This window comes from Eleutherodactylus coqui, chromosome 2, assembly GCF_035609145.1.
Source record: "Eleutherodactylus coqui strain aEleCoq1 chromosome 2, aEleCoq1.hap1, whole genome shotgun sequence".
Classification (NCBI taxonomy): Eukaryota; Metazoa; Chordata; class Amphibia; order Anura; family Eleutherodactylidae; genus Eleutherodactylus; species Eleutherodactylus coqui.
Genome location: NC_089838.1, coordinates 5,826,635 through 5,898,723, shown reverse-complemented (window position 1 = coordinate 5,898,723; position 72,089 = coordinate 5,826,635). Strand labels below are relative to the sequence as shown.

The window sequence follows — 72,089 nt, the reverse complement described above, 5'->3', positions numbered from 1 at the left end:
TGTCTCTATTGCTTTCTGCCTCTATCGCTCTCGCTATGTCTTTCTATCATTCTCTCTGTCTATAGCTCTCGTTCTGTCTATCGCTCTCTCTCTCTATCTTTCTATCACTCTTTCTCTGTCTCTCTATTGCTATCTCTCTCTATCACTCTGTCTCTCTATACTCTCTCTCTATCTGTTTCTCTATCGCTGTCTCTGTCTCCCTATTGTTCTCTCTTTGTCTGTTTCTCTATTGCTCCCCCTCTCTGTTTCTCTATCACAGCTTTTGATAGAGGCTCTGATGCCACCCCAATACGGTCTCCTGATTGGCTGGGAGAGCTGTTTTCAAAGCATTATGGGTTACACTGAGATCGTGTGATCGCTACCCACTGTCGCTTTAATGGATTTGGCCGAAATGAAAGGGAAAGGGACTTATTATTTGTACAGCGCCAACTTATTCCGCAGCGCTTTCAGGTCATTTATTTATTACCCCCCAGCAAGCTGGATCCTCGGAAGGATGAAAGGCCGAGTCAACTTGAGCCGGCTACCTGAACCACGCAGGGACTGAACCTCGTGAGCGAGAGCTTAGGACTGCATACCGCTGCCTTAACGCTCTGCGCCACACGAGATGAACCAACGTTTGATCTGAAAAAGGGCTTGACTATTTTTGTTCGCTCAACACTAATCTTGAGGATACGTTATCGATTGTTTAGTACTAAAGAAACACTTTAAGACGGAATTGCAATTACAACACTTTATTTTAATGCTCTAATGTAACCAGCCAATACGCTTGAATGCGAGAACCGCAATACCAGACCAAGTCCGCTGACAAGGGTGGTGCGGTTTCTAGAGTAAAGGCTGCTACTTCATTCTTATCACATGCGATGCCTTCAATAGTTCTATTCATAACATCAGACCCAGAAAATACTGAAGGGAAATATTTTAGGCAGTGCAGGTGGTTCGACCCTCATACCGTATAAAGATCTTCATCATTAGATTACATTTCCCACTTTCTTTAAACGCTTCATATGATTTCTCAGAAATATCTAACATCATGTGTATAGAGAATGGGTGGATGACACATATTATGGGTAGGCCCAACATTCATGAGACCTCTGGATTTTGGGAAGTATTGATATTTCTCTGGGGAGTCGGGTCAAATCAACACTTGATGTGGGAGTATATAGAAGTGAAAGAGGTTTGGCCGAAGTCAATGATTTGTGATGTTTTTGTGGGATACGTTGTATTTTTCCCTGGTCCTATTTAATGTACCTTATAATGGACTGACATTTGTTTTTTATTTCTAAGTGGAGAGAAATGGGAAAAAAATGGCATCCCGCTATCTTTCGATGCGTCTTGTTTCTGCGGTGCGTAAACTGCAACACGAAGGACATGAAAACGTATTCTGTGGGTCGGTACGATTACAGCCAAACCAGTTATTTTCAAAGATATATATATTTTTTAATGAATGTCTGCCGCCATCTTCTGTGCACAATGGCCTTTTTATTTTACTGTCAGCCTAGTTGTGTGAGGGCCGCGTCGTCTCCAGTGGCGCCATTTTAGAATATATACGACTTTTTAATCTCTTTATTGCTTTTTTTTTTTGAGACATGGTGACCAAAAAAACGCATTTCTGTTGTTTTTTTTTCTTTATGCTGACGTTTATTGTGCCGGGTAAGTAATGCGTTATCTTGATATATCGGACTTTTACAGAAGCAGCGGGGCATTTTGCCATGACACCCGCACGGCACCCTGTGAGCTCATCTCAGGGGGGCTGTATGGGCCTCGCAAACATGGTTCAGGGCATTTACATGCATATCAAGTCATGGCTGTGGGGGGGCTTGATAGGCTGCCTGTCAGATCGCGGTCCAACGTAACACCATGGCATTACACCATACTGCAGTTGCGATCAAGGCACCACAAGTTGTTGCCCCCTCTGGGGACTAAGAAAAAAAAAGTAAAGATAAAAGTAATAAAGATTTAATAATTACTTTTAAAAGCCTAATAAATCTGTAACGACAACAAAGATAATATGTTAGAAATTCCAAGAGAAAAGAAATTCTATGCAAAAAAGTATAAAAGGACAAACACAGAAACTAATATTTCAAGGACAAAGGATGGCGAGTAGAGACGAGCGAGTAGTGCCTTGTGCGAGTATCTGCCCACTCGTCTCAAAAGATTCGGGTGCCAGCAGGGGGGAACGAGGGGGGGGTCTTTCTCTCCCCCCCCCCCCCCCCCCCCCACCCACTCCCGCAACTCACTGCTCACCCCCGCCGGCACCCGAATCTTTAGAGACGAGCAGGCAGGTACTCACATAAGGCACTACTCGCTCGAGTAGTTTGCCTTAGCGAGTACGCTCGCTTATCTCTAATGGCGAGTAAAATACAGATCACACAGAACACAGGAAGCAACAGAGCTCCGACAGCTGCGCCCCTGTAGCTATGCATGCAGAACAGATACTACTAAGCTATGCATGCAAAGCAGAGCCCACACTATATCCTGTAATATCATAGCGCTCTAGAATGACATCTAGTCCCTCTTAAACTCCTCTATGGATCCTGCCATCACCATGTCCTCAGATGAGAGTTCCACAGTCTCACTGCTCTTAAAGGAAAGAACCCTCTTCTGTGTTAGTGATGAAAGCTGCTTTCTTCTAGACGTAACGGATGCCCTCTTGTTACCGTCGCAGTCCTGGGTATAAACAGACCATGGCAGAGATCCTTCTATTGTCCCCTCATGTATTTATACAGAGTTATTTGGTCGCCCCTTAGCCGCCTTTTTTCCGGGGTGAATAATCCCAGTTTTGGTGCCTCTCTGGGTATTCCAGTCCTCCCATTCCATGTATTAGTTTAGTTTCCCTTCCTTGAACCCCCTCCAGCACTGTGACATCTTTCCTGAGGACCGGTGACCAGAACTGTGCGCAGTATTCCATGTGAGGCCTGGCAAGTGCCTTATATAGTGGGGGGGTAATGTTCTCGTCCCTCGCCCCTATACCTCTTTTACTGCACCCCAAGACTTTATTAGCTTTTGCAGCAGCTGACTGGCATTGGTTACTCCAGTTTAGTCTACAGCCCACTAGTATCCCCAGGTCTTTTTCCTATCAGTACCCCATTTAGTGTATATTGGTGACATCCGTTTCTGCTGCCCATGTGCAGAGCCTTACATTTATCAACATTGAACTTCATTTGCCATTTTTCTCCCCAAGCCCCCGGCTTATGTAAGTCCTTTTGCAGCCGCGCGTTGTCCTCCGTTGTATTAACTACACTGGCCAACACGTATTTTGGTGCGGAGCGTTTGCTAGCTGATATAAGGTATATTTCAGATATGCCGTCCATTTCCCCTATCAGCTCTAGTTTCTGTGATATAGGCACCGCCTGAATGTTATCACCCTCTTCCATATTACACATATGATCGATATAATTAAATACCGTACAAATTAGTGTTACTTTCTACAATATTGTGATGCAAGGAACAAAACAAAGTGGACGAGGTAACAAGTTATTATTCCAAATAATGAACATTAAATGAAGCGGACATTAGTTTAGGAAACGTCTTTTATGGGACATTCGTGAACTTTGGTAGGAGAGGCTCTTTGCGAATTCCGGCAGTAATCAGCCCTCATATGTTTATCCCATCGTCCCTGATAACGACCTTCCATAGGCCTAATGTTTTGGTGAACTCTTTCACCTTGTTCTTCGCTGAAGTCACCCAAATTATCTGGAAACGGTCCAAGTGGCTGTGAAGGTCGTGAACCTTAATGCATGTACCGGCGGCAAACCGGTGTTCTATGTGTCGCATCCAGGGGTTTCACCTTGCGCTCAATGGGGCACAGCTGTGACAGAGCAGAGTGATGTTCTCACATTGAATTCAATGGAGCCGGCGACACAGACAGCTCCATTGAAAGCAATGGGCTACCGGCAAGCGCTGCAGTGATTTTCGCTGAAGGGCTTAAAATATAAGCCCTTTTCTGAAAATCAATCCCAAAATATGTAAAAAAAAAATGTATACTCACCTCTCTGTTTCAATCACTCAATCAATCAGTGTTGGACCGGGACCTCCTCCTCCTCCGGACGTGTGAGACAGGTGCCTTGTTGTACCTATAGTATGGATGAGTGCCCCAGCCTGATCAACGGTCTGCTGACCGCATAGAGATCTATATTGCTCTGTGTTTGGGTCAGTCGATCCGCGGAAGGCCGGATGAGACACTTGTCCTTAACCCCTTAGTGGCCAAGCTTTTATTTATTTTTTTCCGTTTTTTCCATTTTGTTTTTTTCCTTCCCATTTTTAAAAAATCGTAACTCCTTTATTTATCCATCGCCGTCGCTGTATGGGGGCTTGTTGTTTTTTGCAAGACGGGTTGTATTTTCAATGGTGCTATTTAATGTACCATATGATCTACTGAAAAATTCTAAGTGGAGAGAAATGGGAAAAAAATGAAATTCCGCCATCTTTCGGTGCGTTTTGGTTCTACGGCGCACAAACTGCAACAAAAATGACCTGATAGCTTTATTCTACGGGTCAGTACGATTGCTACAATACCAAATTCATATAGTTTTCTTTTGCGGCACTACTTGTATTTTTTTTTTCAAAGACTTTGTAATTTTTTTTGTAATTATTTTCTGCCGCCATCTTCTGCGCACAAGAGCTTTTTTATTTTTCCGTCTCCATAGTTGTGCGCGGCTCATTTTTTGCGGGACGTCCTGTAGTTTGCGTTGGGACCATTTTCGAATACATACAACTTTGTGATTGCTTTTTATTACACTTTTTCTTGGAGGCGGGGTTATTTTTTTCGTGATGATGTTCACCATGCGCGGTAAATAATGCGTTACTTTGATAGATCGCACGTTTTACGGACGCAGTTATACCAAATATGTATTTTTGTTTTATTATTTGGATTGTTTTATTATAAATATGGCAAAAGGTTTTTTTTTAAATTTGTATTACTTGCAGTTTGATGCAATGCCATAGTATTACATGATACTGCTATCAGGCAGACAGTCTATCAAGCCACCATCTTTCAGAAGGCCCCCCGGATGCCATGACAGCCACATGGCTCCCTGCGATCTCATCGCGGGGGCCGTACGGGACGGGGGATTTAAATGCTGCTGGGTTTCGGTTGTAAGAAACATCCGGCACCCGTGTTGTATGAGGAGAGGTGGGGGACGGCGGAGAGGTGGGGGACGGCGGGGAGGTGGGGGACGGCGGAGAGGTGGGGGACGGCGGGGAGGTGGGGGACGTCAGGGCTTCTTTGGATAAACAAGTTGCAGCAGCCATTTTGCCATGATGTTTGATATGGGAAGTTTTGTTGCGCAGATGCAGGACTTCCCAGTCATCTGGGACACGAACTGCAGCCACTACAGTGCCAAGAACCACAAGGAGAGGGCCCTGACCTAGGGGAAGGAGTGGACCGCTGCGCCCATTAAAGGGGTTGTCCCGCGCCGAAACGGGTTTTTTTTTTTTCAATAGCCCCCCCCCCCCCCCGTTCGGTGCGAGACAAACCCGATGCAGGGCTAAAAAAAAAAAAACGGATAGTACTTACCCGAATCCCCGCGCTCCGGTGACTTCATACTTACCTTGCGAAGATGGCCGCCGGGATCTTCACCCTCGGTGGACCGCAGGGCTTCTGTGCGTTCCATTGCCGATTCCAGCCTCCTGATTGGCTGGAATCGGCACGTGACGGGGCGGAGCTACGAGGAGCCGCTCTCCGGCACGAGCGGCCCCATTCAGAAAAGAAGAAGACCGGACTGCGCAAGCGCGTCTAATCGGGCGATTAGACGCTGAAAATTAGACGGCACCATGGAGACGAGGACGCTAGCAACGGAGCAGGTAAGTGAATAACTTCTGTATGGCTCATAATTAATGCACAATGTACATTACAAAGTGCATTAATATGGCCATACAGAAGTGTATACCCCCACTTGCTTTCGCGGGACAACCCCTTTAACGATAATCGTGGTCTTTGTATGATATTTGTGCATGTTGGGTGAGTTTGTAGAGCAATGAAATACTTAGATCTATTTATTCTTGCTTCTTCCCCCTGTTGCAGTGGATGACATCAAGCGGAAGTGGTGAAGCGCCCGGAACCAATTCTGGAAGGAATATACGGCTGTGCCCCGCAGTGGAGCTGGCAGGAAGCAGAAGAGGCGGTACATCTACTTCCAGCAAATGATGTACCTGGCACCAAAGATGGGAATGCGTCCGTAAGTACAATGTGACATAGTAGCATCAGTCAGTGCAAAATATGAATGTACTTGCTTTGACTTTCACTGATTTGGGCGTATGTCCACGGGCGTATGCACACAGATGACTTATCTCTGTAGGCGAAGACCGGTATCGGTCAGCAATGCACTGCGCAGTTTTTCCTTTTGGAATGTGTTGTCCTTCATCCTTTTTCCCTTTGCACTTTACATATTTCTGTCCGTGTTGTCGTAGGTCTTTTGTCCCTAGAATCTTTTTTCCGTGGAGTCAGGAGGCTCGGAACACCTAAATATTTGTACCTGTTTTGTCCTTCAGCCTTTTTCCCTATTTGTAACTGTGTTGTCATTACAGATTTCTCGCCACCGGGGACTCATTTGCCTCCCTGTATTTTGAGTTCCTGTCGGGGCATACCACCATCAGTGGAGTGGGATCGTCAGGAGGACCTTCAATCTCATTAGGGGGCGTCTGAAGCCATCCATGATGTCGTCGCCCTCTCAGCAACGCTGGCTGGAGATCACTGCTGGATTGGATGTTCCAACATCATCGGGCCCTGGATGGTAAGACATCCATATGAAGAAGCCGCTACACTCCGAGTCCTGAGTTTTCAACTACAAGCAGTACTGCTCCATAGTCCTGTTGGCGGTAGCTGACAGTGACTACCAGTTCGTACTGGTTCATATCGCGGCCTATGGAAGCACTGCTGATGATTGCATCTTCAGGGCTTCCAGAATGGGTCAGCAGCTTCTTTCCAATCAGCTGACCCTGCCAGAGCCACAGCTGCTTCCTGGTTCTTCATGTCCAATGGCCCCATTCATAATTCTCACAGATGAGGTCTTTGGCCTGTCAGCCCATGTTCTGCGGCCATTTCACCATAGAGGGTTGGACAACAGACGACTATTTAACTACCGCCTCACGCAGGCTAGGCGTTTGGTCGAATGTAACTTTAGAATTCTTACCAGTAAATGGCGAGTTTTCCTAGGCACTACTTTGATGGAAACCGAAAACGTGTGCTCGGTAATGAAAGCCGCGGAGGTTCTGCATAATTTTTGCCAAATCAGTGATGCTGGTTGGATGGTTGCAAATGATCCGCTGCCAGCAACCGCAACAGTTGGCCTGCATCTTCTGGCCTTCAGGTTAGAGACAGCTTTGCATACTACTTCCTGAATCCTCAGAGAGCAGTTCCGTGGCAGCTGGCCTCTATCTACAAAGCCTGAAAGGACCTGTCACAGTCTTATGTGTATGCGCACCAAAGGATATATGGAGAAAACGGAAAAAACCTCAATCACCCCGTTATTACCGCCTTTCATACCCTAATCACCCTGCTTCACCCACAAAGTGAGGAATACCCACGTCCATTTTTTTTCAGTTAATTTTTTTTCATTTGGTCTACGTCCATAAAAATTTGTTCTAAAATGGCGCATAGACGTTACAGCGTAGAACAGACTACGCGCTGTTGTGCTTGATCACTCCGGACAGTGATACCGAAACTGCACCGGAGGAAGACATACATTCCAACAGCGATGACTCTGCTTCTACTGCTAGCCCTATGGAGGTTAAAGCAGTTGTTGAGCCGTCAGGGCCGAGTAGTGCGGTGCCTCCAACAGTGTGGGATTCTGCAGATTCATTTTCACCCCAAACCCCCCAATTTAGAGCGACTTCGGGTGTTAATGTGGATGTCACTAATTTTGCCCCCTTTAATTTTTTACATTTATTAGTGAAAACATTCTAGAATTAATTGTCCAGCAAACCAACATCTCTGCTGGACAATGTATTACAGAGCGCCCCACCTCTGTATTCCAGACCGTGAACCCCCACAAGTGTCCCAGAGAAAAAAAAATCTTGGAAATCGTGTCATTAATGGGATTAGTAAGGGAAAAAAACCTCCATCCGGTCATACTGGTTCACCCGTACTGTTCACGCACCCCCTTGTATTTGAGTCCGTTATGCCCCGACACGGATTTGAAAATATCATGCGTTTCTTCCATTTTGCTGATAATTCCCAAGTCCCCCCAGAGATGACCCTGCCTACAAAAGGTTATGTAAATTGAGGCCCCTAATCTCCCCACGAAAAGGAAAGTGACAAATTTGTGAGAAAATGAAATTTTATTTATTTTTCACTTGATTTATAAAAATTTTTGCAAAACAATGTGGAGTCAGAACGATCAGTGCACCCCTAGATAAATGGCCAATGGGTCTAAATTTCAAAATGGGGTCACTTGTGGGGGGCATTCTTTTATTTTGGCAGTTTAATGGCTCTGCAAGTGAGCAACAGGTCCTGGAATATATTCAGTTGTGCCCTAAAATCCAGCGGGTGTTCCATCCATTACAGGCCTATCCATGTGTCCAGTAAGCAGATTATAGGGTATGTTTCTGAACACAGGACAAACAAGGGGATCCACTTTGGGGTGAAAGTCTTCATTCATATGAATGAATGAAGACTTTCACTTTCTGTCTGCCTAGGATTGCATTTGCTAACGCAATCCTATGGCAGCTTCCACAAGCGGAAATCCCGCTGCGGAATTTCCGCTTGTCTGCAGGCGGCCTTACAGTACCAGCATACAACGTGGCAATATCCAATCCTCCCACCTTAGCTCCGGCAGCCAAGTACCCCTGAGAGCAGTACGGAGCAGCTGGCAGCATTACAGGGGCAGTCTACTGTTCCTTGCTTGCCAGCCACCGGCGCAGGGTCCCGATACCACCAACTGTAAGAAGTTTATTGTTTTTCTGCAAAAGTTTAACATTGACCTGCTTGTAGTGTTTACATTTTTTGCCATTAATAAAACATGTTTTATGTAAATGACTTGCGTTTTTGTTTTCATTTTAAGGCTGGGTTCACACAGGGCGTATTCCCACCGGAAATCCCGCGGTTTGGCCACAGCAAAAACCGCAAGTTTTCCGCCGGGAGAACCGCCGCGGCAAAACCCGCGGCAGCTTTGAAGCGGCCCGGTCGCTCGCTTTTCCGTTGCGAGCGGCACTCCCGTAGAGGAGAGCGTGGCCACGACAAAAGTAAACAATAGACATGCTGCATCTTTTGAAGCCGCGGTTTCAGCCGGACTTACCGCAGCGGATTGGCCGTCCCGTGTGGACGAGATTTCTGAGAAATCTCGTCCACATAGCTGGCTAATCCCGAGATTAGCGGCCGCGGGCGGATTTGTCGCGGCGAAATTCTGCGCGGCAAATCCGCCCTGTATGAACGCAGCCTTAAAAGGTTTTCTGGAGAAATAGTATCGATGTTCTATCAGGTCATTATCTCAGCACTGCCAGCATGTTACATGTAGTGCTGCGATACTTTGCCCTATACACACCCACTTAGCATGTATGAACAGTAAAAAATATATATATATATAACTCAGTGGGTTTTACATTTTTATTTTTTTTTTCAATACTTTTTTTTTTTTTAGAAAACAAAAAATTAAAATCAACTGAGGTATAATACGGTCAAATGTAGCAAATACACAACACCATATTGACCGTATTATGTAAGCTCGCAGCCCACATCAAGGGTCCCCATTTTCTTCCCTAACTGAAAAAAATCAAAAAATATTACCTAACAAAATAATTTCGAACCTGGAAAAAGAAACAATGATCCGGTTCATAAAGTCCTGATCCTCAGGCTTCGCAGATAGAGGACTCCATAGCAGAGCCCAGACATTCTAGGGAAAGAAATATAGAACACAGAATAAAAATAAAACGACATTCAAAAAGAACAAAGGAAAAAAACAGGAAAAAGGATTTTAGGCCAAAAAAACATAGAAGCTTGACCTTACCGCAGCGTGACAAAAACATCTGCATCCGCGATCTCCCACTTAATTAAAAATCATTTCCGTAGGTCTCCTGCTGTGGAAATCCGAATGCAGGATCCGATCCGCCTGTGGACATGAGGCCGTAACGATCCCTCCTAGCTTTGTGCTGTCGGGTAACGATCAGTTTCCCATCAATTCCCTCCTCCAGATCATTTATAACAATGTTGACCCACACTGGGCCCAGGACAGAGCCTTGTGGTACCCCACTTGATACATTCTTCCACTTGGATGTGCAGCCATTTATGACCACCCTTTGAGTACGATCACTCAGCCCGTTGTGAATCCACCTAACAGTTGCCTTGTCAATCCCATAGTCAGTCATTTTCTCAATAAGTATGGTGTGAGATACTTTGTGAAAAGCTTTACTAAAGTCAGGATATACTATATCCACCGCATCTCCCTGATCAACCCAGTCGGTGTTCATACATACTAGGAACACTCTGCTCACACATTTGATAGCACTAGTTATGCAGTAATACAAGTTATAAGACGGCTGTTTACACAGAATTCAATATATGAAAAATTGGTCATTCTTTATATGGAGTCATTTCTCCTGTTACAAAACTGTATACAATGCCATACCCTAATATGATAAAATAAGCTCTCGTGATATGTCTGTGTAAGTAAATGCCTATATCTATATACTGTGTATAAAGCCCTCATTAGCTGACTAACTGACTCATCACTAATTCTCTAACTTCTCGATGTCGTACAAATTTGAATTTGGCAGGAACATTCTTTAGGTCGTAAATAGAAAAAGTAAAGGGGTCACAACTTGATTATTTAATTGTAAGCGCAAAAGTAGGTGACCCTCTATGTAATGTAACTAACAACACACGTCTGTACCACACAAACGTGAAATTTGGCACAACCATTCTTTATAAAGTAAAGGGGTCACAACTTTAATATTTAATTGTAAGCGTGAAAAACTAAAAAAATACATGACGAGATATATGAGAGTTCTTTTCTCAGAAACCATAAAGCCAAGGGAAATGATTTGTATACTGAGGAGAATCTACCTCACCTCTCTGTGTATATACTGAGGAGAATCTACCTCACCTCTCTGTGTATATACTGAGGAGAATCTACCTCACCTCTATGTGTATATACTGAGGAGAATCTGCCTCACCTCTATGTGTATATACTGAGGAGAATCTACCTCAGCTCTATGTGTATATAGTGAGGAGAATCTACCTCACCTCTATGTGTATATAGTGAGGAGAATCTACCTCAGCTCTATGTGTATATAGTGAGGAGAATCTACCTCAGCTCTATGTGTATATAGTGAGGAGAATCTACCTCATCTCTGTGTGTATATACTGAGGAGAATCTACCTCTATGTGTATATACTGAGGAGAATCTACCTCCCCTCTAGGTGTATATACTGAGGAGAATCTACCTCACCTCTATGTGTATATACTGAGGAAAATCTACCTCACCTCTATGTCTATATACTGAGGAGAATCTACCTCAGCTCTATGTGTATATAGTGAGGAGAATCTACCTCATCTCTGTGTGTATATACTGAGGAGAATCTACCTCACCTCTATGTGTATATACTGAGGAGAATCTACCTCACCTCTATGTGTATATACTGAGGAGAATCTACCTCATCTCTGTGTGTATATACTGAGGAGAATCTACCTCTATGTGTATATACTGAGGAGAATCTACCTCCCCTCCATGTGTATATACTAAGGAGAATCTACCTCACCTCTATGTGTATATACTGAGGAAAATCTACCTCACCTCTATGTGTATATACTGAGGAGAATCTACCTCAGCTCTATGTGTATATAGTGAGGAGAATCTACCTCATCTCTGTGTGTATATACTGAGGAGAATCTACCTCACCTCTATGTGCATATACTGAGGAGAATCTACCTCTACGTGTATATACTGAGGAGAATCTACCTCACCTCTATGTGTATATACTGAGGAGAATCTACCTCACCTCTATGTGTATATACTGAGGAGAATCTACCTCAGCTCTATGTGTATATAGTGAGGAGAATCTACCTCATCTCTGTGTGTATATACTGAGGAGAATCTACCTCACCTCTATGTGCATATACTGAGGAGAATCTACCTCTACGTGTATATACTGAGGAGAATCTACCTCACCTCTATGTGTATATACTGAGGAGAATCTACCTCACCTCTGGGTGTATATACTGAGGAGAATCTACCTCTACGTGTATATACTGAGGAGAATCTACCTCACCTCTATGTGTATATACTGAGGAGAATCTACCTCACCTCTGGGTGTATATACTGAGGAGAATCTACCTCACCACTATGTGTATGTACTGAGGAGAATCTACCTCACCACTATGTGTATATACTGAGGAGAATCTACCTTTCCTCTATGTGTATATACTGAGGAGAATCTACCTCACCTCTATGTGTATATACTGAGGAGAATCTACCTCAGCTCTATGTGTATATAGTGAGGAGAATCTACCTCATCTCTGTGTGTATATACTGAGGAGAATCTACCTCACCTCTATGTGCATATACTGAGGAGAATCTACCTCTACGTGTATATACTGAGGAGAATCTACCTCACCTCTATGTGTATATACTGAGGAGAATCTACCTCACCTCTATGTGTATATACTGAGGAGAATCTACCTCAGCTCTATGTGTATATAGTGAGGAGAATCTACCTCATCTCTGTGTGTATATACTGAGGAGAATCTACCTCACCTCTATGTGCATATACTGAGGAGAATCTACCTCTACGTGTATATACTGAGGAGAATCTACCTCACCTCTATGTGTATATACTGAGGAGAATCTACCTCACCTCTGGGTGTATATACTGAGGAGAATCTACCTCTACGTGTATATACTGAGGAGAATCTACCTCACCTCTATGTGTATATACTGAGGAGAATCTACCTCACCTCTGGGTGTATATACTGAGGAGAATCTACCTCACCACTATGTGTATGTACTGAGGAGAATCTACCTCACCACTATGTGTATATACTGAGGAGAATCTACCTTTCCTCTATGTGTATATACTGAGGAGAATCTACCTCACCTCTATGTGTATATACTGAGGAGAATCTATCTCACCTCTATGTGTATATACTGGGGAGAATCTACCTCAGCTCTATGTGTATATAGTGAGGAGAATCTACCTCATCTCTGTGTGTATATACTGAGAATCTACCTCACCTCTATGTGCATATACTGAGGAGAATCTACCTCTACGTGTATATACTGAGGAGAATCTACCTCCCCTCTATGTGTATATACTGAGGAGAATCTACCTCACCTCTATGTGTATATACTGAGGAGAATCTACCTCACCTCTGGGTGTATATACTGAGGAGAATCTACCTCACCACTATGTGTATGTACTGAGGAGAATCTACCTCACCACTATGTGTATATACTGAGGAGAATCTACCTTTCCTCTATGTGTATATACTGAGGAGAATCTACCTCACCTCTATGTGTATATACTGAGGAGAATCTATCTCACCTCTATGTGTATATACTGGGGAGAATCTACCTCAGCTCTATGTGTATATAGTGAGGAGAATCTACCTCACCTCTGTGTGTATATACTGAGGAGAATCTACCTCAGCTCTATGTGTATATAGTGAGGAGAATCTACCTCATCTCTGTGTGTATATACTGAGGAGAATCTACCTCACCTCTATGTGCATATACTGAGGAGAATCTACCTCTACGTGTATATACTGAGGAGAATCTACCTCACCTCTATGTGTATATACTGAGGAGAATCTACCTCACCTCTGGGTGTATATACTGAGGAGAATCTACCTCACCACTATGTGTATGTACTGAGGAGAATCTACCTCACCACTATGTGTATATACTGAGGAGAATCTACCTTTCCTCTATGTGTATATACTGAGGAGAATCTACCTCACCTCTATGTGTATATACTGAGGAGAATCTATCTCACCTCTATGTGTATATACTGGGGAGAATCTACCTCACCCCTATGTGTATATACTGAGAAGAATCTACCTCACACCTATGTGTATACACTGAGGAGAATCTACCTCCCCTCTACGTGTATATACTGAGGAGAATCTACCTCACCTCTATGTGTATATACTGAGGAGAATCTACCTCACCTCTATGTGTATATACTGAGGAGAATCTGACTGACCTCTATATGTATATACTGGGGAGAATCTACCTCACCTCTATATGTATATACTGGGGAGAATCTACCTCCCCTCTATGTGTATATACTGAGGAGAATCTACCTCATCTCTGTGTGTATATACTGAGGAGAATCTGCCTGACCTCTATGTGAATATACTGAAAAGCTGTAACATACATAAGGAAACGGCCATGGACTGCAGTGATGGAGCAGGCCTTTAAGGCTAAGAAGGGGCTGCAGCCTCCAGTCTGGGGGTAAATTTGAATAAAAAGGGGCATTACCTTTATGGGTGAAAAGTGAGTAGAGTGAGAGGGGTGGGACATTCTGCAGAGGGACATCGGTACATGCAGTCCGAGGAGAATCTAACACTCCTCTTCTTCCTTCTGGGCTTTTCCACTGGCATCGGTTGCGATTCATTAAAAAAATTGATGTAAACCAGCCACGCCAACGGAGCTTGATTCCGTTCAGTAAGCATGTTGAAAGGCAGCAACTCACACCCTAACACGAAAGCACTTGGAAACGATGCCTGAGCATTTGCCTTCACTTAAAAAGGGTTTTTCCAGAGGATTGGGCAACTTTTCCATTGTGATTTTTTTTCCCACACGGACAATCCGCTGTGCATACGCTTACAATCACTCGGAAAAACCATTGAATCCATGATTGTGCATAACCATTTAAAATTCATTTCCGCTATGAATCGCATTTCTTTCGCAGCGGAAATCCGCCTTTCCTGTGTGCAGGCGTCTTTCACACGACCATATGCATGTTTAAGCTCATCTGATCGCGGCTAAAAATCGCACGTAGGAAGAATAGCTGCGGTCAAGTCCTGAGCTTTAGCCACGTCCATTCACACAGGCAGCTGCGGCGTCTTAGTGAAAAAATACGCTGTAACGTGGAAATCCCTTAATCGGCAGAAATCTTGGGAATGACTACTAATGCTTAAATAGAGCCAGCTGTCTTCTTTTCCCAGCGTTGGATGCAACTAAACTTCCTGCCCCTTCCTTTTTTTCCAGCTCCCATAGAAGTCTATGGGAGCTTCCAGCGTATTTCATCAAAAGTGTTTTGACACTATAAATTTGTTTGCTGTTTTCGGTCACCAATGTGCTATGCTTGGCAGCGCGATTTTTGGATGCAGCTACAATAACTACATATATATTATATATATATATATGGTCATGTGAATAAGGCCTAGCACACAGTTGGCAGTTTATTTTCCAGAAGAATATCACAAGTAACAGTTCTAAGAAAACATTCCAAAATTGGTATAGACGCCGCTATGTAGCTGTGTCCCAATCGGCAACCATCGCGAGCGTCTGAAGCATTGTATTCCAATGTATTCATTCAGACGAGAGATTCTTAGCAGCATAAAAAAATTGCGCATCAGCGACCAACTTTATACGCTGTGTCAATAGGTAGGTCTTGTCTTATCTTTGACTAAAATACGCAGGTCTTGCCCTATCTTTGGCTGAAAGGGTGGTGGGGGAGTTCAGCTGCGTCGAATACTGGGAATACAGCATGCTCTATTTAAATATTAGTAGTAGTCATTCTGAGGATTTCTGCTGATCGAGGGATTTCCGCTCTGCAGCAAGTTAACGGCAGAAAGTACGCGGCTAAAGATCAGGACTTGATGGCGGCTATTCTCACTTATGTGATTTTACAGCACAAACGGGCCACCGTGAAAACACATATGGTCGTATGAGAGAGCCCTAAGGACGTGTTGGAGATTTCAAATGGGCAACACTCATCTCTGTCCCTCTGGAACAGAGTCTATTGAGGAGGGTGAACGTTTTTGTATCCCAGTACAACAATATTTTTCCTTGCTGCCCATTATGGACCCCACAGGTCCATACATACTGACATACTGACAGTAAAGATGAAAAAAACCTGAGTAAACGGTGCGGGAGGGAACCACAACCAAGAAACATATTCTTCCTTGTGTCAGTCACTGTTTAAAGAAATGAGAGAGACGCGCTCCCCCTAGCGGCCGATGCGAGCACTCACATAGTGGAAATTTCCTTAGCGGCTCCCTGTGCACAGTGCTGGAATGATGTACAAGGATGGCTATATTGTATGTATAGAAATAAAAGGAATGGTGAACAATACATCAATCATTCTTCTTCACTGAAGTGAAAGCGGAAATTGGCTTGTATCCCTTTAAGATGACCCCATGACAGATATGCAGGGCTTGTGAGCTGCCTCGGTGGCCACGTCGCATTATATACTATTAGATGTAATCCCCGCAGCCGCACTGCACGCTCTATAAAGCTTCTTTTATGACTCTGGTTACATAAACACTAAGGAGTCACTTTAATGTTCTCAGTTTATCGCTGAAATATTTCACAGCTATAAAAAGACCCTACAAAAGGGGGATAATAACCGAGACGGGATGTGGGAGCCTGCAGGAGACCTATAGATCATACGGACTATATACAGGGAGAGCAGGGGCTGATGGGTCATATACTGGGAAATAATCTATATATACAATAGTGTGTGACAGTAAATAATATGGTCTGTATATATATATAGTATATACACACATACACTGAACATCTGAGTATATGCTAACCAATATATACTATAGAGTGGGATACTACAAATGGATAATATGTGTGTAAATATATATATATACACACACACACATTACTTCTGATAGTATGATAAGCTATATATACTATAGGTGGAAAACTAAATATGGATAATATGTGTGTATATACATATTTATGCTCACTCATTGTGCATTCCTTCTGCACATATAAACTGCACACTATATGCGACAGAGTATATCTACTATGTACACACTCTAATACACACGTATAAATACACACACACACATTATATATATATACATATAGACACACACACTGTATACACACATCTGACTGTTTGTCAATCTATATACATATAATTCACCATAGTGTGGGATACTACATATGGGCAATGTAATGTGGAAATATAGATATATGCACACTGTACATATGATTGTATGCTCCCCCATACATACTATAAGTAAGATAATACATATGGATAATGTCTGTGGGTATATATATATATATATATGCTCATACACTGCACATTCTTTCTGCACATATAAACTGCACACTATACACTATATATGTATACACTCTACTATACATGCATAAATGTATGTATTTATGTGTGTATATATATATATACACACACACATACACACATATATATATTATTTACATACATACGTCACATTATCCTTATGCATACATGGAATATACAGATATGTACTCATAACATGCCACCTGTACACATTACCATAAGTACATATATAGTTAACATTACCAGTAAAATACGTACCGGCATATACTATCATATATTACATTTAGTATACTATATGGCAGACACACACTGTAACATATATATCATACCGACTGTACAGCAAATATATGAAGTACTATATGCACACATTATATATACATAATTTAATATATTTGCTGTATAATCTAGGATATATAAGGTAAAGTGTGTATATATAAACAAATGCATAAACATAACGGACATATAGAAAAGAAAAGCCAGAGAAGTCTCCACATCCTTTCACCAAATGTTTTTGCAGTATGTGCTCCGTAAGCACAAGATACGTATTACACATATTGCATGTCGATGCATTTATACATGTATATACACCTTACACACATAACATATATATTGCACAAAGGATATATATAGCTGATACAATATCATCCATATATATCGTATGTATTCGTATAGCAGATCTACATCAGATAAAGGCTATAAAGAGATAGTATACAGCCTGGAGGAATATGGGGTTATTCTACAAGCATCATCAGGACTCAGATATTACGCATCAATATATCACCACAGTGGAAGGATTATTATCTAATGTGAACATATATGAAGGAAGCACAGATAACCTCTGAAGCTGGTAACAGGGGGAACAATCTGATCGCTTCCTAGTATTTTTATCGTCTTTCTCCTCAGGATATAATTTCTCTCCCCCTAATAATCTTGGTAAAGGTGCCGATCAGAGTCGCATCATGTAAGAGATAGTGGGGGGCGGCAGAGTTCTTATGGAACAGGAAACAATCCACAATTGGGTTTTTCCCCCAAAATTCTCTAGAATAAAAATGCTAATAAATAATATATATATATATATATATATATATATATATATATATAAAATGTGCATTGAGAAGGTCCTGTAATATGTGAGCCTTAATACACTCTATATATCTAATACATCATATATCTCTCTATTTAGATGATGTCCCTCTTACTATGTATCCGTATTATATAGGTATGTCTAACTATCTCTGCTCACAATATTCAATTATTAAGCTAATTCTATGTAAATCTAGATGTCACTTAAACCCCCTAATCATCCGCCGTGAGGGTCGGGGATTGTTAAACAAGCAGTCATCAATTCAAGTAATTATTAGAGAAGCTGTCCAAAGCTACAATTATCCAAATAAACCTGCTGCCCTGACCGGGATAATATATATATCACCATGTAAATGATGGATACTCTCACTAAGTCCAAATTGAACCTATAGATGTCCAATGGCTGCTGTCAGATTAGATTATGCATAGATAGAGATATGAGATACATAAACATGAGATATATATAGATATAAAACATACATGAGATAATGGATAGAGAAAGAGAGAAAAATGGAAGTCCTATTCCTACACCTGTGAGACATATATAAAACATACAAATATATAGACATGTGATATAGCATACATACCGATATATGATATAGATGGGAGCCATAAAATACATAAATATACATGTATGAAATATGACACATAGAGCTATAAGTAAGCCAGCTAGATATGTTGTGTATACTTGTGGATGATGTAACTTAGCAGTGCTTGGGTTAGTCATTAGTAGACGTGTAGTTGTAAGTTCTGCTTTCTTCTCTGACCACACTGTATTATTAATGAGACCCCGGCCCGAGCTTGTAATGTATAGGAATTAGTTTAATGCGGCCACAATATATCATTGTCGCTGCATTATGATCAAAGGGACCTGAACTTTGACAAAGCCAATTAGAGGTATAATAAAAAGAGGCCACAAGTAAATAGACTCATTAATTACAGCTAAACCCTGAGACAATGAGCGCTGTGTACACAGTACGGGGAGTCCTCACCATACACTACACTATACATTCCTAGTACACATATCCCAGGGATACTACTTATATTGGAGGTGTGTGAGGTCAGAGGAGACAGTCAGTAACACTGAGGGCCCCATACTGACTGTCATACTACTACAACCCTAATCCACATCTGAGAGAACACAAGGTTTGTTGTCAGATTCATTATGGATGGATACAGAGTATATTACACACAGTATATAGTGTATAGGTGCATTAATATGTATATTATAAAAATCAATAATACATAAATGAGGGAGTTATCTATCCATCAACATATGTATTCACTTATCTACGTATGTATCTACATGCTATCTATTTATGAACTATATATCTTTCTCTCCATATCTGCTATCCATCTACATAATATGTATTTATATATATATACCTATCTAGCTGCGTTATATCTGGCGAGGTACTGTATAAACCTTCTATTTATCTAATATCTATATATCTCATATCTATCTGTATCATATCTAACTACAGAAGTATTTGTATATATACCTATCTAGCTGCGTTATATCTGGCGAGGTACTGTATAAACCTTCTGTTTATCTAATATCTATATATCTCATATCTATATATCTCATATCTATCTGTATCATATTTAACTACATAAGTATTTGTATATATACCTATCTAGCTGCGTTATATCTGGCGAGGTACTGTATAAACCTTCTATCTATTTAGCTATCTAATATCTTTATATCTTATATCTATCCGTATCATATGTCTTTTCTAAGTACATACATATTTATATTTCTACCTAGCGTATATCTAGCGATGTATAAACCTATTTAGCTATCTAATATCTTTATATCTCATATCTGTATCATATATGTCTTTTCTAAGTACATACGTATTTATATATCCACCTAGCGTATATCTAGCGATGTATAAACCTATCCATTTAGCTAATATCTTTATATCTCATATCTGTATTATATATGTCTTTTCTAAGTACATACGTATTTATATATCCACCTAGCGTATATCTAGCAATGTATAAACCTATCCATTTAGCTAATATCTTTATATCTTATATCTATCCGTATCATATGTCTTTTCTAAGTACATACGTATTTATATATCCACCTAGCGTATATCTAGCAATGTATAAACCTATCCATTTAGCTAATATCTTTATATCTTATATCTATCCGTATCATATGTCTTTTCTAAGTACATACGTATTTATATATCCACCTAGCGTATATCTAGCAATGTATAAACCTATCCATTTAGCTAATATCTTTATATCTTATATCTATCCGTATCATATGTCTTTTCTAAGTACATACGTATTTATATATCCACCTAGCGTATATCTAGCAATGTATAAACCTATTTAGCTATCTAATATCTTTATATCTCATATCTGTATCATATATGTCTTTTCTAAGTACATACGTATTTATATATCTACCTAGCGTATATCGATGTATAAGCCTTCTTTCTGTCCATCTATTTGGCTTACAATCAAACTAATTTCCACCTTAATAAACTGCTAATATTGGCACTAACCAAAAGCACAGTAAACTGTCTAAATAGTATAAAGCGCATTCATATACTGTTATTCATCTATAACAGTAATAAAGAATACTGGCCATATACTCTACAGATAGGTCATCCATTATAACACCAACATGAACCTACAAGCGGGGAATATATACTTTGAGTCCTACAGTTTCAGGTTAGGACAGATACTGTTGGAAACCTGCTGGTCCATATAGTGAAATCTCAGACTGCATTGTATTATTATACTATAATAACCCCCTGAGAAGAGTGTAATAACTGGACGGGGCAGCTGAGCCTGCTTTGTGGCTCCTCTGCTCTGGACTTGGGGGCAGCAGAGTCTTCATTACTTTCATTTTGCAGACTCACAAGTTTCCAAACTGCTGCAAGTTCTCATCTGTTTTACTTCCTCGCAGGGAAAAGAATATGATATATTAGATGTGTGGATCTATATGAGCTGAGGGTCCATGTGCAGAGGAGACACCAGTGAGCAAGGTAAGGCAACTGCAAGATCATATATACGGTATACACAATGCCAGTACAGTATGCAGCCTGGTGCTCAGCCCACAGGGAAGAGAGGAGGTAAGGGCAGGAGACTTGGAAAGCATTCAGTAACCAGAGCTCTGGGGCCAGGAGAGACGGTATAGATGGGAGCTGGTCACTGTGTGTGATATCATTTGCAGTGCACTAACAGTATATGATAGTGCTCACTGTGTAGATGATCATTTGCACTGAGCTATACGGCAATGTCCTAACAGTGCCTGCCATTCCTAGTGTATTCTGTATGCACTGCATGCTCAAACGCAGCAAATACTGCACTTCCCAGTACATACTGTATATCCCCAGTGTACTATACTGCACTGCATGCTGATTCCCAGTATATAGCATAGCATCCTGCACTGGATGGACATTCTTAGTATATACCATCTTCCCAGTATATATCATCCTGCACTGAATGGGCATTATAAGTCTATACCATCCTGCACTGCAGTCATTCCCAGTATATATCATCCTGCACTACATGGACATTACCAATATATACCATCCTGCAGTGTATGGATATTCTTAATATATACCATCCTGCACTACATGGACATTCTTAGTATATACCATCCTGCAATGCATGCTCAATCCCAGTATATACCATCCTGCAGTGTATGGACATTCTTAATATATGCCATCCTGCACTGCGTGGTCATTTCCAGTATGATCCATTTTCACAGTATATACCATTCTGCACTGCAAGGGCATTCTATGTCTATAGCATACTGCAAATGGACAATCTTAGCATATACCATCATATACTGTATGCTCATTTTCAGTATACACCATCCTGCACTGCATGAGCATTCTTAGTATATAGCATCCTGCACTGTATGCTTATTCCTAGCAAAGATCATTGTGCACTGCGTGTTCATTGCCTTTGTATACCATCATGCACTGCATTTCTAGTATATACTATCTTCCTAGTAATAATAATAATAATCTTTATTTGTATAGCGCCAACGTATTCCGCAGCGCTTTACTAGTATAAACCATCCTGCACTGCATGGTCATTTCAGGTATATACCATCCTGCACTGCATTTCTAGTATATACTATCTTCCCAGTATGAACCATCCTGCACTGCATTGTCAGTAGACAGGACTACTCTGCTCAGTCCTGCACTGCATGCTCACTCCTGGTATATAAGATATAGTCCTGCACTGCACAGTCATTGTTCCTACAATGTAACATCTATTCCTAGTATAAACGCACTGCAGGATCGGCAGTCGATGACAAGTCCGGCACTTCCAGTATAAATGATGACACTGCATAACGTGACGATATAATGTACAGTAGGTCAGCCTTTCTTTAATTTGCCTATTAAGCAAGCAGTGCAGCCGTAGTCTAATATACGTCACAATGTACAAGAGGGACACAACATAAGCAGCTCGTACTGTAGGGGCCCCAGGAACCTGTATGCTGGCAGATGAAGGTGACAGCGGCGCACTGGTCTGTTGTACCGGCACATATGAGAATATGAGTGCAGCTCAGCCTTTACTCACTTGCTGCCAGCTTCATTATTAATTATATGGGCAGTAAGGAGCCCCGAGGCAGGAGGCATATACGGGCTACAGTCTGCGCATTAAATATAAATTATTATATGTATTGTCTATTTACAGTGTGAGGTAGAATAATGTACATGTGATATACAGTGTGCAGCATATATGGTACAACACACTGCAGAATAATTCACATATGATATACAGATCCCACACCATACAGTGTAATAATGGGCATATGACATACAGGTGACAAAGGGCAGTATAATAATGCTGTATATAATATGCAGTTTATAGCATGTAGTATAATATTGTATGTGTTATGGAGGTGGTATAATAATTCACATATATACAGTACACAGCATGCAGTATATGGTGCATATTATATGGTTTATATTATGCAGTATAATGATGCATATTACAGACTTTGCAGCATGTTGTATAGCATGTAGTTTATAACATGTAGTATAATATTCCACATGATTTGTAGTTCGCAGTACGCATGTTAATAAGGCACTGTATTTGCACACTGTATAGTTTGTCATTCAGTATATGTTATATATATATATATATATATATACTGAGAACTGTATGAGAGCTATTTTACTACTGTAAAAAATTATATATACATATGACATATAATTTATAGTATGTAGTCTAATATTCCATGAATTATATGGTTTTACAACAATGTGGTAAAATAGCTTACATATCATATACAGTTCTTAGCATGCAGGGTAATAACGCAAATATTAGGAGCACATCAAATAGTTTAGAATTTTCTGTACAATTTTATATAATACAGTATAATAATGTTTCACACTTCACAGCATATTCCATAATAATTCATATACATATTGTTCACAGCATGTTGTATAACTTTGTACATATTATATATCATTTACAACATTTATAATAATGTACATAATATATACAATTTATATTGTGAGGGATTATTCATGTTATACACACATTTACACCAAGCAGTGTAATTATTCACATATTATATAAAGGTTACAGGACTGTAGTATAATAATTCACACAATATATAGAGTGCAGAGAATGCTCATAATATAGGCTGTTTATAGCACTGTCACATAATTTACATACAGTAGTTTAGAGCGCATCATAGAGTATACCGTTTTGACCACAGTGCAGAATAATTCACATAATATTTGTATATATCGCATTCTGTTTATACTGTAATATGTTCCTTTTTACATATAGTTTACAGCATTTCATATAATTCTGCACATATCCAATCCCGTTTACATCACACAGTACGTTTTACATTTTATATACGGTTTACAGCATATAGTATAATATACTGTACATATGATATACACTTTATAGCATAGAATTTTGGACATAATATCCAGCTTACAACCTACAGTATGTGGTTATGATATAGTTTATAGCATATACTTTGTACATACATGGTGTTTCAGCACATTATATAATAATGTATACTATATATGATAATATATACATTACTTATATGTAGTGTCATAATGCACATCGTATATATAATGTATAACATGTAGTATAATGTAGACATACACATTTCATACAGTTTGCAGCAAACGACCGTATATTATAGTATTATATTACTGCGTTTTACATGTATTCGGCTTATAATAGACATGAGCTGATAACAAAATGCAGTGTGATAAAACTAAGGTTATATTACACACTTGTAGCATAAAATAGAATATTTATAGTAAGCGGAATATGTTGTATTTATAATATATGATGCTGCTATCCTGTTGTGTATTACATGCACAGGCCATTTACAGGGCTGGAATATATTCTGTATTACGACCGGTTGCTACAAGAAACTGTTCCAGTTTTCCATTGTGCTACTTGTGACTCAGACAACAGTTTTATGTCGCTGCTGTACTTTAGGCATCTAGTGAGGCTCACCATCTGTACGGCGCTGTAAGACCGTGTTTACACCGGCCAGAAAAACGTACAAGTTCTGCGCAGTTGTGAGGAGCACCGAACCCGCATGTTGTGATAACCATTATTTACACGGCTGATATCGCTCTTGCTGCAGCGTGTTTGATATTTTTTTTTGCGATATCGCCTATTATTTTATGGGAACAATAACCCATCACATGACGCTCGCCGCAGAAGTCATTTTCCCGTCAGTGCAATTTTTTTTATTTTTTTCTATTGAAACGTGATTTTTACACGTGTGAAAAGCGCAACTAAAAAACCCACGCGCTTTATTTTATGCATACCACATCGCAGGTGCAGGGAAAAATCGGATCCTGCTTGCAGGCATGATATCGGTCCGAGCCTCTTGGACTGATATTGCGCTCCTCCACGTAGATATAGCTTAACTGCAACACTAAGTCTTGCCAAAGTTGCATTAAAGGGTTGTCCGGGCTCATGCCCATGGCCAGGTTGGATTCCGCCTGCAGAAATCGTGGCGGGTGTCCTATCGCGATTTACGAAGCGATAATCCATCCGGGGGCATCCGGCCTCAAAGGGTCGTCTGAGTTATGAAAGGGCCACCTAAGGGGTCCCTCAAAGTGTTAGATAACAGATACTCACCGCTCCCCACTCATCCCTCAGCCCGAGCCATCTACAGGCAAGCTGCTGCAGCCAATGGCAGTGCTGAGCAATCATGGCTGAGTGCTGTCATTGGCTGCTGCGGCAGGTTAACGGGACGTCACTGGCTGTAAACAACAACACAATGGAGAACGGAGATGGTGGCGGGAACGCAGGGAGGATCAGCTGTTTTGTTATATTACCCTACGGCGGCCCCCTTGGGCTGCTCTTTCATCAGTTGGACAACCCCTTGATACAGGATAGGTAGAGGTGCGCGGCTCAGGGTCCCCACCGGTCCGCTGAGTGCTGGGCTCACCGACAGGTCAGGAAGCAGGTAGCATAGAGCGGGGTCAGTATGACTGGCACAGAGGCCGGCTCGTCAACAGAAAACACATGTGAAGTCCGGTATAATAATACAATGGCCGCCGTGTGATTTGCCGCCATTAAACCGACCAGACACATTTATCCGCGCCTCTCGTGATGCTGACGGACCTGCTCACAGTCTCTGCTCTCACCAAGTCTTTTGTTTGAATTTGGCGCACATACCAGAAAGATTCCCTGATGTGTGCGGTGAGCGTAAACCTACGGCATATCCAGCTGTACAAGTCGGCCGATGGCCCCCATGGTCAGGCCACGTATCTCTGTGATGGGCTTGTGCATCAGGGCTGCGGCCTCAGCCAACGTTCTGACCCCTCCATTGTTCTACACGGCGACTCTCTAGCTCCGCCCCCTCCTTAATGGCTCCCGTGTAATAATTAGCGATAGCCTATTACTGTAATGGTCATATAAGGCTCCATATATATGACTGACTTTGGGATTTGGCGTTGGTCCATCTCTGCGGATCCCACAGTATAGAGCGGTGATCTACCCGCTCTACAGCAGATCTGCGCCGCACGCTCGCTGAGCCGGACGGACGCACTCTTGGCGGGCGTCAGGTCAATGGTTGCCTGTGACATTGGCGGTGTTCACTGCTGCGCTGGGATTGTGCGCTGCGTGGAATACGTAACCCAAGACTGTATTCACACCGCCGTTATAAGCGCATGCAGTTTGGTCGCAGTTTGTTTCGTTTTTTGATGCGGTTGTGTCTTTTATGCAGCAAATAATGCATCAAAACCGTGCGTGGCTTCTACCTGCACCGCACCCTCCCTGCCTGAGGACAGCCGGAGGGCGCTCTCACACGTGTGCTTGTAGGAACGCTGTTTTTTAACGCTGCGTTGACCTGTGTTTTTACAGTATTTGACTGCGTTCGCAGCGATAATAGCTGATAACGCCAGAACTGAAAAAAACGCAGTCGAAAACACATTACCGCGTAACACCGCGTTTTCTCAGTGCCAAAAACGCACCCCAGTCATTTCGATGGGCAAAGCACCGCGTTTTAAAATGCAGAAACGCATGAAAATCGAACAGACGGCGCTTGGAAAACGCAGCCTTCAAACACTGTATGTTACCGCTTGTCGGATAAGTCCGACGTCTGCTTCTCATCAACAAGACATGATGGAGCCGTGTGATACGCGGACGGCACACGGCCGCAGATACCCCGGCGCGCCGCAGGCGTTCTGTTGTACTGCGTAAATACGGACGTGTATCCGCCAGTTAGAAATAAATACAAGGAATGCAAAAAAGGGGGCAAAAAACGACAAAATCATCGCATGTTGCCTATTTACAGCCGGGAAAAGTACGGCCGTACGAATACGCAGATACATTGATGTCCGCGATGTATTACGGTACGCAAAAGTCGGGGAAAAATGGAGTAAAAATACGCTCGACTGAAAGGGACTTCAGGCGAATGCAGACAGCTGGGTGATGTTGTGCGGCGGACCACGGGGGTCCTCATCTCGCCCGGCAGACGCATGAACACTGGGTGATGTGGTTCTCCTGTGAAGTCTTCTAGGCTATATACCGCAATGGCGTGCTGCATGTGACAGACATTATGGCGCATGGCGAGAAACAGGAGCCTACGAATGAGGCCTAATGTGTAGGGCAGACCGCCCGCCCGCTGCATCTCCCGTCGGAGGAAGCCATGTTGGTGTTGAACCTCTGGGATCTTTGCTTTGCTTGGAGATGGCTGGTACCGCGGCTCACCCACTATATAATGTATGTGGCGGGCGGCGGGCGCAGACACACGGGGACACGACTCATTTGTAGGCACTGCCCCATTTCCACGGCGTCCATGCATGTTACATGCGGCTTTGCAGCGTATGAGCAGTTTGGCGCCCGTCCTGCGTCTGTACGTCATCCGTTTCTGAAGAAAGCTAAAAAACCGCAGGAAGGCCGGCGTGACGTACGCCGCCACCGAACACTGGGTGCGCAAGAAAATACCGCGGACACAGACGTTAATACCGTATGCTTTTAATGCATCCATACAATTTAACAGAATTTAAGAATATCGGCCGTGAACGCCGTCTAAGTAGGGGAAGCCGCCATTGTTTTTGATGCAACGCACCGGTCCGTATAACATAACGCAGGCTGAATACGTGAATGGGTTCGCACTCCGCGCTCGGCCTTCTTCACAAGACCGTCTCTGCGCACGTAAAATAAACTGGCGCTGAACAGAGGACAGAGCGCGTGGCTTCACCGGCGCACTTCGCAGAATAGAGTAGGACTGGACGCTCTACTCTCCTGCGTCCCCACAGAAGTCTATGGGCGCCGGAGAACGCGGTAAACACGGTGCAAAACCTGGGGAGGAGAACGTATCGGGGCCTCACTGGGCTAATTAGCGGTTTTATCCACAGGAAGGGTGTCAGGCGGACGTGTGAAGCGGCCCTCAGTGCGCAAAAACACGCTGCGGGCGGCCATCTTAGCGTATACGGGCGTGTGATGAAGTCCTAAGAAATAGACTGAATTCTGACAGAAAATATGGCCGTGTGAATCACATATCTGATCTCCATCCCATCTACTAGTATATACCATCTGTAGATATATATCAGCCATGTATATAATGGCATATCCTCCCCCGTATCCTCGGCATACTTCACATATTACATGCCCTAAAATGGAGGGCGCCTGATATAAGGCAGCTCTGTAGAGTCTGAGGTAATTCTGTCCTATCTCTGCCCCCCGAGCCGCAGGAGCAGAGCGGTGAGGCAGGGCTGTATCTGAACTTCACCTCCGTCTCTTCCCGCCCGCCATCTTTCCCGCCCTTCCTCCCCTCACGGACAAGATGGCGGCGGCCGCCTGCTTTGCGCAGTCATTAGTAATCATCTCTGCAGCTCATTACGGCGGGTTTCTCTCAGAGGTTCAGTTTATTATTTTTTTCATCCCGCCGCTCTTGGAGGCTCCCCGTAGCGGGACTATATAATGGCGGAGATGAGAGGACAGGACGGACGTGACTGAGTGCAGACTAGTGGGAGCCCTAAGGAAGCGGCTCTGTGTGGCGACTGAGAGGAATGTCGAGAGCAAATGGCCGGCGGAGATTCTTTGCTGCTGGGGCAGTACAATACAGCAGCCAATCAGATCGCGCTCCGTAAATAAGCTGCAGCCTGATTGGTTGCCGTGCGTCACCTATCTGCTGCTATGTGGAAGAGGCAGCTGCGCGCGTGACACGCTAGTGAGGCGGTTGCCCATAGCAACCGAGCAGGCTGCCTTGTAAACAAGAGCTGTGATGGCTGCTGCCCTCGTTGTGCTTCCTCAGCTGTTTTGTGGGTGAAGCCTGCAGGCTCTTAAAGGGGAAGTGACACAGATTAACCACTTCAGTCCCAGAGATTTACCACTTTTTTTTATCTTCATTATCTCTGTTTTTTGGTCGCTGGCTTCCAGGATACGTTTTTCATTTTCCTTCTGACCCCGCCGTGTGGCGCGTGGTTTTCGTTTTTTGCAGGAAAAGTTCTGTTTTCTAAGGGTACCATTTAATGGACTTTAAAAACTTAAAAAAACTTTAAGTGGAGAAAAATAAAAAATGCCTTGTTATCATTTTGGTGGGTTTAGTTATTACAGTGCAGTAATCTTTGTCGCACGGGTCATATAACAACACCACGTTAAGGCGGGGGTCACACGGGGCGCATTTCCTTTGGAATTTCCGTGCCGAGATTCACTGCAGCAAATCCACCTGCGGCCGCTGACCCCGGAATTGGCCGGCCACGTGAATGAGATTTGTCAAAAATCCCATCCACACGGGGCGGCGAGTCTGTCGCGGCAAAGCAAGCGCTGCGGCGCAGATTCCCAGGACGCAGCATGTCTTCTTTTTTTTTTGCTGCGGCCGCGCTCCTCTATGTAAGCGCCGGCCGCAATGGAAAAGCATGCAGCCAAGCCCCTCCACAACACCCGCAGACAAGTACCGCAGGTTTTCAAGCTGCGCTTTCCTTGCGGGAATCTCGCGGTTTTTCGCTGTGGCAAAACCGTGAGATTTCCACCGGGATTCTGCGCCGCGGGCCGCGGCCTCACAGCGTTCTTTAAAATGTACCCACTGATCACACTGCAGGGGTGCTGACGGGGTACGGGATGCGGTGCCCCGCTCATGCCCACTGAGTATGTATAGAGCACTCCGGATCTCTCCACAGCGTTTTACCCATTTTGCAGCCATAGGCACTGCCGGCAGGGACCTCGTATGGCGCTGCGCACGTATCACACGGACATGCGCGGTGTGCCTTCTTTTTTTTTTTCAATCCCCCGCTGTGTTTCAGAGAGGGGATCTGTATGGACAAAGTATCATCCGCAGCCCATAGAAGTGTATGGGGCTCTCGCTGCGTGGTGCGCAGAAAAATAGAGCCTGCTGCGATTTATTTCTCTTGCGGATCACTACGCAGCGTCTGCACGCCGCTGCGCACGGATCAATGAAAGTCCGCTGACCCCATTCACTGCGTACCACGCGTCTGTGCAACGTGAGCTGACAACACTCGTGGACATGAGCCCTAACTCTGATCGCCGCGGTTCCCAGCAGCTGTCAATCGGAATCTGTGGAGCCCTGACAGCAGGAAGCCTTCAGAGGAGCTGAGGGGGTGCGTCACATAGTATGACATCAACTGCTGATATGCGGCTGATTCCCAGTCAAAATCTGCAACAACGGTACAGATTTTGACTGTTTTATTAGATGCAGAATTTGCTGCGGAAATTTCTGCTGCGGACATTCCAAAGCATTTCTGCCACATGTAAACATACCCTAAGCTTAAGATACGCTGCCACGTACAGATTGGCGCCAGTAGTAATAGTGACACCCCCCCCCCCCCCCCAGAGTAGCCCCAGCAATAATAGTGACCCCCCACAGCGGCCCTAGCATTAATGGTGTCACCTCACAGTAGCCCCAGCAATGATAGTGCCCCCACACAGTGGCTCCAGCAATGACAGAACCCTCCACACAGTAGTCCCAGCAATAATAGTGCCCCCCACAGTAGCTCCAGCAATAATAGTGTCCCCTTACAGTAGTCCTAGCAATAATAGTGACCCCCCACAGTAGCCCCAGCAATGATAGTGCCCCACACACAGTAGCCTCAGCAAGGACAGTGACCCCACTTGTTCCCTTTGAAAATAATGGGCAATATCGCTCAAAAAATAGGGCATGTTGTGATTTTTCTCCTGGACTGAGTCTGAGATAAGAGCTGTTGGCTCATAGACTTGAGATAAACATTGTCAGGTTTCCCTCAGTTGTCAGATGTTTTGCTATTGATAGCCTAATCTTAGAATATACCATCAGTATCAGATTGGTGGAGGTCTGACTCTTGGCATTCCTGAACAGTGATGTGTTCTCTTCATTGTTAATTTGGTACAGCTTTGAGTGTTCACTAGAATGAGACTGAGCTGCAGTACCAAGCCCAGCCACTAAAATATATATGGAGCTGTGTCTAGTAAACAATGAAGGAGGCGCAGCTCTCCATGGAGTGTTACACCCTCTTCAATCAAGTGATTGCCTGCTGTGCTAGGAATTAGACACCCACCGATCTGATAATGGATGGCTCCATAAAGATAGGCCATGAATATCAAAGTCCCGAAAGCCAAGTAATTGTACATGCCGGTGACCCATCAACCAATCCAGATTTCAAAGTATGGTGATCATCCTCCTCAGAATCGTGGTGGAACCCAGACCTTAAAAATATGAGCATCTGGCCTTAATTTACCCTAAACCACTTTAAAGTGATGCACATACGTGAGCAATAGGCGAAGATTCATAACAAAAAATTGCTCAAATTAGGAAAACACATGGCCTGTGGACTAACCAACTGAAGGCGACCGCTTTGTGGTTTACACATCCCCCCCATTGTTAACTCTAATTACCAAATGGTAATTTCTTACAACCCTACTGTGTGATGTCAATCAGGCGAGGTCAGTGACAAATTGGTATTGTGGTGGGAATTTTTGGAGGTTTTAGCGGGTTTTTATAGGCCACTTTTTTGGCTAAAAATAAGTTACCAGCATAATATAACCAACATTTCCCTGATCCATGAGCTAACTATAAAAGCAATTACTATTCTGAGCATTTACTATTGAGGACCTCTTCTCAGGATGTTATTATTGGTTGATCAGTGGGGATCTGCTAGGGATCACCGCCGATCAGCTGATCCTGGGGCATCGGTGGTTAGAACCAGAAGTGTAACAGATGCCTTCACTCCCATTGAACTCAATGTTTACAATGCCTCCTGTTACACATCCAGCTCTGACTACTGTGAGGAGCCAGAAGAGTAATAGGAGACATTACTTCTAGCCCTGACTACCGATGCAGACTTTCAGCCTCGCTGTACTTACAGCAGGCCAGAGGATCAGCTGATTGCTGAAGATCCTGGGCAGCAGATCCTGACTGATCAGCTATTGATCATCTATCCTGAGGGTAGATCATCAATAGTATATGACCAGAATATCCCTTTAGTGATTGCCCATATGCCTTCTTACGGCGGTCACTAGTGGGCTTTATTCTGATGTAGCGCCGCATCATAAAAAAAATGTTATGGCTATTTTTCTGATCTGATGCTGCATCAGAGTACTGGCATGGATCTCCAGTGCCGGTAGGAGTGGTGACCCGGGTGTCTGGTGACAGCCTGGAACCTGTTCTAACAGCGGGGATCAGAGAAACCACGATCCCCATTGTTTAACCCTGTACATGCTGCGGTAAATACAGCTGTAGCATGTGGAAGGCTGACGGAGGGAAGGGTCTCTGTCTGTCACCCGTCAGAACCCCATGATGTGATCATGAGGTCCCGATGGGTTGCTACGGCATGAAGATGGCTTCCGGGTCTGCCATCTGTGGTGGCCTATGTGGTTCAGCCTCAGTAATACACTGCTATGTTGAATCCAATATAATATAGACCAGTACAATACACTGAAATATAGCAGCGTATTGTACAAATCATCAAACTAAGTGACATTCACGGCCCATGAGGGGATAAATATAAAAAGGGTAAAAAATTAAAAAATAACCACACTTTCCCCCTATACTATGTAAAAAAAACAAATGTCACAAACTTGGTAAGGTCGTGTTTGCAATGACCCACGGAAAAAAGGCAATAGCTTAATGTAAATTTAAATGACATGAAAAAAATTAATTAAATTATCGCAAAAATAGCTATTTTTGTAAATCACATCTCACAAAAAATGGAATCAAAAAGTCGTATGGATCAGCCAATGGTACCAACGAAAAGTTCAATTCTTCCCACAAAAAAGAAAACTTAAAACGCATCGTGGAGGCAAAAAACCCAGAATGTTCGGGGTCATGGAATGCGACAAAACGGAAAGATGCAGCTTTTTTAGAAAAATGTGAAAAAGTAGCAAGATAGTAAATAAAACGACATAAAGTTGGTATTGATGTAATCGTACTGAACCCCCGAACCAAAATAACGTCTTATTAATACCGCAGAGTGAAGATGTGGAAATAAGAAATCCGATTACTGATCTTGTTCATTTTGCTTCTGGAAAAAAAACTTAATAAAAAGTGTTCAAAATGTTATTTTCCCAAAAATGGAATCAATAAAAACTGGAGCTGCAAAAACGAAAGGCGCTCAGAGCTCCACTGATGGAAGGATAACAATGCGGGGGCGTCACAGAGGCAAATCTTAAGAACAAGTGTACAAAAATAGGAAAACATTAAAAAACACTGTATAAACTTGGTGTCTCGGGAATCGGGCCGACCAGAGAATGACGTCATCACGCCGTATAAACTTGGTATCTCGGGAATCGGGCCGACCAGAGAATGACGTCATCACGCCGTATAAACTTGGTATCTCGGGAATCGGGCCGACCAGAGAATGACGTCATCACGCCGTATAAACTTGGTATCTCGGGAATCGGGCCGACCAGAGAATGACGTCATCACGCCGTATAAACTTGGTATCTCGGGAATCGGGCCGACCAGAGAATGACGTCATCACGCCGTATAAACTTGGTATCTCGGGAATCGGGCCGACCAGAGAATGACGTCATCACGCCGTATAAACTTGGTATCTCGGGAATCGGGCCGACCAGAGAATGACGTCATCACGCTGTATAAACTTGGTATCTCGGGAATCGGGCCGACCAGAGAATGACGTCATCACGCCGTATAAACTTGGTATCTCGGGAATCGGGCCGACCAGAGAATGACGTCATCACGCCGTTTATTCGGCACGCTCAGCGCTGGAAAAATGAAATTTAAAAAGCAATGGTGGGATCTCTTTTTTTTCACAATCCTCCCCCCCAAAAAATTAACAAAAATTATACAATACATGATATGTACCCCAAAATGTTGTCCTTAGGTAATACAAGCCTTCATGTGGCTGCACCGACAGAAAAAATAAAAAGTTGTGCCTCTAGATATGTGATGACAAAAAAAATAAAAAATGACTTGCTTATTAGGACAATAAATGGGCCGGCCACTAAAGGGTTAAGATTATGCAGCTTTTTTCTCTCCCGGGTCCGGCCGTGTTACACGGGGACAGTATTTCTGCGTTGTGGTATTTGGCATATACGCAGGTATGATGCTCACTGGTTATTAGTCGGCGCTTTAATGCAATATATGACAGCATGAAAAAAAGAAAAAGTCAAAAAATACAAAAAATTGGTGACAAAAAATTATAGAAAAACAAAACTTAATTACAGAAAAAATGGGGATAAAACCAACATTGTTTCTTTGGGTCCTATTAATTCAACCAGATCCAGACAATCCATAGCGGCTGCGATCTGTAGAGCGTGCGGCTGCGATCTGTAGAGCCTACAGCTGCGTTCGTTTGAGTGGTTTCACACATAAAGTACCAGTTTTTGGACAAACCGTGTTTTTTTGTCTTCTGTTCTTTTTTATTTTTTTTTTTACCCATTACAGCCAGATATTAGCTGTAGCTAGAATCAAATAGGCGAGAATCGGGCGCGAGTTTCATGTGTTGCGAGATGCACAACAGTCGCGCAAATATGAACTCCATTATTTTAACCCCTTAATGACACGGCCTATTTTGGGCTTAAGGACGCAACGATTTTTGGCGGATTTCCATCTCCATTTTTTAAAAGCCATGACTTTTTTATTTTTCCGTTGACGCGGCCGTATGAGGGCTTGTTTTTCGCGTGGCGAGCTGTAGTTTTTGATGGTGCCATTTTTGGGTACATTGACCATATTGTAAAACTTTTATTATTTTTTTATTGATAACAGGGAGAGAAAACGCATCAATTCTGCCATATTTTTTTTGTACAGCGTTAATCACGCAGCATAAATGACACAATACATTTTTTCTGTGGTACGGTTACAATGATACCAAAATTCTTATATTTTTTTTAGGTTTTTGTACTTTTCTGCAATAAAAACCCTTTTTTTGGAAATTTTTTTTTTCTCTAAAATCACTGCATTCAAAGTCCTGTAACTTTTTTATTTTCCCATGGACGGCGCTCTGCGAGGCCTTGTTTTTTGTGTGGTGAACTGTAGTTTTTATTGATACCATTTTGGGGTACATTGACCATATTGTAAAACTTTTATTATTTTTTTTATAATTGCAGGAAGAGAAAACGCATTAATTCTGCCATAGATGTTTTGGTTTTTTTACAGCATTATTCACGCAGCATAAATGACACAATGCACTTTTTCTGCGGGTCGGTACGGTTACAACGATACCAAAATTCTCATATTTTTTCTAGGTTTTTCCACTTTTCTGCAATAAAAACCCTTTTTTTGGAAATCTTTTTTTTTTCTAAATCACTGCATTCAAAGTCCTATAACTTTTTTATTTTTCCACGGACGGAGCTCTGTGAGGGCTGATTTTCTGCGAAACGAGTGCTGTCGTTTTTATTGGTACCATTTTGGGGTACATACAGCTTTTTTGATCACTTTATGGTGTTTTTTTGGGAGGTAAAATGCTAAAATTTAGCATTTTGCCTCCGTTTTTTAGCATTTTTTAAAGCTTTTTACGTTTATTGTACTCGTCGTTACGGACACAACGATACCAAATATGTGGGATTTTTTATGTTAATATGAGAAAAAGCACAAAAAGGGGTTTTATTACATTTTTTTTTACATTTTCATTTTTTGTACATTATTTTTATCTTTTTTTACACCATTTGTGTCCCTCTGGGGGACTTACACTGCAGCACTGATGATCGCTATGATAAGGCATTGCAGGACTTCTCTCCTGCAATGCCTTATCACTTGTTATAGCGATCATAAGCACTGGTAATACAGGACGCCTGTAGGTGGCTTACTGTTACCGTGGCAAGCAGCTGGGCTCTCTACGATTACATCGCACAAGCCCGATGACGTCATAGAGGGAGCGCGTTCCCTCTGTGAACCCTTCCGATGCCGCGATCTACATAGATTGTTTCAGGAAAGTGGTTAACAGTGGGAGCGCATTTCCAATGCACCCTCGCTGTTGCAGCGGGCAGCCGGCTCCTGCTGCCGGATAGCACAAAATCTCTTATGATCTCGCACTATCCACATGACGTAGGGGTACGTCCAGTTGCGGGAAGTACCCTGCTGCCATGATGTATCCCTAAGTCATGTGGGGGGAAGGGGTTAAATAAAGTTATTCACATGACCGATTTTTTTTCCCTTCACAGTGATACTGCGATGTTAAAAATCGCAGCATGTCCCATCTTTTGACGTTTCCTGGGAACGCCTCGCACATTGTTTTCAACAGGACCTTTATAGACATCCCGAGCCGCGCTCATGCTGTGTGAGGGGCGATGTGACACGTGAGAAGTGAAGCAAACCCCCCTTACATCGGCGTGTAAAGCACACCTTGGCGAGCGCGATATCGGCCCGAGAAAAACCGCTCACGTGAATCCGGCCTCAGTCATTTGGAAGCTTTGAGATGAATGTCTTTTTCTTGGTGTTTCTCCTCACTTTTGGTGCATTTTTGGGGCCATGATTTTTTGTTTTCTCTTTTCAAAAGGCTGCAATCTCCAGGTGTGACTTTTTTTCAGGCGTTTTTCGATAGACTTCTCAAAAGGAAATAAAAAAGCAAGAAAAATATCCACCCAAAAAAAAAACACATGAAAATCAGGGCAAAAAGAAGCTCAAAAATAGGCCACCAAAAGTGTTTGCAGGAAGCTTAAACACGAAGGGGTCGATTGATTCTTCACCAGAAGTCACAGTTTTGGCACATGCGACAAAACTGCAACTTTTTGATCCATGCCATGACACTTTTTCAAAAAGTGGGTGGGGTCCAGCTCTAGGAGGCGTGGCCACACGCAGCAGTCACATATGCTAAACTATTTCTTTTTTTATACTTTTTTTAGTCTTGAGCATGCGATCTTTTGATTACTTCTATGATATTCTCTTGCTTGCCTATTACTGACAAGCAGCCTATTAGGCCCTGCTCTGAGGCAGATCGCTCTGAGCACTGTGTAGTGGCCGGCACTTGTAACTGCAGGTGTAGTTGTCATTAAAATCAATGGTAGCTGCACCTACACTTACACGCATCATGACACAGGGGTTGGAACAGCGGCGTCCACTCTGCACCCCTATGTATTGTGGTACTGACAGCGGGTCAGCTGATTGGCCGGGGTCCTGAGCGGCCGACTCTGACCCATCAACTATTGATGACCTATCCTGAGGATAGCTCATCCGTAGTATTTGCATGGAAACCCCCTTTAAGGAATCTCAGCTCGAGGATATATCTGCTTTACAGGTTGACAGTCACATGGTCTCATCAGTTCCCCGTGAATCCCAGGTACTTTCCATGGCATGTTAGTCCATTTCATTGCACATCATAAATAAGTTAATATACAGGCATATGAAGAAGTAAGGACCCCCCCCCCCTCCCTGTAAAGGATATTATATTTACCATATCGTGATTTGATGTTTGTTCTAACGGCATTTATGAACCAAAACAATTGACTTTGACGTAATTTATTAACCAAAAAATTCTCGGATGTGAGAAATAAGTAGACCCTATGCTATAGTGCTTGATATTACACCCCTCGGGGGATACAACCCCAGCATGTGTTACTTATAACTATCTACCAGTCGGCAACATCAAATGGGAAGATTTTTTTCCCACTTCTCCATAGAGAATATTTGGCAGCAGTTTGAGTCACATAAAGCTACATTCACACCACTGGGCTTCCATTAGGGTTTCCATTTTCCTGCTTCGTTAACCCCTTAATGGTGCAGTCCTTTTTTTTTTGTTTCTTTTTCCTTCCTCTTTGGAAAAAAAACACAATTATTTTCTGCCGCCGTCTTCTGACAGCCGTAATGTTTTTTAGTTTTCCGTTGATTTAGTAGTTTCTATTGGTACCGTTGTGCAGTTCACATGACTTTTTGATAGATTTCTATAAAATATTTTCTGGCTTGGTGACCAAAAATGTGCAATTCTGGCATTGTGTATTTATTTTTTTGACGACATTCACCTTAATGCGTTACTTTGATTGATCAGACTTTTATGGATGCAGCGTTACCAAGTATGTTTCTGGGGGGTTATTTTGATTTTAGAAACTTTTATTACCGGTTATCTTTTCTAATAGTTAATAAAACTTTTCTTTTGCTCATATTTAATATTTTTGGCTCCCATAAGCTACTTGAACCTACAATCATAGGATGGCTCATACAGTATACCGCAATACCATAGAATTGCATTATATCATGTTCTGACTGGCAGTCAATCAAAACGTGTTAGGCAGGGGCATTGCTCAGGACATTTAATTTACAGCAGCATTTAAAGGCCACGACCAGCATGGCTGTTGTCAGCTGTCAAAGACAGCCAGCACCTGCCACGTATGGAGCAGGATTGGCTCCGTACAAACTCCGCACGCCCTGGACGTATCTGAACACTTTGGGTCATGAAGGGGTAAAGGGAACAAGAAAACAGAACACTGCCCAAACAGATCCGTCTTATGATGGAATCGAATGGCACTGAATGTTCTCCATTGACTATAATGAGGTCCGTCTGCTGCTTTTATGCCTGCCGGCATTTCCCCGGGTGAAGTAGCCAGATTTCTGCGCTATTTTGTCTGGAATTCTCGGCTGGGTCTGTGCAGAAATGTAATAATAGTTCAATATGTTTCCTAAAATCACTTCGTATTTTGACTTTTGACATTTTGATCAGTGATATTTATTTCGCCTTTTAGAAGGGCGGAAAAAAACTGTAAGTGTCCGACTGGCTGATGTGATCTTCTGCTCATGATGCATAATTTATGGCGCTCTGCTTACTGAGGCCTTCGTGGCGTCTTGGAATTGAACAATTGTCTATTTAATTCAGATGTCCCGACTTACAATTAGAGCCGCAAATCAGCACTTATCTGTTTGTAGAGAAAATTAGTATTTTTCTTGCCAGGACTGAATATTTTTTTCACACAAAACTCTGTAAAAACACATCCCGTACCCGGAGCACACAGGGAGATCTGTACCGAATGAGAAGTGTGCCCGGCAGATGCCAAGATGAAGGTAGACAAATGAGAAGTAGAAAACAGAATGGCCACTTTATCAGGGACTCCAATTAGTCGCTCGTTGGACCTCCTTTGGCCTTCAGAATGCAGCGATTCGTCGTGGTCGTGGATTACATAGTATGTTAGGCTGAAGGGGGACAATCTTCATCTGGTTCAGCCTGTTTCCACCCCCTCTTGTTGATCCAGAGGAAGGCAAAAAAAAACAATGAGGCAGAAGCCAATTTACCCAGATTCCTTCCCGACTCCATAATGGCAGTCAGAAAGATCCCTGGAGCAACACTCTTCAGAGAAGGTTCCTTCTTGACTCCAAGTCCGGCAGTCTGAAGATCCCAGGATCAGCAACCCCACTGGTTATTTAATGTCTACATCCTGTAATGTCAAGGGGCTCTAGAAGGGCATCGAGTCCCTCTTAAACTCCTCTATGGATTTTACCATCATCACGTGATGAAATTGTTCTGCAGGCATATCGGCCCCTGCGAACAGGACGCTTATTGTACTTGATGCAATTTAGATGTAGGTGCTGAGATGTTCTGAAGGGGTCATCAATTCATGCTGCTTGCGCCAAATTCTGACCTCCTATCAGCAACTGAAGTCTGGATCCATCTGACCAGGGGATGTTTTTGTGCTGCTCATTACTCTGATTTTTTGCTTTGTTTTGCCCACTAGAGTGCCGCCTTTCTGTTCTCTTAGCAATGGTGCTGGAACTGGTCGTCTGATTTTATAGCTCATCCATGCTAAGGAACGGTGAGTTGTGCATTTAGACACGTTAGTTCGAGCACCAGTGTTGTATTCGGCTGTATTCTCCTTCACTGTGCACTGCCTGTTCATGAGAATAATTCTTGACATCCTCCTCTGACCCCTTTACAAGTGGAAATCAAGCATACACAAGAAATGTCTGCTGCTATCATACACAGACACTACTTGTGGTGAAGCATCAAGTCTTTGGAAACGTCCGAGGCCGAGCAATCTAATTTCGTGACAGATCATGCGTAAGAAGAGCGCCGTTGCGTTTTTAGGGCAAAGGCTAAAGGAGTGACCACACATGCTCAGCCATTAGCACAGCACCACATAGACGGATCGTTAAAGTGGGCAGCAGAAGTATCAAGAGGGGGCGCCAACAACTCTTCTGCAAACTGTTACTTCCTACCTAATTAAATATACCTGTATTGGTGGCAGAACCCCTTTAAGGTAGGGAGCATGGTGGCAAGTTAAAATCGTAGCCCCTCCCAGATGCATTTCTACACGAGCCTCGTAGGCCTTGCAGTTTTTGTATCCATGTGAAATATGAGGGAATGCGTGCGGGTCTGGCCGGCCTGCAGCGCTGTGTCACTTTTCATAAGGGCTCTGACGGTTTAACGACTCGAGGTCTGGAAGACGGGAATCATTGAATTCTGGGTTTTCATTTGAAGGGTAACCATTACACTGACCCTACAGCTGTTAGTAATTGAGGGAACCATGTAAAGAGACATAATTGGGGCCCGCATCATATGGATCTCTGTACGGCGCCATGTGTTCCATGTGCACAATATTAGGACACGCAGGAGTTCGCGGTTTAGGTACAATACTTTATCATATGTTGTTCCCTTTGAAACTTGAGTATTAAGTGAAGACTAACTCTAACCGTGACAGTGCTGTGCGCACCATAGGGATGTCCGAGCTGCTTCAGTAGATAACTTGCTGCAAGTAGGCTAAAGGTGCCGCGAACAAAAATATCCAACCCCTCAAAAAAGTTTTTTTTTTTAAAGTTTACAAACTTTTGCTTGGATTACAGCTTGAAACATCATATTAGGAGGTTGTAGTTTTGCTTGAGTCCCAAGTGTCACTTTGGTCTGTGCAGCGTACTGCATTACAGCTCTGTACGGAGTGGGGCCTTAATAATGGGCACATAAGCCTCATTCACACGGGCGATGCGTTTTTATGTTGGCCATATTACGGACGAAAATCGCATGAATGAAGAATAGCTGTGATTGAGTCCGAGATTAATTAGCGATTTCTCGTCCATTCACACGGGCGCATCGCGTGAAAAATACGCTGCAGCGCGGGATGCAGTTAGTCGCCAGAAATCCTCGTAATGATTTCTGAAGCTTAAATAGAGTCAGCTGTTGTCTTTCCCGAGCGCTGGACACAGGTATGCTTCCCCCCCTCCCTTTTTTAGGCTCCCATAGCAGTCTATGGGAGCTTCCAGAGCTTTTCGTCAAAAGGAAGGGCAAGACCTATATTTTGATGTAACGTGAAAAAACGATTTGAGGTGCGATTTTTTTTTTTCACATGCCTGACAATCGCCCATGTGAATGAATGCATTGGAATCCAATGCCTCACATGGTGTGAGGCATGTGTGAATGAGGCCCAGGAGTTCGTGCCTCCAACTTTCTGAAGAGACATGCAGAGGTTTTTTCTGTTGGACTCCTAATGAAAAAAACTGGTGCCTCTTTCCTTCAGACAGCATATGTTGATGATTTGCTCCCCTAGAAGTACTGTGCCATATGACAGCATACTAAGCTCTAATATCTGCCTGTATTGGTGTGCGAGAGGCATATTGTCCCTAAATGTGTTTTGTTATTGATACCCTCACAGTAAATGTCTAAACTCATTATTGTCCACAGAATACATTTTTAATATAAAGTGTTGCTTGCATATGTGTTCCCTCCCTTGGCAGAAGCAACCATGGCTGCAAGAACAGCTTGACTGTTCCTGTTACTCCCATAGCCTTTGAATGGAGTGGCGGCACATGTGCCCTACCACCTCTCCATTCAAGGTCCTCCCTGCCGCCCCCATGAAGTAATATTAGTCCCCTATCCAGTAAATAGATGATAAATATTTTTGGCCACTTTAACCCTTTCCAATCCAATTTGTATCCTGGTTTTCCTAGGGGGCTTACTCTTTTTCTGCTGTTACACAACAGCCCCATCTGCTGGCTAAAGCCAGTACTGTATGAGGTGACACGTTGGATAGGCTCCGACAGCAGAGAGGCTGGCAATAAACAGTAAGAGAACCCAGACGGACGTCTACCAACATCGGAGCTGTACAGCCTTAAATCATAATGTCTTTAGACATCAGACACTGGATTGAAAAGGGTTAAAGGAAGTCTGACTTCTACAAGGCCCTGTATACTGTATAGCCTATAACATGTAGAAACTTTTTGCCAAGTTGGATGTATTTTATATCAGTCTCCCTTCAAGTACTGATCATAATCGTGTCAACTGTTATCACAAACTAATATTCTGCCTGAGGCGCTCGTATTGTTGGCCCGCCATTACATCTTCTCCAGTCTGTATAACCACTAATTTATTGTTCCTTCAGATCAAGAGAGCCTGGATATACCGCAGTGCTATATCGAGAAGATTTACATTGAGTCCTGGCCTAGTTGGAACCTACCATAAAGCAAATTTGGTAAAACATGAAAATTGATCACCCAAACCAAAAGGCGGCCAGGTGAGTATATTATAGTACAAGGACAGATGTAGTGCTGCATTCTCCAACCCACAAATAGGCCAGAAATCCCAATATGGATGCATATTAGGGCGCCTCAGCAATTCTTCCAAATATTCCACCCTAGTGCTTCCCTTCCTTGTGATGACAATACCTCCAAAACCAACCAAATTTATAACTGCAAGACCATTCTCTGGGCACCCAAATATAGGACCGTTGTACATGGCTCGATGATCGGGCAAGGACGTTCTTAGGCAGGTTAGTTTGCTGCATCATTGGGCTGTGTGAAAGTGCCGCCGATCACCCAACAAATGAGCGAATACTCCTTCATTACGTGAGCTTATCTTTTATGCAGCACAAAAAATGGTGCCATTGGCACATCTTCCCCTAGGAATGGAGGATGTGATATTGACAATGTTAAAGCTCTATGGGGAACAGTCGATCATTTGAACCATTGTTCGTCCCCCATATAGCCGGTCCATGTAAAGGTATAGTGCCCGTACTCACCAGCGCTAACTGACCGTGAGCATGTCTCTCACCTATATTAGTTTGTCCATCCAGTATCTGTAGTTGGTGGATGAGCAATCATTACTAGGATGGTTTGCCCCATACTGCTATCACTGCTATCACCCTATTGATGGATACTGTTCATATTTCCTCACCCGACATTCCAGTTTGTCCCAAAGATATTCAGTAGGTTCAGGTTGGGACTCTGTGCAGCCGGTCCAATCGTGGAACATTCATATCCTCAAACCAATGTAAAACAGCATTGGATTAGTACCAAGCTGCGTTGTCTTGTTGGAAGTATGGCCGACCATTCCCAGAGTATTACCACATTGTCAGCATCACATTATTGTCCAGAATGTCAGGGTCACCTCCATGTTCATGGTTGTTGCCACTAAAACCAACGGATAGAGACCATGCCATGTAAAACATCCCCAGACCATAAGGGAACCTCCACCGTACTTAAATGTTGGCACAACACACTCCTGCACACCCAGGTATGTCCACCTGATGTGAAGATGGAGTTGTGCCATTTGTCACTCCATAGAACGATCTTCCATTGCTCAACAGTACAATGATGATGCTATTTGCACCATTGTGGATGGGCCGATACATTGCACTTCATGATGGGCAGCTTGTGTGCAGCAGCATATCCCGTATATCCAATAGCGCGCATTTCTCATCACAAACTATGGCTGACACCTCCAAGGGTCTGCATCTTATGTAGCATGGTTTAGGACAGGTCACTTGCTAATGAGACAAGATCCATTCTACTGATGGGGTGGCAAATACTTTTGGTAGGATAGCATAGTATAGAACATTACAGCTACAGCGTCCCCCACTGTGATGCCCATGAAGACCTACTAATCTAATCCCTGGTTACCTACATTTGAATCCCAAGTGATGGGATGCAGTTGGGAAATGCCCCTGAAATGACCCAGAAGCACAATTTTAATGAAAATTAGCACAGACTCCACCCGTTTTGTGACCAAATTCATGGAACAGTCCCAAGAAAATCGGGACTGTTGACAAGACTCCAGCATAATTGAACTGTAAGAACGTTATGGGTTATGAGACAAATGAATCGAAAGACTAGAAGGATTGGGTCTGTGTATAAAACAGTATTAAGTCTATTTGCAATGTTCCTTCTCATTTGTAAATCCCATGTTATAAAACCAAAAACATTTCAATGAAAGGAGAATGTTTTTGTACAATATTTCTGAGCCGGGAAAAGTTTCAGAGTTCAGCATACCTCCACGCATGTAACCTTCTACATGGGACCAGTTTCCTTCCTTCCTAAACTCACGCAGTTTGAGGCTGGTGAAAAACAAGGACAAGAGTGGTGATGCCCTTTTCGTCAACTCCAGACAAAAACAAGACAGTGCCAAGATGTCCATAAATTTATTACATGTTTTCACATAACTCTCTTTCCACCTCTTTAGCAGTCATATTTTCCATGGAGTTTATCAGAAGTCGGTAAGTTTGGGCGCCATCAAAGTGGAACATTCCTGTTTGTCCCTCAAGCATTTTTTAAGGAACCGATTGGAAGATTTAGGATCAAAGATAAAACCAAAGCAAGGCCATAAGTATATGGACTACGGAGCATGTGATAACCTGAACATTTGATTTACTGGGTTAGTAAGTTAAACTGATTGTGCATATGACAGAAAAGTCAGGATTGGCTGATGATGTGATAGAGAACCTTGTAGTCAGATCAGATAACAGGAAGGATGACAGTAGGAGAGAAGGAGCGTTGTGATCATGTGATAGGCAGTGACCTGTCCACTTTTGAGAGCGCTAAAGAATGTTAGGAGATGAGTCTGTTAATGTTTTGAAAGTCATTGACTTAAGAGTCCTTTGATACACTTCAATATGATCCCCCTGAAGAGTGCCAATTAACAAGATCGGCGCTAGTTTAACTGGCCTTCACACAGGCCAATTCAGAAAATATGGAGTACAAACAATTGTTCATTCCCCATTCACTTTCATCATTGTTGGCAGCACATCTCCCGTTTACATGGGGAGGCGTGCTGCCAACAACAAAGACTTTTGGTGCCCTATGAAAGATGAGATCACCTGACAGTAGAGCTTTAGCTCATTTTTTTAGTGCTCAGCGGCACCTTCACAGCGGCAGGTTTGATCAAGTGAATACCCCACATACTTTTTTTTTTTACAAATTTGAGCCGGTTTCATGCTGATCAGAAAATTGGTGGCGATTTTTGTAATGTAAGTAAATTGCAAATGGCTGTTTTTTTGATGCTACAGGCAATTAAGCTTTAGGTCATATGTCCCATAAAACCTCTTTAACCGGGTTATCCCAAGAAAAATTGCTGAGGGCCCCACCACTGGAACCCTACCGATTACTAGGACATTGGTCTGTTTCAGAGGAGTTTTACTGGAGCAGTGGTCATACATGCGCACTGCCGATCCATTCTAAGCCTGTAGGACTGGTGGAGATGGCAGAGTACAGTGCTTGGCTATCTCTCAATAGCTGCTAAACTACTTTTGCGTAAACCTGCTCCATCCTAAGAAAAGTATTCTGAGGGTCCTTTGGCAAATACATCTTCTTTTAGTGATAAATCCCCAACTACTGGTGAGTCACAATATCATTTTAGACCCTGAGTCCAGTGGACCAATCTGACCCTTGTTTACTCCAAAGTCTATGGTTGCAGCGTGTAATCTTATTCAATGTCTATTACATAGATACATGCACCCCTTGGATATCATACATGAGAAATTCCTTAAGCTTTTGAACTGTTTATTTCTTCCCCTCCCTCCCTTTACATACCCTTGTCCATCTTGTCTTACTGTGTTTTCACCAGACGTATCATTTTTGTGGTGCCACCCTTAAATGTGACAGTGTTGGTGTGGTAGGCCTTCCATCCCATCTGTTCTTATTTAACCAAGTTATATGTTTGTATTTTTGAAAACGCAATAAAAATGATTGAAAGTTTTTTTAAAAGTTATCGGCGTTGCAGAACTTTTTGACTGCAGTTTGTGCTCCATTCCAACAAGTCTGCTAACAGCTTCCTGTCCTGGTCCAAGTACAAAAATAGAGAGGTAACGTGTCACTCACGATGGTAACGATGAACATTCATTTCCAGAAGAAGGAGCTTTACAGCAAGAATGTTTTTGCCTTCTTTGTAAAGACCAGACTCTAACTTTGCCAGGGGCCAGAATGCAAACTAGACGGAGATGTTACAAAGAGAATTTAGAAGCCAGTGCAGCAACACGATCAGCGAAGATACAGACTGTGCTGGGAATGTGTCCAGAGCCATGAGCAAAACGGAGGAAAGGAGGCCAGCTGCAGCCAAAATAGCTGATGTATCGCAGGACCTGGAGCTGCTTGGCTCTCCTATGTGAGATGAGGAACACAGGAAAAGAACTACCTAGCTACTGGATCAAGACTGAAGCTCAGTTTTTGTTCTTAACATAAATGTAATAAATTATGTACAAGATATCGTTGTATGTATAACTCCCGTGACATCAGCTCCTGACTATGTATGGTCATGCATGAGAAGGACTGGAAGAGGCAGCTGAAGAAATAGGAAATTGATCCAATGTCAACCTTCCACTTTCATCAATGTCCATAGTTGTTAGCTTACCAAGTATTCTTAAAGGGAAACTGTCATCACCTTCTGGCCCCATAAACTACGTCATGTGTGCACGCCTACTTTATGGGGGGCAGAGTGCTGAGTACCCAATGAGTAGGAAACACAACTCCCCGTTGACTCACCTTTGAGCCCCATAATGTATTTTATGGGGTTCATGGATGATGACAGGTTCCCTTCAAGGCGTACTCCACTTAAACCCTAATCTTTGTCTGGAATTAAATAAGAACTATGGTGCTGTTTGGATTAAGGTGACCAAATACACTATCATATGTACTGTTTATTGGCTGAACCCAACCAATATACTGTCAGGTCCAGCTGGTCACTTACAGTAACGCATATGGTGGCTTCTTGACTCTCCCCAACAGCAGAACTAAGGGTAGATAATGATCATTCAGTTGGATTTCAACTGCCTGATCCTTTTGTTATCAGGGAGCTATCAGGTAAGCTGCTATATCCCCTCTCTACATTTAGAACACATACGTGCTCAGCCCAGTATGCATATATATTGGGGTGTCCAGCGAGATAGCTGTCAGTCAATCCGGTGTTTGTCAGACAGTTTCCTAATGCGTATGGCCATTGGCCACCCATATTCCTCACTAATTTATCCTATGAGTTCAGTCCTGGTTCATATGCATTATTAGGGCATATAGATGTCATAGAATGGGCTCTTCTGTGTGGGACCAACTTCTATCTGCAGACTCAAGAGTTAACTTTGAATAGGAATCACAAACCTTTGTACAGCAATACCACAGACACCCGCAGCCTTCCTTGGGGATGAGAGATGGTCTTCATAGGTTTTAACTATCCAACAGGTCTTTATTTAGAGAAGAGCTTGTCCACATGAAGAACATTGTAATAACACAAAAATGTTAAGTAACTTGTACACAAACATTTGGAAATTATTTAGATTTGGTCTAAACAAAAAGGAAAAAGTGAGAAGTTATTGTTGGAGATTTGAAGGGAAAGAAAGAAAACGTGAACAAGACTCCACATGGGCCCTCAAGATTGCTGTATCTGGATGGCCTATTAGATCATTCAGTACCTCGAAGGAAAAGTGTCATACTCTAGTAAGTTCATCTGAGATCTTTGTCTGCAAGGTGAGACTAATGAAGGATAGGTGAAGTTTGATGCTACTGTCCTTAGACCATTCAAGTATAGAGACCACCAGTGGGCTTAGTTTCTCAAAAGTGTCAAAGGATAAGTGGGGTATCTCATTATTCATTTATGGCTCTCGGCCTGTGCCATCAAGGAAATTGAGGCACTAATAGTTGACCAAACATCAAGGGCATTATATTTGAGCTTTAATAAACTATTTGACTTTGCATATGCTTACATTGCAATCATTCTTTGGTGTCCTTACATTTGCACATAATCTCTCAGAGTCTGGTATTGTTTTGGCACACAAAGTCTTGTAGACATGGCAGATGGGAATTGTGCCGAGGAACCAAACCATGACGTTGGGGAACGGATAAGAAAAAGCAGTCACTAAGTCAGTTTAGGGTGCTGGTTATAGAAGACCTTTACCCTTGCCCTTTTTTGTTGAGGTTCCTAATCATCTGGCAAATCAAAAATGCACCATAATCCTTGGCCTATAAACATTTGGGGGTAACTTTAGGTAGCTGAAACATGAATAACGTCACCCAGTACCTTCACGGAACAGTATTTTACGCTAGTAAGTCCACCTGAGACCTTTTCCTGCAAAGTAAAGACTATTGAAGGAGAGGTGAAGTTTGATGTAACTCTCTTTGTCCAGAGACCAGTCCAGTAGGCTTGAGGGCTCTCTCCCACGAGCGTACATCGGCCGGCTGTTTTCACGGCTGGCCAATATATACTGTGATTTGATGCATCGGATTCCAATGCATCGGATCACATGGCCATATTCCTGAGACGTAAAAGCACCCGGCCGGCCAATATAGTGACGGTCATTTTTACGTCGGGCCCAAAAGATAGTCCTGGAATCATCTTTTGGGCCGGAATACGTTGGCCACTGCATGGCCTCCTATGGAAGCCCATGGCAGCGTCCGGAGGTGGGAGGGAGTCTAGCAGCATGGCTGCTAAACTCCCTCCCTCTGCTCTCCTCTACCCCGTGCAGGCTCACCTCTGCTCTCCTCTCGTTCTTTGCAATGGGCGGGGCGGAGCTAAGTGTCTTCCCGTCCTGCCTCCTCCCATTGCTGGCTGCGGACAAGGGGCAGGTTGTGGGTGGAGCCAAGCTCCCGCCCTCTCCCTGCCCCTTGTCCATAGCCATCAATGGGAGGAGGCGGGACAGGCTGGCACTTAGCTCCGCCCCCTCCCATTGCAGGGAGTAGAGCAGAGGTGAGCTCGTGATGGGGAGGGCGGGAAAAGGGGCAACGGCACGGGGACCTCGGCACATATGCGCCGGGGTCCATGCCATGTGGGCGGGTGCACAAACGTTAGATTTGTGCATCCGTTCACGACCTTGTATGCCCCAGATGATAGCATATTTTGGCCAGCCGTGAAAACGCCGGCCGTGGGAAAGAGCCCTTACTGTGTCAGGAGGTAAGTAGGAATCTCAGGGATCATGTATGGCTCTCAGCCTGAGTCATCAAGGAAATCAAAGCCTTATTGGTTATAAAAAAGGTCAAGTTCAATACTTGAGCCTTACCAGACCATGTGACAATGCGTATGCTTACATTGCAATCTTTGGTGTCCTTATATTTGCACATAATGTCCTAAAGCTTAGAACCAGGTATTATTTGGATTAAAAAAAGTCTTTGCCAAGGTGCCAAACCAAAACATCAGAGATCAGATAAAAAGGTCTTCACAAAGCCGATTGAGGGTGTTGGTTGTAGGAAACCTCTAACCTTGTTTTTTGTTGTTGAGGTTTCCAGTAATCCTGGACATCAAAAATACTCCATAATCTTTGGCCCATAACCTTTAGGGGGTAATCTTAGGTAGCTGCTGCATGACCACGTAGAAGTAAGCCCAGCCAGCCCCAGGTCATCTTCTCTATAAAGGAACCTCGTTGACGTCTGCTCTGAAGACTGAGCCTCGGAAATCACCATGAAGTTTGAGGACCATTTGGGGACCATAACATTGTTTGTACCATAAAGAACACATCTAAGATGTTTTTCTAAGCTGTGACTGTAGTGACTGCATCTTCAGATGACGAGGTCATCCATACATGTCAAATATATGAAGCAGGTGAAATAATAAGATTACTTTTATGGATTTACACCATTTTTATTAGAGCCGTTATGTTATTATTGTCGTTGTAATCAGCAGATTCAGAATGGAAATCCTTAAAGACCCTTAAAGCCTTATTTGCCCCCCTCCCTCCCATTTAGGACTTTCCAAACAGTATCTAGTCTGTGAGTGGTATAATAGACAAGTCTGAGAGCATTTGACTGCAGGAGATAGAGAGGGCGCTCCTCTTCACGATGCCGGATTCCTGTCACATCTGTGGCTGTCTGCCTTTTATGCTCCTTTTCATGTATTTCAAGACGGTTAGTGACTTGGGTATCAATTATGCCAGACAATTAGACTAATTACTACCAGACGCCACGTCTAGAGTCTAAAGCAAGTTTTCACCAGCAAAGGGAAGAAAATTACACATTTTAGGCGCACTAGAACGATGTGATGAGACTTGAGTTCATGTGCAGCTATTTAAAGGGAACAGACATCTACCTAAAATATAGTTATTTTATATTGGGGTTCACTTTAGTTTCCATCATGTTTATGTTGTGACTACGAACATAAATCTCTCTAACACTAAATATCTTGTACATGATGTTGCTCTGTATACCCTCAGTCCACCAAACGGTATTGCTCTACATTGGAAATTGTTGCTGTTGCCCTTGGAAACAGACTACGGTTTAGCTCTAGTCTGTTGTCAGACACGTGATCTAACAACTTAAAAGGGGGGTCACGAAAGACATTTATGGCCTTTACACAAGCCCGATGGCAGATACATGTGTGATCTCCAGGGTTCACCCACTGTGACGCCCAGTGATCCTAAGAATGGTTGACCAGTGTGTGACCAGCGCTCTATTCGCCTCTATTGGATGGAGGGAGGTTGACGCACTTGGCAATGTTCCTTTGTCTTGTGGAAATGAATGGAGCCGGGGGGTGGGGGTGGGGTGGTCACGCATTTGCACCACCACTCCATTCACATGGGGCATTCAGGGTACACCATTTCTGGGATGGCCGGGGTCCCATCGATGGAACCCCCAGTGATCAGATATTTTATCTCCTATCTCATGAAGAGGGGAAACAGTTTTTGGTGCGAACATTCCTTTAACTGGAGTCGGAGTTAAATGATAAAGTTCCATCTGCCTACAGCCCTAATTTGCATACTTTTTTCCCTGGGAGCAATGCCTTGCAAACCCTACCAGCTGAATCTCCCCAAGGTGAAGCAGCCAAGAGCCAGTAAACATGGCAGCTCATACGAACTGAAGCCGATCCTATATAGAATTTTTTAATGTACTACTTAAAATCTTCAGTTAAAAATAAAATTATTTTCTGCCATAACTTTTTGATTTATCCATCAACATGTGCGAGGGCTCGTTTTTGGTAGATTTTTATCCATCTCCAGAGTATACACAGCAAGTACATACTTACATACAACTTTTTGATCACTTTTAATAAAAAAAAATTTTGGAGAGGAGAGTGACCAAAAAAAGCCCAATTCTGGCAATGTGTATATTTTCTTGTGATGACGTTCACCGCGAGGCACAAATAATACATTAAGTTGGTAGGCTGGACGTTTATGGACAAAGTGATACCAAATATGTTTTTGTTTTTCACCTTTTTGATTGCTTCACTACTTCCTTTTAGTTTTCCTAATAATTAATAAAAGTTTTTGTTAGTTATTTTTACATTTATTTTTAGTCCCTATAGGGGATTTGACATTGCAATCACTAAATGTTTATTTGCTCACTCATTCGGCATAACGAAATACTATAGTGGTAGATTAAACCGCGATCTGACAGGCACTCTACAAAGCCACACCACAGGCATGGCTGGGGACATTCAGGAGGCCTCATGCTGCCATGGAAACCGAATGGCACCTTGCGATTGCATCACAGGGGGATCTGTTCGGGACCAAAGGTCTTTGATTGGGGAATTTAAATGCCGCTGTTTCTGGTGGGTGTCAGCTGTAAGAAAAAGCCGACACTTGCATTATAGTGTGATCGGTTTCCGATCCCCCTGCATACAAACCTTGAATATACAGGATGTTAATGTACGTTTTGTGCCGTTAAGGGGTTAACCCTTTCCAATCCAATTTGTATCCTGGTTTTCCTAGGGGGCTTACTCTTTTTCTACCGTTATACAACAGCGCTATCTGCTGGCTAAAGCCAGTACTGCATGAGGTGACACGTTGGATAGGCTCCAACAGCAGAGAGGCTGGCAATATACAGTAAGAGAACCCTGACGGACGTCTTCCAACATCGGAGCTGTACAGCCTTAAATCATAATGTCTTCAGTGGTCAGACAGTGGATTGGAAAGGGTTAAAGGGTTAGTCCCAAGATAGGTGATAAAAGTCTGATTATTTGGGATCTCACTGCTGAAACCCCCAGCAATTCAGAGAATGGAGGTCCAGCATCCCCCTCTCCTCCTCACTGCAACTCACAGCAAGGAGGAAACTGAATGGAGCAACAGCTCGCGGTGCCACTCCTGTCATCTTCAACGGGACTAACAATGAGAGCTGAACACTTGTATTTGACTATTTCTGTCAGCCCCATTGAAATGAAAGGAGCGGCACTGCACATGTGCGACCACCACTCCATTCAACCTCCACGCCACTGCGAGGGGTGATGTGAGGGAACCACTGGACCCGCGATCTTGGAATCAGGGTTGAGACTCCCACAGGGAAGACTTTTATCACAGATCTTGTGAATAGGTGATTCAAGTTAGTTTGGGGAATACCTCTTTAAGGGTTGGCCTTAACCTTCTAGGTTGGCACCACAAAGACAATTTCCTTCTAGAGAATAGGTAGTTGCAGTCTCATTAGAAAGAAAAGGTTTCCAATTCTATTTTGTAGTTGTTACTAATTCAACTTGTGCAGTCACAGAAAAACATGGCTGCATTCCTGCAGAAACAGTGCCACACCTGTCCACAGGTTGTATGTGGTATTGCAGCTAAGTTGTATTCATTTGCTAAGCTGCAATACCAGACACAACCCATGGAAAGGGGTAGTACTGTTTCTGTAAGAAAGCAGCCATGTTTTTTCTAATTCTGTACAATTCCTTTAACCCCTTCCCTCCCCATGACGTAAGGGTACGTCATGGGAGCGGGGTACTTCCCACAAAATGACGTACCCTTATGTCATAGGGATAGCGGCACTGATAGCTGGCCTCCCGCTGCAACAGCGAGGGTGTATCGGAAATGTGCCCCCGCTGTTAACCCCTTCCTTGCCGCGATCTAAGTAGATTGCGGCAGGGAAAAGGTTCACAGAGGGAGCACGCTCCCCCTGTGACTTCAGACGGCTCTTGCGATGTTATCGCAGAGAGCCCGGCTGGTTGCTATGGCAACAGGATGCCAGATACCGGTGTCCTGTATTGCCAGAGCCTGTGATCACTGTATAAGTGATAAGGCATTGCAGGACAGAAGTCCTACAATGCCTTATCGTAGCGATCATCGGTGCTATGATGTAAGTCCCCCAGAAGGACAAAAATAGTGTAAAAAGAAAATCTAAATAATGTACAAAAATTAAAAATGTAAAAAAAAAATGTAAAAAAAAACCCCTTTTTTATGCTTTTTCTCATATTAGCATTAAAAAAATCCCACATATTTGGTATTGTCGCATCCATAATGACGCGTACAATAAGTCGAACATGCTTTTTATCCTGCACGGCAAAAAGCGTAAAAAAAATGCTAAAACACTGAAGCAAAATGCAAATTTTTATCATTTTGCCTCCCAAAAAAACGCAATAAAAGTGATAAAAAATGTATGTACCCCAAAATGGTACCAATTAAAACTACAGCTCGTCTCGCAAAAAATAAGCCCTCACAGAGCTCCGTCAATGGAAAAATAAAACTTTGAAAGCAGCAATTTAGAAAAAAAAAAGATTTTCAAAAAAAGGGTTGTCATTGCAGAAAAGTGTAAAAACCTAAAAAAAAATATAAGAATTTTGGTATCGTTGTAACCGTGCCAACCCGCAGAAAAAATGTATTGTCTCATTTATGCTGCATGATTAACGCTGTAAAAAAAAAATTAATGGCAGAATTGATGCGTTTTCTCTCCCTGCGATCATTAAAAAAATAATAAAAGTTTTACATTATAGTCTATGTACCCCAAAATAGCACCAATAAAAACTACAGTTCGCCACGCAAAAAACAAGCCCTTATGCGGCCGCGTCAACGGAAAAGTAAAAAAGTTATGGCTGTTGAAAAAGGAGATGAAAATCCGCCAAAAATCGTTTGGTCCTCAATTCCAAAATAGGCCGCGTCCTTAAAGGGTTAAAGGGAACCTGTCATTTTGAACATGTTGCCCAAACCGCAGGCAGAACCCTCTAGAGGAGGAGCTGAGCAGATCGATATGTAGTTTTGTGGGGGAAAAGAATCAGTATAACTTGTAACCTATTGATTGGAATCCCTGCTCATTTTGTGCTAAAGAGTCCAGTGGGCGGTCTTATCAGTGACTGACAGCTATTTCTGGATCTGATAGGACCGCCCACTGGACCTGTAAACAGGAAGAGCAGAGATTTCAATGAATAAATTGCAAGTTATACTAAATGTTTTTCCCCACAAAACTATATATCTGTTACAATGTGTAGCCACGGCCGTTGACTCACCCCTTCTGGTGGCCGCGGTGCGCACTCAGCTCTTCTTCCTGGCAGAAGACTGGCTCCAGCATCTTCAGAGTCTGGGATAGCAGCCCCGAGGACTCATACATCTGGCCATGGTTGCCTTAGTATTGTGGTCCTTCTGGTCATGCTATTAGTGTTCTTATCCTCTGGTTATTGACTTTGGCTATCTGTAACTACGTTCCTACCTCGGCTCCTGACTCCGGCTTGTTATACTGACTACGCTTCTGTCCCCTGCCTGGCCCGGCCTCTGGCCTGCCTATCTGTACTGAACCAGCTCTACGTGACTCTACCTCTAGCTAGATCCTCCATGCTGAAATGTGCTGCCTGCCTGGACCTGTCTGACTATGCTCCTATTTACATCCTCAGGTCCCGGGCCTAGGCCTAAAGTAGTGTCAGCTGCCACTGTACTGGCATCACTTCCTAAGAAACTGCCTAGGGACCCTGGAGCGAAGCCCACTTGCCAACTGGTGGTGTTAAAGGGTGTAGACTGGGGTACCTCAGGTATTGACTCAGGATTTGGTCCAAATCCACAGCTGATACCCGCCCACAGCATATGCGATTGGATATAACCCCGATCGCAGCTGTTAACCATTTAGATGCCCCTGTCAAATCTGTCAGCGGCATTTAAATGGCCCATCCAAAGGGAGAGAGCTTCCTCTGTCTCTCAAACAGCACCCCTACAATGAGATCGCGGTACGTCATTTGGATGTTCTGGCAGTCCGATCCTTGTGAAGGCTCACAGGGTTATTATGTTTTACTGCCTGTGGCATGTCTTAATATAATGTCTGCCCAGTACAATATACTGCAGTATTGAACTATTGCAGTATATTATATCAGTGATTGAATAATCTCGACTTCAGATCCCCTGTGGGGAATATAAATAAAACCCCATAAGATTAATTAATTAATTATTACAAAGAATAAAAACTATTAAAAGTTAAAAAGACCCCTTTTCCCCATTTTCTCCATAAGAAAAACAAAACAAAACATGCGGTCTTGTGGCGTCCATTACTGTCAGGAGAACAAAAAATGCCAAAATTGCACTTTTTTGTTCACCGTATCTTCAAGAAATAATCTTATAAAAAGCGATCAAAAAGTCCTATGTACCCAAAAGTGGTGTCAGTAGAAACTGCAGGCTGTGCCACAAAAGATGAGCCCTCGTACAGCAGCCGTAAGCTCCAGGCAGACCCTATTGTGATCACCCGCAGGCGCCATTTCCGGCTCACGATTCTTTTTATTCATAGAATATTATGGGTGGAATTCGCAGTTTGTGTCTTTTTTTTTTTTTTAAACCAAAGGGAAAAAAAACTTGGCAAAGGGGACAAGGGTGTGTAAGAAGTTTAAAAGGGATTGTTGTGTCGCAGCGCCACCCCTTGGAGGAAAGAAGAAAAGCAATTGCCCATCAGCAGTAAAACAGCAAAATAAGCAGTACAGTAGGAGTGAAGGCAGCCTGATGGTGATGATGCTGGCGATGAGCTCAGATGTTCTCATCTGTTCCATGAAATGTAAAAGGAAGCGTTGGCTGATCTCCCAGTCCGTCATCTACAACACAGCAGAAAATCCAGACGGTAAATCAAGAGTGACAACCAATATGGCTGCACTTCCTGTATGTAAATGTGGATCATATCAACCCCTTAAAGACCCGGACCTTTTTTTTTTTTGAATTTTTGGTTTTATCTTCCCTACTCTTAACCCTTTTGTTTCCCCACTGATGTGACTGTCTGGGGCTCGTCGCCTGCAGGATGCGTTGTCATGTCCAATGGTGCTAATTAATGTACCATATAATGTTCTGAACATTTTTTTAAAATTTTGAGGTGGAGGAAATAAAAAAAAAAAACTGAATTCTGCCAGTTTTTGTTTCTTATGCCGTGCAGACTACGACAAACATGACCTGATAACTTTATTCATTTATCACTATGATTCGGACGATATCAAACGTATTTGGGTTTTTTTGCTGCACTACTTCTAAAAAATAAAATATCCCCAAAAAAAAAAATTTTGTTATCTTCTGACCGCCATAACTTTTTAAAATCTTTCTGTCGGTGAGGTTGTGTGGGGGCTCTTTTTCCGTGGCACATCCTGCATTTTCTAGTGGTACGATTTTTGAGTACATGAAGCTTTTTGATCGCTTTTTATTACAGGGTGACCAGAAAGCGCGGTTCTGGCATTGAGTTTTTTATTCTGTTGACCTTTATCGTGCAGGATAAATACGTGTTAGGGCTCACACCCAGTTTTAAAAAAATTTTTGTGTTTTTTTTATCACTGTGATATCGCTGCGTTTTTTTAACATGAATGTCAATGGGACCTTCTAATGTTAAAAACGCATCACACAAAGATCGCAAAGCAGAAACTTGTGACGCGTTTTACATTAGAAAGTCTCATTGACATTCATGTTAAAAAAACGCAGCGATATCACAGCGTTACAAAAACGCAGGTGGGTGTGAGCCCTTAGGGCGCTTTCACATGGCAATTTTTATGTTTAGTTTTTTGTGAGCCAAAACCAGGAGTAAATTACTTGGGCAGTGATAGTGATAGTCACATGCCGAAAACTGCAGTGAAGTCCCCTCTTCGATCTCTCCAGATGGGCTGTTAAGCGTCCTTCTTCATACCACTACCAATGCTTGCCTTAGAGGCAGGATCGAGCCGAGTTTGGCAGGTGCACCATGTTTTTTCACATTGCTCTCTGACTTCGGCTACTACTCTTCAGTTAACCCTTTCCAAATCCAATTTTGGATTCAGGGTTTCCTAAAAGGCTTTCTCTTTTTGCTGTTATACAACAGTGCCATCTGCTGGCTAAAGCCAGTGTGTGTGCCAGAGAGGCTCTGACAGCGAAGTGGCTCGCAAAAGACGGTAAGAATACCATGTTGGACGTCTTCTGACATTGGAGCTGTACATGCTTCAATCAGAATGTAGGAAGATGTCAGACAGTGGATTGGAAAAGGTTAATAACGACGTTTTGGCAGTAAACTGTCCCTAGCTATAGCTGTCCACAGGTAGCATGTCCACACACTTGCATTCTCATGCTCGCCAAGGCTAGCTACCGCAAGTTTCCCCACCAATCATTGAACAGGTCTGGCGTTCTATAGCTTCATATTGGCCGGCCTCCCAATTGTCCTGTATTCGGTGGGACAGTCCTGAATTTGGGAGGTCTGTTGTATATTTTCCCCCACCGCTGGGCCCCTCTATCAGCAATGTACTCCATCAGTGACTGCAGTGACAACTACGTGGCTTAGCATAAAAGGGATGTGGCCTATTGTAAAAAAATCAATGCTACGCATGCCGCTAGAATTGTCCTTTTTTGCGTTGTTTAAAAGTTGGGAGGTAAGCATATTGGTTAGTGTCCGGTCACTGACTAGAACCGCTGCCCCTTACATGGGACCCCGTCACATTCAACATTGCAATAGGAGGAATAGATGAACACATCTTTCTCTGGACTCCACCTGCAAAGTAAAGACATTCAACAAGAAACTGTGAGCGTAACCCATGAGGCTTCCTCCGTCTGCTTACAGCACAACATTGTTAACGATGAGACATTCACCAATTAAAGGGGTTATCTGCCCATTTTTTCACTGATAACCTATGCTTTGAATGGGTCATCAGTAGTTGATGGATGGGGGTCCACCGCTCGGGACTCCTGTTTACTGATCGTTGTGTGCTGCCCAGTGCAGCAGCCCGGGCGCTGGCATCAGTTTACAGGGGAGGAAGTGTGGGTGATGGCGACACTCCCGTTAAAATCAGTGGGAGCGCCCCCTGCTCCTCCACTGACTGAACCAGTGGTAAAATTACACTTTTTGTAATATTGACTCGTCACTTAAGACCGAGTTTGAAGTTATTACATTTAGGGCCTACTAATCAAGAAATTCTTGTGGGTCTGCACTCAGCATCGCGAGATAGTTCTAGAAGTGGTTTCCTCCAAGACACTGCTGCCCTCTGGTGGACATTAGCAAACATTAGTAGTCAATGTAGAAACTTCCATGTCTACAACCCTTAAAGTAATTTTCTGGTATTTAAAATAATTCTGGGCTTAAAATGGTGTAAAATAAAGAAGAAATGCATGCCCACCTGCTTCAGATGCCCGCTGCTCAGAACTTGTACGAAGCCAACATGTCACCGCTGCCCAAAGGTAAGCATCAGTGGGGATTCTTCCATGACCACTGAAGCCTGTGATTGGCTGAGTGGCCATGTGCACGGTGTACGGCATGTGACTGACTGCGGCCTTTTCTGTGATGGAGCTTCAGTGCTGGACCGGATGCCACTGGCGTAAGTGAGTATCGATTTTTTCTTCATTTTACACAGTTTTAAGCCTGTGCATGTTTTTGAAAGTCCTAGAAGACCCCATTAAGATGAGGAACACACTTATAACAAAATGAGCATGTTGCAGATTAGAACATTTATTAACTCATGTGGATGGGGTTTTTAAGACCCTTTCCACTTTCATTGTGCTGTAAATTACTATGGGTGAGCGGTTCAGAATCTACACTGCAAATCTACCGAAAGTCCGCCACGTCTGGACACACCTAATTATGTAATTAAAAAAAAAAATCTAAAAACAACTACTATGCGAGACATTGCTAAGTTAATTAAAGGGGTTCTCCCACTTCTAGTTGCACCATTTCCCCTGCAGTAATCACATCCAGAATTTCACCATACCCCCCACCTCTTAGTAATCTCAACCAGTTTCATCATGCTCAACGACAGTAATCATATCTAATCATATCTAAAGCTTCACTATTCCTCCCCCCCATTAATCACATTCAGGGCTTCAGCATTCTCCCCCAGTAATCACATTCAGAGCTTCAGCATTCTCCCCCAGTAATCACATTCAGAGCTTCAGCATTCTCCCCCCAGTAATCACATTCAGAGCTTCAGCATTCTCCCCCCAGTAATCACATTTAGAGCTTCAGCATTCTCCCCCCAGTAATCACATTCAGAGCTTCAGCTTTTCCCCCCAGTAATCACATTCAGAGCTTCAGCATTCTCCCCCCAGTAATCACATTTAGAGCTTCAGCATTCTCCCCCCAGTAATCACATTCAGAGCTTCAGCATTCTCCCCCAGTAATCACATTCAGAGCCTCAGCATTCTCCCCCCAGTAATCACATTTAGAGCCTCAGCATTCTCCCCCCAGTAATCACATTCAGAGCTTCAGCATTCTCCCCGCAATAATCACATTCAGAGCTTCAGCATTCTCCCCGCAATAATCACATTCAGAGCTTCAGCATTCTCCCCCCAGTAATCACATTCAGAGCTTCAGCATTCTCCCCGCAATAATCACATTCAGAGCTTCAGCATTCTCCCCCAGTAATCACATTTAGAGCTTCAGCATTCTCCCCCAGTAATCACATTCAGAGCTTCAGCATTCTCCCCCAGTAATCACATTCAGAGCTTCAGCATTCTCCCCCCAGTAATCACATTCAGGGCTTCAGCATTCTCCCCCCAGTAATCACATTCAGAGCTTCAGCATTCTCCCCCCAGTAATCACATTCAGAGCTTCAGCATTCTCCCCCAGTAATCACATTTAGAACCTCAGCATTCTACCCCAGGTAATCACATTTAGAGCTGCAGCATTCTCCCCCCAGTAATCACATTCAGAGCTTCAGCATTCTCCCCCAGTAATCACATTCAGAGCTTCAGCATTCTCCCCCCAGTAATCACATTCAGAGCTTCAGCATTCTCCCCCCAGTAATCACATTCAGAGCTTCAGCATTCTTCCCAAGGTAATCATATTTAGAGCTTCAGCATTCTCCCCTCAGTAATCACATTCAGATCTTCAGCATTCTCCCCGCAATAATCACATTCAGAGCTTCAGCATTCTCCCCGCAATAATCACATTCAGAGCTTCAGTATCCTCCCCCCAGTAATCACATTCAGAGCTTCAGCATTCTCCCCGCAATAATCACATTCAGAGCTTCAGCATTCTCCCCGCAATAATCACATTCAGAGCTTCAGCATTCTCCCCCAGTAATCACATTCAGAGCTTCAGCTTTTCCCCCCAGTAATCACATTCAGAGCTTCAGCATTCTCCCCCAGTAATCACATTCAGAGCCTCAGCATTCTCCCCCCAGTAATCACATTTAGAGCCTCAGCATTCTCCCCCCAGTAATCACATTCAGAGCTTCAGCATTCTCCCCGCAATAATCACATTCAGAGCTTCAGCATTCTCCCCGCAATAATCACATTCAGAGCTTCAGCATTCTCCCCCCAGTAATCACATTCAGAGCTTCAGCATTCTCCCCGCAATAATCACATTCAGAGCTTCAGCATTCTCCCCCAGTAATCACATTTAGAGCTTCAGCATTCTCCCCCAGTAATCACATTCAGAGCTTCAGCATTCTCCCCCAGTAATCACATTCAGAGCTTCAGCATTCTCCCCCCAGTAATCACATTCAGGGCTTCAGCATTCTCCCCCCAGTAATCACATTCAGAGCTTCAGCATTCTCCCCCCAGTAATCACATTCAGAGCTTCAGCATTCTCCCCCAGTAATCACATTTAGAACCTCAGCATTCTACCCCAGGTAATCACATTTAGAGCTGCAGCATTCTCCCCCCAGTAATCACATTCAGAGCTTCAGCATTCTCCCCCAGTAATCACATTCAGAGCTTCAGCATTCTCCCCCCAGTAATCACATTCAGAGCTTCAGCATTCTCCCCCCAGTAATCACATTCAGAGCTTCAGCATTCTTCCCAAGGTAATCATATTTAGAGCTTCAGCATTCTCCCCTCAGTAATCACATTCAGAGCTTCAGCATTCTCCCCGCAATAATCACATTCAGAGCTTCAGCATTCTCCCCGCAATAATCACATTCAGAGCTTCAGTATCCTCCCCCCAGTAATCACATTCAGAGCTTCAGCATTCTCCCCGCAATAATCACATTCAGAGCTTCAGCATTCTCCCCGCAATAATCACATTCAGAGCTTCAGCATTCTCCCCCAGTAATCACATTCAGAGCTTCAGCATTCTCCCCAGTAATCACATTCAGAGCTTCAGCATTCTCCCCCTAGTAATCACATTCAGGGCTTCAGCATTCTCCCCCCAGTAATCACATTCAGAGCTTCAGCATTCTCCCCCCAGTAATCACATTTAGAGCTTCAGCATTCTCCCCCAGTAATCACATTCAGAGCTTCAGCATTCTCCCCCCAGTAATCACATTCAGGGCTTCAGCATTCTCCCCCCAGTAATCACATTCAGAGCTTCAGCATTCTCCCCCCAGTAATCACATTCAGAGCTTCAGCATTCTCCCCAAGGTAATCATATTTAGAGCTTCAGCATTCACCCCCAGGTAATCACATTTAGAGCTTCAGCATTCTCCCCCCAGTAATCACATTCAGAGCTTCAGCATTCTCCCCGCAATAATCACATTCAGAGCTTCAGCATTCTCCCCCCAGTAATCAAATTCAGAGCTTCAGCATTCTCCCCCCAGTAATCACATTCAGAGCTTCAGAATTCTCCCCCCAGTAATCACATTCAGAGCTTCAGCATTCTCCCCCCAGTAATCACATTCAGAGCTTCAGCATTCTCCCCAAAGTAATCATATTTAGAGCTTCAGCTTATCCCCCCAGTAATCACATTCAGAGCTTCAGCATTCTCCCCGCAATAATCACATTCAGAGCTTCAGCATTCTCCCCGCAATAATCACATTCAGAGCTTCAGCATTCTCCCCCAGTAATCACATTCAGAGCTTCAGCTTTTCCCCCCAGTAATCACATTCAGAGCTTCAGCATTCTCCCCCAGTAATCACATTCAGAGCCTCAGCATTCTCCCCCCAGTAATCACATTTAGAGCCTCAGCATTCTCCCCCCAGTAATCACATTCAGAGCTTCAGCATTCTCCCCGCAATAATCACATTCAGAGCTTCAGCATTCTCCCCGCAATAATCACATTCAGAGCTTCAGCATTCTCCCCCCAGTAATCACATTCAGAGCTTCAGCATTCTCCCCGCAATAATCACATTCAGAGCTTCAGCATTCTCCCCCAGTAATCACATTTAGAGCTTCAGCATTCTCCCCCAGTAATCACATTCAGAGCTTCAGCATTCTCCCCCAGTAATCACATTCAGAGCTTCAGCATTCTCCCCCCAGTAATCACATTCAGGGCTTCAGCATTCTCCCCCCAGTAATCACATTCAGAGCTTCAGCATTCTCCCCCCAGTAATCACATTCAGAGCTTCAGCATTCTCCCCCAGTAATCACATTTAGAACCTCAGCATTCTACCCCAGGTAATCACATTTAGAGCTGCAGCATTCTCCCCCCAGTAATCACATTCAGAGCTTCAGCATTCTCCCCCAGTAATCACATTCAGAGCTTCAGCATTCTCCCCCCAGTAATCACATTCAGAGCTTCAGCATTCTCCCCCCAGTAATCACATTCAGAGCTTCAGCATTCTTCCCAAGGTAATCATATTTAGAGCTTCAGCATTCTCCCCTCAGTAATCACATTCAGAGCTTCAGCATTCTCCCCGCAATAATCACATTCAGAGCTTCAGCATTCTCCCCGCAATAATCACATTCAGAGCTTCAGTATCCTCCCCCCAGTAATCACATTCAGAGCTTCAGCATTCTCCCCGCAATAATCACATTCAGAGCTTCAGCATTCTCCCCGCAATAATCACATTCAGAGCTTCAGCATTCTCCCCCAGTAATCACATTCAGAGCTTCAGCATTCTCCCCAGTAATCACATTCAGAGCTTCAGCATTCTCCCCCCAGTAATCACATTCAGGGCTTCAGCATTCTCCCCCCAGTAATCACATTCAGAGCTTCAGCATTCTCCCCCCAGTAATCACATTTAGAGCTTCAGCATTCTCCCCCAGTAATCACATTCAGAGCTTCAGCATTCTCCCCCCAGTAATCACATTCAGGGCTTCAGCATTCTCCCCCCAGTAATCACATTCAGAGCTTCAGCATTCTCCCCCCAGTAATCACATTCAGAGCTTCAGCATTCTCCCCAAGGTAATCATATTTAGAGCTTCAGCATTCACCCCCAGGTAATCACATTTAGAGCTTCAGCATTCTCCCCCCAGTAATCACATTCAGAGCTTCAGCATTCTCCCCGCAATAATCACATTCAGAGCTTCAGCATTCTCCCCCCAGTAATCAAATTCAGAGCTTCAGCATTCTCCCCCCAGTAATCACATTCAGAGCTTCAGAATTCTCCCCCCAGTAATCACATTCAGAGCTTCAGCATTCTCCCCCCAGTAATCACATTCAGAGCTTCAGCATTCTCCCCAAAGTAATCATATTTAGAGCTTCAGCTTATCCCCCCAGTAATCACATTCAGAGCTTCAGAATTCTCCCCCCTGTAATCACATTCAGAGCTTCAGAATTCTCCCCCCCCAGTAATCACATTCAGAGCTTCAGAATTCTCCCCCCAGTAATCACATTCAGAGCTTCAGCATTCTCCCCCCAGTAGTCACATTCAGAGCTTCAGCATTCTCCCCAAAGTAATCATATTTAGAGCTTCAGCTTATCCCCCCAGTAATCACATTCAGAGCTTCAGCATTCTCCCCGAAGTAATCATATTTAGAGCTTCAGCTTTTCCTCCCAGTAATCACATTCAGAGCCTCAAAATTCTCCCCCAAGTAATCGAATTCAGAGCTTCAGCATTCTCCCCAATTAAACTCATTCAGAGTTTCAACATTATCTGCCCTGTAAACTCATTCAGAGCTTCAGCAGAAGGGAATTGCTTGGAAACTGATCAAATTTGCCAACCACACAAAGCTAGGAGGGATAACTAACACTAGGGAAGAGAGAGAGTATTCAAATAGATCTAGAAAAGCTTGTACAGCAACTAACAGAATGGTACTTAACAAGGAGAAATGCCAAGTCCTACATCTGGGCAAGAAAAATGAAAAAAGCAGATACAGAATGGGAGGAATTGGGCTAAGCAGCAGCACATGTGAAAAAGACTTGGGTATACTAATAGATCATAGACTGAACATGAGTCAACAATGTGATGCAGCAGCCAAAAAGGAAAACACAATTCTGGGATGTATTAAGAGAAGCATAGAGTCTAGATCACGTGAGGTCATTATCCCCTCTACTCTTCCTTAGTCAGACCTCATCTGGAATACTGGGTCCAGTTCTGGGCACCCCACTTTATAAAAGACATCGACAAACTAGAGCAAGTTCAGAGAAGAGTTACCAAGATGGTGAGCGGTCTGCAAATCATGTCCTATGAGGAACGGTTAAAGGATCGGGGAATGTTTCGCTTGCAAAAAAAGAAGCCTGAGAGGCGACTTAATAGCTGTCTACAAATATCTGAAGGGCTGTCACAGTGCAGAGGGATCAGCCCTATTCTCATCTGTACAAGGTGTAAACAGTCCTCCAGGGGGTGGGGCAGCAAAGACACACTGGAAAAGCAAAGTCCATAAAACTTGCTTTAGTTTTATTTTAAGGTAAAGTCCAAACAAAGCAAAAACAGAGAAGTCCTCTCAAAACAGCAGGTGCACCACGCAGGGTGCTCAGGTCCATATAGTGAGGTGTTTCTCCCTCCTCAGCTTAACAGACACTGACTCCCTGGGAGCTGCAGTCCAATAACGGGGTCAGTGCTTACAGCTGAGCCTCCTAAGAACCAGGGTGAAGTTGTGGACTGGACCGCCACACTGTCCAGACAAAGAGCCTGGGAGGGAGATATACTCTATCCACAACCTCACCCTTTAACTGCCTACATATCCCCCCCTCTTCTCCAGATCGGAGGGCTGGGCCTTTTTGGTGGTCAGACAATGCACCTTAGACAGGGCATCAGCCTGACTTGCCTGGTCTATACTCTAGGGTGAACTTGAAGTTCTGAAGCGAAAGAAACCACCTCATCACCCTCTCATTCTTTTCCTTATTTTGCTTCATCCAGGTCAAGGGGGCATGGTCTGACACAATTTGAACTCCCTCCCCTAGAGATAATACCTCGATGTTTCCAGTGCCCATTTTACCGCTAAACATTCACGTTCAACAATAGCATAATTCTTCTCCGCAGGAGATAGTTTCCGGCTTAAATACAGTACTGGATGTTCTTCCCCATTTATGGACTGGGACAGCACTGCACCCAACCCTACACTAGAAGCATCCGTCTGCACAACAAACTCTTTCGAGAAGTCGGCCGTTATCAATACTGCCTGTTGGCAAAGAGGCGGCTTTCAATTTTGAAAGGCCGCCTCGGTTGTCTATGCCACCATTACCGACTTGCCCCCTTTCGTCAAGTCTGTAAGTGGTGCTGCCATGGAGGCAAAATTAGGCATGAACCTACTGTAATACCCGGTCATTCCTAAAAAGGCTCTGACCAGTTTTTTTTTTAAAGGTCTAGGCCATGCCTGTATGGCCTCTACCTTGTTGACCTGGGGTTTAATGATGCCATGGCCAATAACATAGCAAAGGTACTTGACTTCCTCCAGGGCTAGTGTACGACATTGTCTAGGTACGCGGCAGAATAGTTACGGGAGACCTCAAAATCCGATCCATTAACCTTTGGAAGGTAGCAGGCGCCATGTAAACCAAACGGCATGTCTTTCTACTGAAGCAGGCCCTCTGGGGTTGAGAAGGCCGTTTTCTCTTTGGCCTTGTCAGTCAGAGGTATTTGCCCGTACCCTTTAGTAAGGTCAAGAGTGGTGATATATCTGGCATTACCCAGTCTCTCAATTAATTCATCCACCCTGGGCATGGGATATGCATCAAACTTGGAGATTTCGTTTAACTTCCTGAAATCATTACAAAACCTCCAGGTCCCGTCTGGTTTGGGGACTAACACAATGGGGCTTGACCACTCGCTTTTTGATTCCTCTATCACTCCTAATTCCAGCATGCGCTTAACCTCGACAGGAACTGCTTCCCTCTGGGCTTCTGGGATCCTATACGGTTTTAAGTTTACTTTCATCCCGGGTTCAGTTATGATATCATGTGTTATGACGTGTGTACGACCGGGCCGGTCAGAGAATTTGTTTCTGTTTCTTTGTAGGAACTCTTTTGCCTCCTGCCGTTGGCACACAGAGAGGGCCTCACCTACTCTAACATTGGGCAGAGAGGCTTGCGGCCCACCCCTCCTGATGCTTGAGGTAGCCAAAGCTTCTGTATCCTTCCAGAGCTTTATTAAATTAACATGGTACACCTGATACGGCTTCCTTTTCCCCGGCTGATGCACTCTATAGTTTACGTTGCCTACCTTCTCAATGATTTCGTAGGGACCCTGCCATCTAGCGAGGAATTTACTCTCTATAGTGGGTACCAAGATGAGAACTCGGTCACCGGGACTAAAAGTTCTCACCCTGGCAGAATGATTGTACACTCTGCTTTGGGCCTCCCGTGCCCTCTGCAACCTCTGCAAGTGTTCCCTGACAATGGGCATTACAGTACTAATACGGTCCTGCATCTGAGCCACGTGCTCTATGACGCTCCTATAGGGAGTAGACTCGGTCTCCCAGGTTTCTCTAGCTATATCCAACAACCCTCTGGGGTGCTGACCATATAGCAACTCAAATGGCGAGAAGCCTATGGAAGCCTGTGGTACTTCCCATATGGAGAACATAAAATAAGGTAGCAGATGGTCCCAGTCCCGACCATCTTTCTCTACTACCCGCTTTAGCATTTGCTTCAGGGTCTTATTGAACCTCTCCACCAACCCGTCCGTCTGAGGGTGGTATACCGAGGTTTGTATGTGGTCAATTTTAAAGAGTTGGCACAATTCTTTCGTTACTTTGGACACGAACGGGGTCCCTTGGTCCGTGAGGATTTCCTTGGGAAGACCTATTCTGGAGATCATAAGGGACAACTCTCATGCAATGTTTTTGGCAGTAGGGCTTTTTAAAGGGATTGCCTCCGGGTATCGAGTGGCATAATCTAACACGACCAAAATATATTGATGCCCTCTAGCCAACTTGACGATGGGACCCACTAAAACCATTCTGATCCTTTCAAAGGGAACCTCTATAATCAGGAGAGGCACTAAGGGACTGCTGAAGTGCGACACAGGAGTGGTGATCTGACAGGTGGGGCACGACTCACAGTACTCCTTTATGTCCTTGTATACCCCTGGCCAGAAGAACCTTTGAAGAATTCGATCCTGCGTTTTATCAGTTCCTAAATGTCCTTGTTACGTGTGCTGCTGGGATCTGTTGTACTGTGTACTCCTAGCAGCACTCTCAGGGTTAATTGAGCTGGCTGGGTGTGGTACTTCCTGCTAGCCAATCTTCTGGATCTGTGCTCACATATAAACCCAGCTCCTGGTCAGTCTCTGTGTGGGTACCCTAGGGTGAGCACTCATGTTGGTTCTGTGTCCTGTAACTTGTTATCAGTCATGGTCTGTCCTGTTCCCACTCTGATCTGTGTTTGCAAGTAAGTCTATTGTGTGGCTCTGCTTCCCCAAGATTGTCTGGACACCTGTCGTCCTAGTCTGTGGTACATTCGGCCCCTTTTCCTTCCCCCTGTTCAGGTGCAGCCTCCAGAAGTCTTATGTCTTACTCTGGGTGTCAGTTGGTGTAACTGGACACTCCCCTATGTCTTGTGTAGCTGACTGTCTATTCCCCCCGGTATGAGGACACATAGACTTGCTGTGTGTACATGTGAGTTCTGAGTGGACTGTCTGGTTCTGTTGGACTCCTGGTTAGTGTAGGGACTAGCGGTATAACCAGGAGCTGTGAAGTGGCCCGCTAGCTTCCACATATTGTACAACATGTCAACCAATACCTGGTATCTATATTCAGCTTATCTGTTACTAGTAGTTGCATGTTGGCTGCTGTATGCTGTGTTCTGGCTCTGTGCATCCTGTGGTTCTGTCTCTGTCCTGTAGCATGTGTATGCCTCCTGTTCTGTGGCATGGTTCCTAGGATCAGCTAGGGCCGATTTCCGAAGACCGCTGGGCTGCCCTTATTGGGGCAATGTTCCCCGCTTAGGTAGGGCCATGCCATCCTCCCGGTAGCCAGGGCCAGTTGCCTGAAACCTGTGTGAATCCTGTGTGACCCTGGTGCTACCTGTGTACGTCCTTCGCATCCATTACATCTCCCTTTGAGGGTGCGATCGTGTGGGCTCCCATGCTTAGGTTGCCCACACGATCGTAACAGTCCCCCTAATATATGATTATGTGCCAAGTCTAGCACCTTGTGCCTGTACGGCTTTGGCACGACCAACTGTTCCACCACTTTCCCGCTGGTTTTCATTACTCTATACAACAAGTTATTATTCATGGCATAATGGGGGAACCGTTAGTCAGATCCCGTTCCTGTAACACACCATTTATCACTACGACATTTTCTTTTGCATTGACAAGCGTGGGGTCCCTTAACTGGGCTGTCCCAAAGTTTCCAGGCGCATCCTCCAGATCGGACACATCCTGAACCGAGGGGTAGACTTCCTCTTCAGCATCATCTCCAGCCAAGACCTGAAAAGGAAAAGTTACATTTTCTGGTTCAGCATCCACATTTACCCCGCTATCCTGCGGAGGTGTGAGGTCAGCTGGGTTTGCATCAGTCTCTTTAAAAGGGGTTGTCATTTTCCCCCACAAGTCCCAGAATACAGGGTGTCCCAATATCACTCTGTGCATTAACCCTTTGACAACACCTGCATCGTAGGTCACGGCTCCGACATAAGTTTCAAAGTTACACCCTTGTATCACCGTGTATACATACCATGGTCATGTGCTTACCCAGTAGGAAGCCTTCTGCTATCAGGCTGGCATACACTAAGGTGACCAGGCTACCCGAGTCCAGTAGAGCCTCCACAGAATGGTGGTTTACACTTTTGCGACACAGTTGTGGCTCAGTCTCTAGTCTTTGTGAGGCACTGCAAACAGGCCTTGCGAACAAGGACCGGCGCCAAGCACCGTCACACTCCTTAGGCTCATGGGTCACAGGGCACCGAGCCAACACATGCCTGAGCCCCTGGCATCTCCAGCACCTCAAAAGCCCTGGCTTAGGAAACTGGTTGGGGCTATCAGAGCCTTTCAACTTCAACGGTGCTCTTTTTGGTGGCCTGACCTCCTTCCCGCCATGCCACAGCTTTCCTCCGGCATCTAGTGGTCTCTTACCCCGTGCCGGTCTGGAACTCGTAGCGGGGGTCTGGACGGAATGGACGTCCCGGAGGTAGTTCTCAGTCGCAGTGTAGCGGTCGATCAGGTCTACCAGCTGGTTAGCATCCTTGGGTCCTCCATGGCCGACCCAGCGTTGCAGGTCTGCCGGCAGGGCATGGGTGTAACGATCCACCATGACCTTATCGACCATCTGGGCGGATGTGCAAAGGTCTGTCTCCAGCCATTTTTTTACCAGATGGTACAGGTCAAACATCTGCGACCTGGCTGATTGGTCGGACCGGTAGCTCCAATTATGCACTCTCAGAGCCCGGACCACTGCTGTAACACCCAGACGAGCCAGGATCTCTGCTTTTAGCCTGCCGTAGTCGGTTACCTCCTGAGCACTGAGGTCATGGTATGCCTTCTGTGGTTCCGCAGTGAGGAACGGTGCTAGAACCTCGACCCACTCAGCCTTGGGGAGTTTCTCTCGTTCGTCGGTTCTCTCAAAGACAGTTAGATAGGCCTCAATATTATCATCCGGAGTCATCTTTTGCAGAGACTTCTGCACAGTCTCTCTGGGTCTGGCTGTAGTCGTAGCTCCGTCCTTCCTCAAGGTGGGATGTTGGAGGAGGACATCTGTCAGCCGGTCCATCTGCACCAACAGCTCCACCATAGCTGGGGTTGGCGCTCGCATCGCGACTGCTGGCTTTACCCAGGACATCCGTCAGGTGTTTTGCTGTTGCTCTCAGCAATCAGGATTGCTGCCCGCATCCAAACACCAACTGTAAACAGTCCTCCAGGCGGTGGGGGCGGCAAAGACACACTGGAAAAGGAAAGTCCATAAAACTTGCTTTAGTTTTATTTCAACGTAAAGTCCAAACAAAGCAAAAACAGAGAAGTCCTCTCAAAACAGCAGGTGCACCACACAGGGTGCTCAGGTCCATGCAGTGAGGTGTTGCTCCCTCCTCAGCTTAACAGACACTGACTCCCTGGAGCTGCAGCATTTTATGCCCCAGTAACGCGGTCAGTGCCTACAGCTGAGCCTCCTAAGAACCAGGGTGAAGTTGTGGACTGGACCACCACCCTGTCCAGACTAAGAGCCTGGGAGGGAGATATACTCCATCCACAACCTCACCCTTTAACTGCCTACAAAGGAAAGACTAGAAGCAATGGGATGAAACTGAAAGGGAGGAGACACAGATTAGATATTAGACAGTGAGGGGATCAATGAGTGGAACAGGTTACCACAGGAGGTGGGGAGTTCGTCGTCAATGGAAGTGTTCAAACAAAGGCTGGACAAATATCTGTCTGGGATGATTTAGTGATCCTGCACTGAGCAAGGGGTCGGACCCGATGGTACTGGTGTATCTTGATGCCACCTGGAAGTACCTGATTGGCTGCAGACAACACTCCCCAACAGGTCCTGGCAGGCGATGAACCCGCTTTTGTCCCAGGTCGCTTTGCTGAAGGTATTTCCACGCTGCTGGGCCGCTGGTGCTGTAAGTACCTGTAGCCCCGTTCCCCCCTGCTGCTGCTGCTGTGTCTTAGCTCCCTGTTGTCGCTGTATTTGTCCCATCTGCCTGCTTTCAGACTCATCCCCCGCTGCTGCGGTCCTCCGGTCCCAGCACCATACTCATTTTGAGGCCGCTGCTCACATTCACCCACTTCCTGCATTCCCATCATCAAGCCACGGGCTTAATTAGTGGTGAAATTGCCCATTCACACTATTGGGGGCTGTGTGGTGCTTTAAAAAAGGAGGGAGGAGGAGGAGAGAGAGTGGTGAAGGAAAGCCCCGGGGAGCTCCCTTCTCTGTGGGGCCGGAGGGATATCCCTAGCAGCTGGGAGACCAGGGTTCACCTGCAGGGAAGAATAAGGGATTCCCCGGCTGCTGGGATTTCCTTATTCTCCCTTGCATGTGAACCCCTGTCTGGCTGCTGCAGGGGATTTTCCTCCAGCCCCGCTGAGATGAAGGGAAGTCCCGCAGAGAAGAGGGTTCCCCTAGGGCTTTCCTTCATCTCTTTCTCTCTCTCCCTGGTATGGGGGGGGATTCAACTGTAGCAGGGAGAAAGAAATTTTGTGGCTATAAGGCTTCCCCGAGCGTGGGCAGAGGGCAGGGCTAGAGGGAACCCTCTGGCCCTGCTCTCTCTCCCCTGTCTTGGGGAAGCCCTATAGCCGGGGTTTCTCTGCAGGGGAGAATAAGGAAATTCCCAGCTGCAGGAGATTTCCTTCTTTTCCCTTGCAGGCGATCCCTAGCATAGTGCTGCTAGGGGTTTCCTTATTCTCCCTTACAAGGAAACCCAGCATCACGCTGCTTGGGAATTAATCTCCCTTTACCGGTTGCCTCACATACCGTGTTTCCCCTAAAATAGGTCCTACCCCGATAGTAAGACCTATCGGGTTTTCGGGGGAAGCTTGAAATATAAGGCCTCCCCCGAAAGTAGGACCTATCTCGGATGCCCCACAAAAAAACAATCAATACTCACATGGTCCGCGGTGTTCTCCTTCGTCTCACAGCTGCTTTCTGCTGGCTGTGATTGGCTGCCAGTGTTGATTAGCCAGTCACAGCGCTCGCTTTGCTGGAGGCGGGGTATTCAAAGCCCCGTTGCCAGCTGAAGGCATCTGTGAGATGAGGACACC

General features: G+C 44.1%; 1 long non-coding RNA gene across 2 annotated transcripts; it reads left to right on the top strand.

The window, feature by feature from the left end:
- The first annotated feature begins 19,363 nt into the window (after positions 1-19,363).
- On the top strand, positions 19,364-48,022 carry LOC136610985 (uncharacterized). 2 transcript variants are annotated; one of them, XR_010790206.1, is made up of 3 exons: positions 19,364-19,428; positions 21,212-21,290; positions 42,454-48,022. It is a non-coding gene; the product is annotated as an uncharacterized lncRNA (long non-coding RNA). The 2 variants fall into 2 exon arrangements; XR_010790205.1 differs by lacking the exon at positions 19,364-19,428 and having other exon boundaries at positions 21,180-21,290.
- The last annotated feature ends 24,067 nt before the right edge of the window (positions 48,023-72,089 follow it).